This window comes from Hibiscus syriacus, unplaced genomic scaffold, assembly GCF_006381635.1.
Source record: "Hibiscus syriacus cultivar Baekdansim isolate YM2019G1 unplaced genomic scaffold, ASM638163v2 tig00112727_pilon, whole genome shotgun sequence".
Taxonomy (NCBI): domain Eukaryota; kingdom Viridiplantae; phylum Streptophyta; class Magnoliopsida; order Malvales; family Malvaceae; genus Hibiscus; species Hibiscus syriacus.
Genome location: NW_024063389.1, coordinates 1 through 53,551, shown reverse-complemented (window position 1 = coordinate 53,551; position 53,551 = coordinate 1). Strand labels below are relative to the sequence as shown.

The window sequence follows — 53,551 nt, the reverse complement described above, 5'->3', positions numbered from 1 at the left end:
CGACCCTATTGTCTTGTCTATATTTTTGATAGATATATTTTTATCTAGATATATCTTAAATACAAAATCTTAAATACAAAAATAAAAGACTAAAGACAACTCAAATTTTCGCCGAGGTCCATAATTAATCTTATGTATGTGTATGGATTGGATCCTTAGGATTGGTGTATTCTTTTCTATCCTATATCCCACAGTTTCGGATCATGGATCGAGCCAAGCATCACAACTTCTTCTACCCATCCTGTATGTTGTCCTTTTGGTTCCGTGTTGGAATAGAAACTTATTCTATTGTATTAGTAGACGAGATTTTACGAAACATTGTATTGTATTAGTAGTAGAGATTTTACGAAAAAGGGTCTTGATGGGAGAAAAATTTCTTTTTTCAATTTTTTCAGTGCGAATTTTACACAACATGGGGAAATCACTATTTCGAATTGAAAATTGATATTTCTAATTGAAAAGAAAAAAGAGCTCTATCATATATAATGAACTGCTACTCCAGGTTCTCACAAAAGAGAATTGTTTCCTTCAACATTCACTCATTGTTCGTTAATAACCCTAGTGATTGTATCTAGTATGCGTATTCTGATAGGAAATAAAATATTCAGTTGATTTTTCATCGAATGACTATTCATCTATTGTACTTTCATGTAAATAGAGGCAAGAAAGCTCTATGGAAAAATCATGGTTCAATTTGATCTTGTCTAAGGGGGAATTAGAATACAGATGCGGGCTAAGTAAATCAATGGATAGCCTCGGTCCTATTGAAAATACTAGTGTAAACGAAGACCCGACTAGAAATGATACGGATAAAAACATTCATGATTGTAGTGACAGCTCTAGTTATTACAGTAAGGTTGATCATTTAGTTGGCGTCAAAGACATTCGGAATTTCATTTCTGATGACACCTTTTTAATTAAGGATAGTAATCAAGATAGTTATTCCATATATTTTGATAGTAAAAATCAAATTTTTGAGATTAACAATGATCATTTTTTTGAGTGAACTAGAAAGTTTTTTTTATAGTTATCGTAATTCTAGTTATATGAATAATGGATCGAAAAGCGATGATCCCCACTATGATTTTAACTTGTATGATACTAACTATAATTGGAATAATCACATTAATAGTTGTATTGACTCTTATCTTCGTTCTCAAATCTGTATTGATAGTTCCATTTTAAGTGGTAGTGACAATTCCAACGATAGTTATATTTATAATTACATTTGTGGCGAAGGTGGAAAGAGTAGTGAAGGCAAGAATTTCGATATAATAACTCGCGAAAATGGTAATGATTTAACTCTAAAAGAAAGTTCTAATGATCTCGATCTACAAGCATTTGTGGGTTCAATGCGAAAATTGTTATGGATTAAATTATAAGAAATTGCTTAAGTCAAAAATGAATATTTGTGAACAATGTGGATATCATTTGAAAATGAGTAGTTCAGATAGAATCGAACTTTCGATTGATCCAGGCACTTGGGGTCCTATGGATGAAGACATGATCTCTCTGGATCCCATTGAATTTCAGTCTGAAGAAGAGCTTTATAAAGATCGTATTGATTTTTATCAAAGAAAGACTGGATTAACTGAGGCTATTCAAACAGGCACGGGTCAACTAAACGGTATTCCTATAGCAATCGGGGTTATGGATTTTCAGTTTATGGGGGGTAGTATGGGATCCGTAGTAGGCGAAAAAATCACCCGTTTGATCGAATATGCTACCAATAATTTTTTACTCTTATTCTAGTGTGTGCTTCCGGAGGAGCACGCATGCAAGAAGGAAGTTTGAGCTTGATGCAAATGGCTAAAATATCTTCTGCTTATATGATTATCAATCAAATAAAAAGTTATTTTATGTATCAATTCTTACATCTCCTACTACTGGTGGAGTGACCGCGAGTTTTGGTATGTTGGGGGATATCATTATTGCTGAACCCAATGCCTATATTGCATTTGCGGGTAAAAGAGTAATTGAGCAAACATTGAATAAAACAATACCTGAGGGTTCACAGGCGGCTGAATATTTATTCCATAAGGGTTTATTCGATCCAATCGTACCACGTAATCCTTTAAAAGGTGTTCTGAGTGAGTTAGTTCAGCTCCACGGGTTTTTTCCTTTGAATCAAAATTCAATCAAGTAGAGTCTTAAGTTAAATTATTTTCTTTGTAGTGAAAAGGCAGTTAGTTAGTTTATCAGAATCAAAGTCAAAGCCCATTACGCGGGCTTTGACTTTGTGACATAAAATGGAATTGTCGAAAAACAAATTTTGTGGATAATTATTATTATCCGATATTACTAATGAGTAAACCTCTATCAACAAGATAAAAAGCGAATTTTTCCTTCTGTGAAATGAAATTCGAATTTGGCGAGACAAATAAAACGAATTTTATCTTCCTCTATTGCTTGCGTATGTATATATAATTCAAATATAGAAAAAAATAGAATATAAATATAGAGTTTTGCATCTTTCTATATCTCCCGAAAATTCTATTTTACTAAAAATCCCTGTTCTTGGATCGGATTCTAACGAATCGAATCTTTCGACAATTTGTAATAAACTCGTTCTTTATTAAATTCTAAAATGAAAATTAGAAATTAAAATTAGAAGACAAGAACAATAGAATAATAAGAAAAGTAAGAATAAAGTAAGATAATAAAGAAAGTGGATTATCTTATCATACACCTATTTTATTTGATTTAGAAAGATGGGCAAGTTTTTATTTAATTCTACATTCCTTGCACTTATTAGATATCTAGACTCGCTTAGAAATACTTAGTATTTAGATATATTTAGTATAATATACGAATTATAATATAATCATTATAAGATATATTTCTAACTAACAATATAACAGGTACAAATATTAAATTGAGGTACCCATTTTATGACAACTTTCAGCAGCTTTCCCTCTATTTTTGTGCCTTTAGTAGGCCTAGTATTTCCGGCAATTGCAATGGCTTCTTTATCTTTGTATGTTCAAAAAACTAAGATTTTTTAGATTCGATGGGGCCAAGACCAAATCTTATCTATTTTTTTTTCAAGACTTAGATGCCACGGATACCTATTTAGTAGAATATTGTATAACATCCGGCTTTTCCGAACCGAACATAAATGAAACCTCTTATGCATACGTAAACATGATATAGGGTTAAATGAATTATAGCAAGTACCGAACGGATGTATGAAATTAAAGTCTATATATCTAGTAGATCTGTATAGGGGATCATATAAAAGGGGATGATTTTAGATCTAAGCAATTTGATGAATTCCTTCTAAAAGTTCATATCAAAATAGTACTAGTTGATGAGAGTTACTTCGGAAACAAAAAAGTAAAGTCGAATTTTTTTGGTTATTCTCTCAATTCCAATAAAATGCAACTGGATCTAGTATGTATGAGTTGGCGATCAGAATCTATATGGATAGAATTTATAGTGGGGTCTCGAAAAACAAGCAATTTCTGCTGGGCCTTTATCCTTTTTTTTGGTTCATTAGGGTTTTTATTAGTTGGAACTTCTAGTTATCTTGGTAGGAATTTGATATCTTTATTTCCGTCTCAGCAAATAGTTTTTTTTCCACAAGGCATCGTAATGTCTTTCTATGGGATCGCAGGCCTCTTTATTAGTTCCTATTTGTGGTGCACTATTTTTTGGAATGTGGGCAGTGGTTATGATCGATTCGATAGACAAGAGGGAATAGTATGTATTTTTCGTTGGGGTTTTCCTGGAAAAAATCGTCGCATCTTTCTACGATTCCTTATGAAAGATATTCAGTCCATCAGAATAGAAGTTAAAGAGGGTATTTATGCTCGTCGTGTCCTTTATATGGAAATCAGAGGCCAGGGGGCCATTCCCTTGACTCGTACTGATGAGAATTTGACTCCGCGAGAAATTGAGCAAAAAGCTGCTGAATTGGCCTATTTTTTGCGTGTACCGATTGAAGTCTTTTGAAATGAATTTGCAGAATAAATGCTTTCTCGCCAGGAGGAAAAAACTCAAGTCAAGAATCCTTTTTTCTATAGCAGAACTAAACTGAAGTCTATAGCAGAACTAAACTGAAGTTTCTTCAGAATGCCCATTCGAACCAAAGCAGACGTATACGGAAGAGTCATAACATAAAAAAAAGTTTTTTTGTCCACAAAAATTGTTTTTTATGCGTCTGTAAAACCACTCAACTTAATCTTAATTCAGTAACAAAACAAGGAAGAAATCGAAATAATGGATTTGTCTCATATATCAAAGTATTTCGAAATAAGGACTTTCTATTTTTATTATTTTTATTTTCAATATTTGGAGTTGATACGTTAGATACAGAATATAGCCAGGGCGCTCCTTCGTCTCAAAATCTGAATAGAACAATCTTTATTATTTGAGTCGGTTCTTTCGGGCAGTTATCAAAAGAGGGCAATTGCTTCGAATTTGATCAATTGAGATATCTGGAAACAATAACAATATCAATATAACAATAATATAGATATTTCATTCGAACATTCGAATTCAAAGTGGATTCTTTTTTTCTATTTCTGTATTCTTTTTAGATTCAAGGACTAAGCACTGAATCAAAAAAAAAACAGAAACTAGATTCATGGGCCCCTACCTTAATATAATGAAAGGCATGCTTGATAGAGAGATTAGATCACATAAAGTCAACGAATGAGGTGGGTTCATTAACAATTCACAGATGAAAAAATGGCAAAAAAGAAAGCATTCACTCCCCTTCTATATCTTGCATCTATAGTATTTTTGCCCTGGTGGATCTCTCTCTCATTTAATAAAAGTCTGAAATCTTGGATTACTAATTGGTGGAATGCTAGGCAATCCGAAACCTTTTTGAATGATATTCAAGAAAAGAGTATTCTAGAACAATTCATAGAAGTAGAGGAACTCTTCCTGTTGGACGAAATGATAAAAGAATACCCGGAAACACATCTACAAAAACTGCGTATAGGAATCCACAAAGAAACGATCCAATTGATCAAGATGCACAATGAGGATCGTATCCATACGATTTTGCACTTCTCGACAAATCTAATCTCTTTCGTTATTCTAAGTGGTTATTCTATTTTGGGGAATGAAGAACTTCTTTTTCTTAACTCTTGGGTTCAAGAATTCCTATATAATTTAAGCGACACAATAAAAGCTTTTTCTATTCTTTTATTAACAGATTTATGTATCGGATTCCATTCGCCCCACGGTTGGGAACTAATGATTGGCTATATCTACAAAGATTTTGGATTTGCTCATAATGATCAAATCATATCTGGTCTTGTTTCTACCTTTCCAGTCATTCTAGATACAATTTTTAAATATTGGATCTTTCGTTATTTAAATCGTGTATCTCCGTCACTTGTAGTTATTTATCATTCAATGAATGACTGAAAATGATTCACGGATTCAATTATAATCTTTCCTTACTTTCTATATAAGCAAAGCATGCAAAGTCGTACTTACTTTATTCTTTATTCTTTCTACCCATCAGGAGACTCCTCTATTTCAGTCATTTTTTTTTTTTTCAGTAAAAGTAAATAGCAGAATCGTGGATAGGGAACTATACTAGTGACCTACCTAATTTTATTGTAGAAATTTTCGGGATCAATGATTGGACCATGCAAACTAGAAATACTTTTTCTTGGATAAAGAAGGAGATTACTCGATCCATTTCCGTATCGCTCATGATCTATATAATAACCGAGGCATCCATTTCAAATGCATATCCCATTTTTGCGCAGCAGGGGTATGAAAATCCACGAGAAGCAACTGGGCGTATTGTATGTGCCAATTGCCATTTAGCTAATAAACCCGTGGATATTGAGGTTCCACAAGCGGTACTTCCTGATACTGTATTTGAAGCGGTTGTTAGAATTCCTTATGATATGCAACTGAAACAAGTTCTTGCTAATGGTAAGAAAGGGGCTTTGAATGTGGGTGCCGTTCTTATTTTACCGGAGGGGTTTGAGTTAGCCCCTCCTGATCGTATTTCGCCCGAGATGAAAGAAAAGATAGGCAATCTGTCTTTTCAGAACTACCGCCCCACTAAGAAAAATATTCTTGTGATAGGTCCTGTTCCTGGTCAAAAATATAGTGAAATCACCTTTCCTATTCTTTCCCCAGACCCTGCTAGTAATAAGGATGTTCATTTCTTAAAATATCCCATATACGTAGGTGGAAACAGGGGAAGGGGACAGATTTATCCCGACGGGAACAAAAGTAACAATACAGTTTATAATGCTACGGCAACAGGTATAGTAAGCAAAATCATACGAAAAGAAAAAGGGGGGTACGAAATAACCATAACGGATGCATTGGATGGACATCAAGTGGTTGATATTATTCCCCCAGGACCGGAACTTCTTGTTTCAGAAGGTGAATCTATCAAACTCGATCAACCATTAACAATTAATCCTAATGTGGGTGGATTTGGTCAGGGGGATGCAGAAATAGTACTTCAAGATCCACTACGCGTCCAAGGCCTTTTGTTCTTCTTGGTATCTATTGTTTTTGCACAAATCTTTTTGGTTCTTAAAAAGAAACAGTTTGAGAAGGTTCAAGTGTCCGAAATGAATTTCTAAATCAGAAACATCAAATTTGTAAACAAAGAACAAATTCTTTCTGGCAATTAGGTTAGGTATGATGAAAAAAGTATGAAAAGTCTTTTGCTTGTTTATATTCTTTCTCTAGGAATTACTTTTCCCGCATTCAAAATATGTATATTGTGAAGAAGACTATTTGTCTTTACTTTTTTTTTTTCTTTTTTCAATCTAAATTGGATTAAATTGGAGGGGTGTAATTCTATTCCTATTGTCAGATTGAAATGTCACAGAATGGGTTTTGTTTTCTAAATTCAATTTGATTAGATACTAAACATAAGATAAGTAAGCGGAGAATATAAAGGAAGGATAAATGAGGGGAACAAATAATTACAGGGACTATTCTTCGTCTTCGTAGCCTTCGACACAAGAAAAGGAATTTTACACATCCTTTTCTTGTGTTGTGTCGAAATAATAACAATTCTGGAACCCGTTCGTCAAAGATTTCTATTCTTAGTTTAGATTTTTCCAGATTTTTCATAACCCTTTCTTTTTTTTTTTTGATTTACTTATAATAGATAATAGATATTTTTTTTTTAATAGATAATAGATATTTTTTTTTTGATTTACTTATAATAGATAAATAGAATAAGTAATAAGGATAATATAATAAGTATAAAATAAGTCTAAACTAAATAAGTAAAATATAAAATATAATAAGTAATGGACAACCAAAAAAAAGAAATATAAATAAAGAAATATAAATATTAAATATATATTGTGTCATCCAATTGAGTGATTCCTTTTTTTTTTTTCTTCTAACCTTGAAAGTCTCGATAGATACTATCGAAGAACAGATTCTATGAATCAATTAATTGAGTTCATTTTTCAAAAAAATCATCGGAAAAAGTGATCCATTTGTTGTCATTTATACGACCAAAATATTATGATCATTAAGAATTCAACGGGACCCTTCCTCGCGAATCAGACAACGAAAGAGGAGGGGGGCCCCGTTGAGTTCTTACACTTTCATGCCTATAACTTAGTTCATCCCATTATTACATCTTATATTCCATATTAGAGGGACGAACCCAATCCAGAATATGAACCATAAAAGAAAATACCTATTAAACCGATCACAGGAATACCAGTTACCGTACCTATTATCCAAAGAGGAATCCTTCCAGTAGTATCGGCCATTTATCCCGCTTCCCTCCGCATTTCATCAAGTGGTCGTGCTAAAGACATAAACAGTCATAGATAATTATGAGATACAATCCTTCCGAATGGGATAAGAGAATTCCTACTATTATTTAATATTCTACTACTCTTTTTTTTTTCTTAATTGAAGAAATAATTGGAAAATAAAACAGCAAGTACAAAAATGAGTAATAACCCCCAGTAGAGACTGGTACGATTCAATTCAACATTTTGTTCGTTCGGGTTTGATTGTGTCATAGCTCTATAATTAATTCGAATTAGGTTTATCGTTGGATGAACTGCATTGCTGATATTGACCCCAAAAAAAGAAACGGTAGGTACAGCCAGTCCGTGAACAGCCAACCATCGCACTGTAAAAATTGGATAGGTTCGATCTATGGTCATTGGGCCCTCCTAAAAAGATCTACTAAATTCATCGAGTTGTTCCAAAGAATCAAAACGGCCAGTTATTAATGGAATTCCTTGTCGGCTCTCTGTAAAATACTCGTTTGGACGAGGGCTTCCAAACACATCATAAGCTAAACCTGTGCTGACGAATAACCAACCCGCGATGAATAGGGAAGGTATAGTAATACTATGAATGACCCAGTATCGAATACTGGTAATAATATCAGCAAAAGAACGTTCTCCTGTGCTTCCAGACATGCTGAGCTCCACATATTCTTGTAGGGGATCGATTCCGTAAAAGATGGGATCAGTAAACGGAAATTCACTGAAACTCAATCTTTGTGAGATCGTCAATATTGTACCAAAGGTATTTTTAGAGTATACCGAATCAGTATAGCTATCCTTCTTCTGACACAGCAACGCAATTTCAGACAGTATATCGACATGAAGTGCTAGATAATTTCTTTCTTCTTCTTGCTTGTCGATGTATAACCACGTATCATGCAATAGAAAATTCCTGAAATTCCTGGAATATAATAAATATATATAATATAGGGGTTCTATTATTGGCTTGGGCCTAGAAACGGAAGATCAGGTAACCCGTGAATCCAACGAGTTGGTTTTAATAATTCATGAAGGAAATTATCATATTTCCGCAAGTCAATTAGATGCGAAATCTAAAAATTTACTTTTTTCATAGTTGCACAAGGGGTTTTGTTTTTTGTTGTAAGCCCTCCTTTTTTCTTTTTTTTAAGGAATTGCTTAGTCGTCTAGTAACAAGTAAGAGTAGTCGATAGTATTAGATATAGATAAAAAAAAAAGAACAAAGAATAAAATAAAAAAAAAAAATTCTACTAATCAATATTTGTGAGGTGGCCTTTCTTGTATTCTTGTATTAGATCCAAAGGGTTTTTCTTGACCTAACTACAAAGATGATGAATCGATTTTTTTTCTTTTCTTGGCCTGCCGCTCTATTTTTGTGAATAACGTTTAGAATGATTGATGAATCAAAAAATACCAATTGAACTTATTATTTCAATTGGTATTTTTGCTTATCCCCGTCTCGTTTAAAAATTGAAACTTAGGTAAGTGCTTTATAAACATATGTATAAAAAGAACATATTTCATTTAGCCCCTTCATGCCTACTATAACTAGTTATTTCGGTTTTTTACTAGCGGCTTTAACTATAACCTCAGCTTTATTTATTGGTCTGAGTAAGATACGACTTATTTGAAAATTAATTGAATGAACGAACAATTCATAAAAACAACGCTTTCTGTCCTATTCCATATATTCTATAATATTCTATAGTTCCTTACCGTGTTAATTATCGATTATTAGTTATTGATATTCAGGGGCACTAGAGATTAATATTTAGGGATAGATATTACCTTTCTTTTTCTCCTTTCAAATAAATTGAAATGATTGAAGTTTTTCTATTTGGAATCGTCTTAGGCCTAATTCCTATTACTTTGGCTGGATTATTCGTAACCGCATATTTACAATACAGACGTGGTGATCAGTTGGACCTTTGATTAATTAACATCTCTTTTTTTGACTTTTGACTGACCCCTTTCTTTAATTCTTTAATTTTATATCTTTAATTTTATAAAAATTTTATAATTTAAATTTAATAATTTAATCCAAGGAGATCAAATTCGAATTGCTGTTCAATTTTTTTTTTTTTCAGTTCGGTGTAATTTTCGACCTAATAAGAGCCGAATCGCGCTCTGTAGGATTTGAACCTACGACATTGGGTTTTGGAGACCCACGTTCTACCGAACTGAACTAAGAGCGCTTTCTTATCATAATAAATATCATAATAAATAAGACTGTAAAAAAGAGGATTCTTTTATTTTATAACCCCAATACATCGCGCACACCTACTCCTATCATATATCATATATAATATGAGAAAATGATAGATTATGTATGCTTAATTTTAATCAATCTAAAACGACTCCCTCGTTACTGCTCAAAGGAGAAGTAATAGGTAGGGATGACAGGATTTGAACCCGTGACATTTTGTACCCAAAACAAACGCGCTACCAAGCTGCGCTACATCCCTTTCAATTGGCCTACAATGTCATTGTAGAGAATCCCTGTCTTGTTTTCCACACCCTTATTTCATCTATTGATATACAAAAATTATCTTTCCATTTCCTCTTTTTGGTCTCATATAACAACCATATAATGAATAATAAATGAATATTTTTGGCGGGAATTCTCAGGCGGAAAGGGACCTATTTTGCTGTTTTAAGAAATGGAAAATCTTATCTATCGAATCCTTGTACATTTAAATTTTAATTAGGAATTCCGGGTACAAATATACAAATATAAGTGGTCTTTAACCACACATACATGTGATTATATATGTATTACCTTAATGTAATACGATAAAGAAGGAGGATTTAAAATGCGAGATCTAAAAACATATCTTTCCGTAGCACCGGTACTAAGTACTCTCTGGTTCGGTTCTTTAGCGGGTTTATTGATAGAGATCAATCGTTTCTTCCCGGATGCGTTAACATTCCCTTTTTTTTAATTCTAGTTATTGCCACGGGACGGGGCGAAAAAGATTAGATCGAGATACAATCAAATATCTGTGACTACTCTCTCGCCCCCCTTTATTTTAGTTTAGTTTTTTTTTTAGAATTAGATAAAATAAATAAGGAAGGTAGAACGAAAAAGTGGATTCAACCTCACCGAAATTCGGGTTCAAGCTCCAATTAAATTACTAGTAGAGCGAAAAGAGAAATGTGGCTGGAACAACAGTATCCTACAAGATACTTAAAGAAAATACCGTACTGTGATTTGATTCTAAATAGAGTTAGAAATCGTTGTATTACTTATTCTTATTATTTACTATTACTATAAATCTATATTGATTTACTATATTGATTGCAACGAAATCTTTCAGGATTTGGTTTTGAGTTAGCAACTTTTATTTTTTTTTCATTCCTTTCTTCTTCGCTTTTGATCGGAAAATAGAAAAGTTGGGTAACTTAAAAACTCAAAGGAGGTTCATGGCCAAGAGTAAAGATGTCCGAGTAACGATTATTTTGGAATGTACCAGTTGTGTTCGAAAGGGCCTTAATGTTAATAAGGGATCAACGGGCATTTCCAGGTATATTACTCAAAAAAATCGACACAATACGCCTAGTCGATTGGAGTTGAAGAAATTCTGTCCCTACTGTTACAAACATACAATTCACGGGGAGATAAAAAAATAAAGCGGCTCGTATATGTCACCCCTTCCCGAGAATATGAAAATCTGACAGAAAATTATGACATTAGGTATAAATATATTAAGTATATAATTAGTTATAGATATAACGCATATTTTATTTATATATTTAAATAAATAATAAAATAAACAAACCAAATCCTGTTATATTCATTCTATAAACCAAATCCTGTTTATTATATTCATTCTATAATTTAATTTGAATTTTATACGATCAAAATAGGATTTTAGAAATAGGATTCTTTTTAGAAATAAGGAATAAATTAGAAATAAGGAATAAAGAAATCATGGATAAATCCAAGCGACTCTTTCTTAAATCCAAGCGATCTTTTCGTAGGCGTTTGCCCCCGATCCAATCGGGGGATCGAATTGATTATAGAAACATGAGTTTAATTAGTCGATTTATTAGTGAACAAGGAAAAATATTATCTAGGCGAGTAAATAGATTGACCTTAAAACAACAACGATTAATTACTATTGCTATAAAACAAGCTCGTATTTTATCTTCGTTACCCTTTCTTAATAATGAGAAACAATTTGAAAGAAGCGAGTCGACCGCTAGAACTACTGCTCTTAGAACCAGAAAAAATAGGCTTACCCCTTCAATTGATTCAAAAGTATCAAACGTAGACTGATGCTTTATTCAAAAAATCTGATAATCAAAATTGTCGTAAGAAAAAATAAATCAAAAATAAATAAAAGAATCGAATCCGGTTGGGAAGAAAAATCAATCTTTTTTTTTATTGAGCGTCTTCACTCATCTTGTTTTGATGACCTTATCAGAATCATAATTTTTTATCATATTAATTTCTACTCTACCTTCCCCGAGTTCATTCTCGAGGGAACCCTATTTCATTTAAAGCATTTCGTTGGATTCCTTCCGATATCCTTATTTTATAATCTCGTTGGAAATCATAAAGACAATTCCTATTTGAGATAGCTATTTGTGCAAGTATTTTACGATTCAGAAGCAACTGTTTCTTGTACAGATTGTGTATTAATCTACTATAACTATAGGATACCCCATTCCGCGAATTACTGCATTTATTCGAGTAATCCACAAACGACGAAAATCTCTTTTTTTCCTATCTCTATCCCGATGAGCCGAAACCAAAGCTCTTATTCTTTGTTGAGTAATAGTTCGAGTAAGTCTTGAATGAGCCCCTCGAAAGCTTGATGCAAATAAACTAATTTTTGTTCGACGTCTCCGAGCTATAGATCCCCGTTTAATTCTGGTCATTGAATAAAAGAAATTTTGATGAATAACTAATTCTTTCTTTCAGTTATTCTTTTCTAATCTATTAATAACAAAACGGATTCTTCCAATGTATAAAAAAAAATTCCAATGGCTTTTGCTACTATAACCGTCCCCACCACGATTTTTCCTTTTTTCTAGGCATTTCGCCTTGAAATAAGAAATTGTATTGATACTAGGTATCAAAAAAAGCATATTAACTAAAAAAGGATAAATAGAAATGGATAAATAGTGGGTTCCATCGTTTCTATGGTTACTTCTTAAACGGTGAGGCCCTCTCTATACACCGGAGCCCCTTCCTTCATTTAATTGGTAACTTGTACAGTTCACACTCTTCGGCTCTACTCATAAATATTCCAGTAATAGATCTTTCACAACGAGATCTATCTTATACAGTAACGGTATGTAAGTATGAGGATTAATTGGGTAGCTGACCTGTTAGTCCGTTCTTTGCAAGAGTCGAAGCATAATCTTTTTGCTTTTTAAATAGGATTTTCCCCGCTTAATGGATAAGCATTTGCTACCAATGGGGAATTTTTTCTCATCTTAAAACCCAAGATTGGATTTGCGCCAACGAAAACCATAAATTTCATACACAATATACACAATAGAAGGATATGGTAGATCTATCTTTTTTAGATAGTGAACGGAAGAACCCCATTCTATTCACTGGTACTGATCGTTGATACTGAAAAAATTGTTTCTTTTTTCTCAGCCCATGATCTGAACAAGTCGCACATACACCCTAGTACATGTTCCTCGGCGCTGAGGACATCCCCCAAGAGCAGGGGATTTCGTGACATTTCTAATTGGCTGTCTTGCATTTCTAATAAGTTGTTTAATAGTTGGCATACTGAATTATATACATAATAGACTGGTTTAGATCGATCCTAACCAGATGATTCTGAATTACTTCTTTTTCTATTTAAAAGATTAATAAAATATTAGCCCCTTAGGCTTAAAGGAAAGGAGTAAGAGGGATTAAATCAATCTTAATTAAATTGTGGATTGGTGTTAAATCGTTGCTATTTGTTATGGAACCGCTACATGATCCACAATTCCATGAGCTTGGGCTTCTGTTGCTGACATAAAAACATCTCTTTCCATGTCTTCGGATACAACCCATAGGGGCTTGCCCGTTCTTTGTACATAAACCCTTGTGAGGCTTTCGCGAAGTTTCAGTAGTTCTTCCGCTTCCAGGATAAATTCTCCCGTTTGTGCCTCATAAAAAGAACTAGCAGGTTGATGGATCATTACCCTGATGATATAACATGATAAAAGGTTCTTCTAACTCACATAATGAGGCGAGAAGAATAGCTAAAGAATAATAAGAAAAAGATAGAATTGAACAACCGTACAGGCATTTTTTGCGCATTGCATACGGCTTTACAATGGAATTCTCTTTTTTTTTTCTTTCATCGAAAAAAGAAAAAGAGAAAATATAGAGTCTATTAGACCCGGATCAATAAATAATCCAATTACCACCCTTCTTTTTTTTCTTTTTTTTGGATAAAGTTAAAATACTATGATGGCTCCGTTGCTTTATATATTTATTATTTATTTCGTCTGTGATTCAGCAATCCCAAAGTTTCTTTTTTTTTTCAAAAAAAAAGTAAAGAAATAGTCTTTTTTTCGTACTCTTTTTTTTATATTTATAACATAAATATTGTTAATAGCCTCTGGTATGAAAAGAAAAAAGTTCGTGACGCTGAGATGGGCCCACGACAGCTAAGATAAAATTGGAAATGCCCTTTCTCTCATACTACTCTTTCGATACATAATCTAATATTTTGTTTGAAAAAAAAAGAAATCAAAAAAAAATTCATATCAAATTCGAAGTGCCATGCTATTATTACTTACTAATTCATATTTCATATGGCGAAGGCATAGTCTTCCTTTTCTTTCCATCAAATAAAAAAACTCATTGGCGCCGAGCGTGAGGGAATGCTAGACGTTTGGTAATTTCTCCTCCGGCCAGGAGAAAAGATCCCATTGAAGCGGCCAATCCCATGCATATTGTATGCACATCTGGTTGCACAAATTGCATAGTATCATAAATGGCTACTCCGGGTATTACCCATCCGCCAGGAGAGTTTATAAACAATACAGATCTTTGGTATCATTCTCTATACTGAGGTATACCATAAGACCAATAAGTTGATTCGAGATCTCGCTATCAACCCCTTAGCCTAAAAAAGTAATCTTTCTCGATAAAGTCGGTTGATTAGGATAAAATTGTATCCCTTAGTAGCCGTACAGGCACCTTTTGATGCATACAGTTCAACAAAATTGCGAAAAAAATTAATGTGTAGATTCCAAGCCATCCTTCATTTTTTCTAGTGGGCCTTTTCTAACTTCTAATTTCTAATGAAGAGGTTTTTTCTTACATTTTTAAATCAAATGAAATTCAAAATAAAATTAAAGAAAGATGAGTTTTGGCCCGTTTTCCTATAATATAGAAAAAATTCGCTAAACTTATCGCACAAACTTTTCATTGATCTATTTTTTTTTTCATTGGGATTCAATCCAAATCACGATGTCATTTTCTTGTTCCTGAATGGGTTTCATCAATTTTTTATTCAATTTTTTTAGGTTTATGCTCTACTCCGAGGAAAAATCTGCCCGATTTTGATTTGCGCATATAGGACAAATGACCTAATACCACGTCTTTTTGCTATGATTTCATTTACTTTTTTATTTTATTTATTTTAATTAAATTCCTTTTTTTCACGTTTTCCGCCAAATATTCAACGTATTTCTCATATTATTCGATTGATTAACAGTTTGAAATTGCTCTTATTTCTATTCTTAATTTCTATTAAAAAAATTTCATTTTAAAATAAAAAAGATTTATGATTATGATATAGGTGGTAATCATAAATATATTACCAATTGGGTTTTTTCTAAACGGAGCCTGGATGCTTCATTTTATCGGTCCAACCAAGCCAACCATAAATCATTCTAATTGAAAATATTAATCTAGATACCCCCCAAAAAAATGAAATGGATCTCTATTGCACTTCATTAGACTTCAGGCTACAAATTTTTGATAATTCAATCAATATTTTTTTGGCGAAACAGAGGATATCTCGATCGGGCGAGAGAACGGGGAATCCCATATGACCCAATATATTTGACAAGTCGCACTATACGTCAACCCAAACTGCATCTTCCTCCCCCGGATTTCGAAAAGGAACTCTTGGAACACCAATAGGCATTAAAGAAAAGAAAAAGAATTAAATACTATATTTCACTTTGATGTGGAAGCGTAATAGTGGTCTTAATAATATTGGCCTTTATCATATTTTATACATAGATAGAATTTATCATATTTTATACATAGATAGAATAAGGCCATAAAATAAAGATAAAGAAAGACAGAATGAATGAAAGAGAATTCTTACCAATAGGTCCTTTGAATGATGAACAAATTAGGGATGCGTTCATTCATAAAAATAGGATCAACCCCATTGCGTATTGATACTTATCGGGTATAGATAGATCTGCTTCTCTTTTTTCTTCTGAGCCGAATTCTTCCCTTATTACTAATGGAATAGAACAAATATTAATCCTTTCTCCGAAAGAATCACCGAAAAGGGGAGGTATCCCAATGCAATAAAGTTACATAGTGTCTATTTTTCGTTGATATAAGGGTATTTCCATGGGTTTGCCTTGGTATCGTGTTCATACTGTCGTATTGAATGATCCCGGTCGCTTGCTTTCTGTTCATATAATGCATACGCTCTGGTTGCTGGTTGGGCCGGTTCAATGGCTCTATATGAATTAGCCATTTTTGACCCCTCCGATCCCGTTCTTGATCCAATGTGGAGACAAGGTATGTTCGTTATACCCTTCATGACTCGTTAGGAATAACCAATTCATGGGGCGGTTGGAGTATTACAGGGGGGACTATAACAAATCCGGGTATTTGGAGTTACGAAGGTGTGGCCGGAGCACATATTGTGTTTTCTGGCTTGTGCTTCTTGGCAGCTATCTGGCATTGGGTATATTGGGATCTAGAAATTTTTTGTGATGAGCGCACAGGAAAACCTTCTTTGGATTTGCCCAAGATTTTTTGAATTCATTTATTTCTCTCAGAAGTGGCTTGCTTTGGCTTTGGCGCATTTCATGTAACAGGATTGTATGGTCCTGGAATATGGGTGTCCGACCCTTATGGACTAACTGGCAAGGTACAACCTGTAAATCCGGCGTGGGGCGTGGAAGGTTTTGATCCTTTTGTTCCGGGAGGAATAGCCTCTCATCATATTACAGCGGGGACATTGGGCATATTAGCGGCTTATTCCATCTTAGTGTCCGTCCGCCCCAACGTTTATATAAAGGATTACGTATGGGAAATATTGAAACCGTCCTTTCCAGTAGTATAGCTGCTGTTTTTTTGCAGCTTTTGTTGTTGCCGGAACTATGTGGTATTGTTCAGCAACTACTCCCATCGAATTATTTGGTCCTACTCGTTATCAATGGATCAAGGATACTTCCAGCAAGAAATATATCGAAGGTTAGTGTTGGGTTAGCCGAAAATCAAGTTTATCAGAAGCTTGGTCTAAAATTCCTGAAAAATTAGCTTTTTATGATTGCATTGGCAATAATCCGGCAAAAGGAGGATTATTCAGAGCGGGTTCAATGGACAACGGGGATGGAATAGCTGTTGGGTGGTTAGGACACCCTATCTTTAGAGATAAAGAAGGGCGTGAACTTTTTGTACGCCGTATGCCTACTTTTTTTGAAATATTTCCGGTTGTTTTGGTAGAAGGAGATGGAATTGTTAGAGCAGATGTCCCTTTTAGAAGGGCAGAATCAAGTATAGTGTCGAACAGGTAGGTGTAACTGTTGAGTTCTATGGCGGCGAACTCAATGGAGTGAGTTATAGTGATCCTGCTACTGTGAAAAAATATGCTAGACGTGCTCAATTGGGTGAAATTTTTGAATTAGATCGTGCTACTTTGAAATCTGATGGTGTTTTTCGTAGCAGTCTGAGGGGTTGGTTTACTTTTGGGCATGCTTCGTTTGCTTTTCTTTTCTTCTTCGGACACATTTGGCATGGTGCTAGAACCCTGTTCAGAGATGTTTTTGCCGGTATTGATCCAGATTTGGATGCTCAAGTAGAATTTGGAGCTTGACCCTGCAGATCCTGTCTGTCCTTGGGTGTCTGCAACGGGATTAAGCCAGTCACTCATGCCAGCTATCCAGGTTGTATCATCACCTGTATTGCCCGACTCCCAAGCAAAGTTAACCATGGTTTGGGAAAGTCAATTCTTAGTTCAAGGGTTAATTTTCCCCTATAAATAGAGGATGAAGCCACATTGTTAGAGACTTTAGTTCCACATAGATTTGAGTTTAAAAAGTTAGAGAGAGAAAGTCTCATCTTTCTCCGTCAATCCTGCTTGCCGTGGTATTTCTCCTTGAAAAGCCTGAGGGAGTGGCGTTCTGAGCATCCGAGAGGAGCCAATCCGCTGGGAGCAGTTCTTGGTGGCCGAGAGGAGCATTGGGCAGTGCACGTCGAAGGCTTTCTCTCATCCCCTTTGTTCTTTGCTTTCATATTTTGTTATTGGGTTGTATGGAACAAATGAAACTTGTCTTGAACTTGTTTATTTTGATCCCCACCATGAACTAATCCTATTTGGTGGGAGTTCGATTGGATGTCTAAGTTTTATTTTCAATGAATGGTTGTTTTATTATGCTTTAATCTATTTTGTTTATGATACTTAATACTTTGAGGTTGTAGGAGCTACGAGAGTAGCCTTTCATTAGAAAATTCTTAAGGTTCAAGAGAATGCTTAAGTAGTTTATCTTTAGTCTTCGAGAGAAGCTAGAGAGGAATTACATAAACAACGGGTACTAGGTAGTAACTAGGCCTAATCCACCTTAGAGATAAGGATAGGATTTCATTCGACTAAAAGGAGTAGAGCATAATCGATAGGTTAGATGTTAATGTTTCCGCAACAAGGTATTGCTGAGACATATCCTATTATCTGAACTAATAGGATCACTGCTGGAGTTTACGCCAATCAGATTTGCCAAGGCATTTTTAATCTGTCGAGTCCCTTACTAGAGATAGCTTAAGGCACTTCAGTAGACTCTGTCGGGCAGGTTAATCATAGAGAAAATACCATTTGGAGAAATAAACTTAGATTTTCCTAGTGACTCCCATCACTCATTCCCATTGCTGCTTGTCGTGTGAGAAAGCTAAAGTCTTATAAATTAAATCCAGTATTTACATTTTATTTTGCCTTGACATTTTCATCTGCTTGCATGTTTCACAATTCAATTTGCCACGATATATCCATTTTCTACCATACTGCCATTATCCCATTTCCACATCAATCATTTCATTTTGCCACAACATTATCATTTGTACATACCATCACTAAGTTTACTTAGGTGACAAAGTAAAGTTCCTTGACAAACCTATTTGATTTCCCAATTCCCTGTGGAGATGATACTCTACTTATCAATTTATTACTTGTTAGATTATGTATACTTGCACACATATCCGCACCCACATTTAGTACTCTCAAAGAGTGGACATTAGGTCAACCACATGATTTCAATATTGGTTCAGTACCATAATCACTGGTTAGTAAAACATTTAACAACGCATTCATCATTTCCTGTGGTTTTTGCCTAGATCTCTCCACCAAGGAATTCTTTGTATGATGTTCAAAACTTTTTGTATGATGTCTACTTCAGTAAGAATACAAATGGGATTCTTTAACTTGTTAGTATCATATCAAGGAATATTTACAACACATTCATCCTTTTCTGTGGCTTCTGTGGGGATGATGTAATCGCATGATGGATGAACAGTGATATATGATCAACACAACTGTTATTGTTTTACCATTTTCATTCTTCATACCTTTATGCTTTAGTGGAAATATTTTCTCTATAATGATAAGGGTCCAGCATGCCCTAGCATTTGTTTCTTATTGGCGTGAGCCTTCAAAAATACTCCAACATTGATGTGATTGTTCAGAATACCCAGTTGGATCATTTTTGTCTAAAATAGGCTTTCGGGATGACCCATGATTATTTTTGACTGGAATGGGTCTTTAGCATACAACATTTTTATGTAAATGTGAGCTTTCAAGATGTCCCAACATTGTAAGTTGTAAGGCTTACTCTTAATGTCCATTTAATTTGAATATTTTTATTCCTTTGTGATCCAACTTTGATATTGTCTCATCGTGGGTACCTATGTGGCTCTCTTAGTGCCAATTTATTTATATTGAATGCTCTTATTCCAACAACTTGAGAAATTCTCTTCATGTTGTCACAACTTAAAAGTGACCAAGAAATATCTGAGATATATGCCTTTTCTAAATAAGGTGATCCTCTTCTTCTTGACTGTTTTCTCCAAAGGGAATGATATAAGTCCAATTAATTCAAACTTTTGATTTCTCAAGCCATTTGCTTTCAAGAATATGACAAAACTTCATCATTCTGGCCTTGCTTATTCTTCTTCTCAATAGGGGTAGAATAGGCATCAACTTACTTCAAGATCTTTTCTGATTTGAAACTATCATGTTTAAAAATGTTCTTCCTCCTTTCTTATCAAGGAATGAAAGAATTTGGAAAATATTGTACCTTAATGGTTCACAATAGAATCAAATCATAAGTATGACTTCAAAGAATATCAAAAAAATCAGTAACTTTTATTACTTCAGAGTTATAGTTCTTTGACAAGTATCAAGATTGAGAGGTTAGTTTCAGGTTGGCTTCCTTATTTTCTATGGTTACATCTTAGTGAAGATGTGACTCTTCTCTCGCTCTTTTGTGAACATTATCACATGCCTCACTTTCTTAACTTGGTATCTTTAACCGGATGCGTACAAAATGACACAATCTAGCATCATAATTACTAGATCTTCTAGAATTCCTCTATTTCAATTCTTTGAAATCTTTTATTTTATTCAAAGCAGTGTGAAAACATCGGTCTAATAACAAGATTTCTATGTGCACATGTGTGAAATAGATTTTCAATATTTTTTATTTTCAAAAATTCAAAATTTCATTGAAAATTTGTGAGTTTTTGATGAAATTAGTTATAAACTCTAGTTTGTAATCATCAAACAATCAATGCCCGATATAATGTTCATCCTAGAACTAATTAAGACTAGTTCTAAGATCAAATATGATAAACTATAAGTTTTTAGAAAAATACCTTGAAAATTTCGGATTGATGAGAATGAGATGTTGTGTTGCATGATTTAATGATAGTAGCAGGATATAGAGATGAAAAGCTTGAGGATTCCGACAAATTTTCGTTGATTTTGAGTAAATGGAAATTTAGGGGAGAGAGGGGTGAACGGCGCAAGGGAGTATTTTGAAGAGTTTTTGAGAGAATGAAGAAAATCATGGTTTTATCAAAAAACCCGACGGATGCATCGATGCATGGCCTTGTGCATCGATGCACATTCAAGGCGTGCATCGGTGCACCTTCATGGTGTATCGATGCACATTCAAAGGGATGCATCGATGCACTGTTAAGTGTATCGATACACTAAGCACAAAAATGTCAAAAATCCATTTTAAACACTCAAAATGCTAAATTAATTAACTCTAGTGGTATTGGCAACTCATATATTGAAAATTAATCATGTTCATCAATCAAATTAATCCATAAACTAAATTTGAACATAAAATTAATTTTCACAAAAGAACATAAATTCCCTCTAACTAATAGCAAAGAATGTGATAAAAAATTATTATTATAAGCATTTTTCATTTATTCTTAAAAGTGCTAAAATTATTTTAAACACAAAGTGAAGATATGTCAGTTAAACCTAATTCTCTCTTAAGTGTCCAAAATATTTCTTTGTCTAAAGGTTTAGTAAAGATATTCGTTAATTGGTGCAAAGTATCAACAAATTCTAGAACTACATCTTCCTTAGCGACATGGTCTCTAATGAAGTGATGTCTTATTTCAATGTGCTTAGTTCTAGAGTGTTGGATGAGATTTTTAGTGAGACAAATAGCACTAGTATTATCACACTTGATAGGAATGGTACCTACTTCAATTCCATAATCAAAAAGTTGTTGTTTCACCCATAAAACTTGTGCACAACAACTACCGGCTGAAATATATTCTGTTTCAGTGGTAGATAATGCTACACAATTTTATTTCTTTGAAAACCAAGAAATCAGCAATTTCCAAGGAATTGGCAAGTACCAAAGGTGCTTTTCCTATCTAATTTGCAACCTCCATAATCTGCATCAGAGATGGCATGCAAGCTAAATGTAGAGTCTCTAGGATACCAAAGTCCTAAACTAGGAGTGTCCTTAAGGTATCTAAAGATTCTCTTAACAGCTAGTAAATTTGATTCCTTAGGACATGATTGAAATCTAGCACATAAGCAAACACATTTATAGAGCATTTGCCTTGTGAGGTTTTTCATTAAGATTGCGAATTTGTAATTTCTCTTTGAGAAAGAGTGTCCTCAAGAATTATGGTATATTCTTGAGGGAGTTGTAAGGTTATCTCTTTGGCCTCAAAAGAAAGAAAAAATTAGTGAATTTGTTGGAAAATCCTTAGTATGGATAGCTAAGGTAGTGGATGTAGACTTTGTTTGAGAAAGTCGAACCACTCTAAATCGTTTTACAATTACTTTCAATTTTATGCAAAAGCTTCCACCAAATTTTTAATTGCCAATTCACCCCCTCTTGGCCAATTCTGTCGATCAATTAATTCAACAATTGGTAACAGAGCATCACTCATTTGAAGGTTTAATCACCTCTTGAGTCGATTCGGGAAGAGTTACATCGATTTTCAAAGTCATAAATGGTCGGCATTTCAAACTCCAACTTCGGTCTCGATTCATTCCCGTTAACAAGCCTCATTTCTTTAATGTAGCTAATTATGCTTATTGGAAGAATAAGGTGGTATATTTCATTCAAGCAAGTGACATGGGAGCATGGAATATCATAGACGATGGATACATCAAACCCTCCACTCACCTGAGGTTGTGGAGTGAAGGAGAGACAAGAATGTTCCAGCTCAATTCCAAAGCTATCCATATTATCTTTTTTGCTCTTGGACCAGATGAATACGAGAGAGTTTCATCTTTCACAACCGCGAAGGAGATATGGGACAAACTACAAGTCACTCTTGAAGGCACAAACTAGGTAAAAGAATCTAAAATTAGTCTTCTAACTCATAGCTATAAAAATTTCAGGATGAAACTGGATGAAGATGTCAAAGCTATAACAGATAGATTCTCCACGATTATCAATAGTCTCAAATCATATGGAGAAATCATTCCAAATGACAAGCTTGTGAGGAAGTTAGTTTACTCTCTTCTAAAAGCTTGGCAATCAAAGAAGACGGCGATCATCGAGGCTAAGAACTTGAAATCCTTGACCATCGATGAACTTATTGGCTCTCTCCTCACGCATGAAATGATGCTTAAAGAAGAAGAAGTTCTTGAGAAAATAGATGAGCCAAAGAAGAAGACGGAGAAGAAAAAGATCGTGGGAGTTGCTCTCAAATCAACAAAAGATAAGAGTAACGCAGATGAAGATGATGAGGAAATATCATTGTTTGCCAAACGGTTCAGAAAAATTATGAGGCCTAACCGAGGAAGAAAATTTAAACGAAATGAAGGCTTAAAAAATGAACCAAAAGAGAAGGACTTGATCATTTGCTATGAATGCAAAAAAGCGGGGCATGTCAAATATGATTGCCCACAATTGAAGAGAAAGGGTCAATCAAAGAAAAAGCACAAGGCTCATGTGTCTACATGGAGCGATGAAGAAGGTTCCGATGAAGAGGAACAAGAAGTAGTAAACTTGTGCTTGATGGCATTCGGGGAAGATTCTAAGGTAACCTCTAACTCATTTGATTTAGATGATTTATCTTATGATGAGTTATTAGAGGAATATAATGGGTTAGCTTCGGATTATGAGAAATTGTTTTTAAAATATAAAAATGATATTTCAAAATTGAAAATTGAAAATAAACTCATATCCAAAACCAACAACGATCTTGAAAGTAAAATAAAGATTTGCAAATCAAACTAGAAGAGTTTGAAAAGAAAAATTCAGATTTGCAAAATTTACTTTCAAAGGTCAATGATGATCATCAAAAGAAAATTGATGATCTTAAAGCTTCGTTTGATAAAGTTGGAACAAAACGTTTTAAAAATAGAGAAAATTCAAAATCCAACTTTGTTAGAAAAAGTTTTAAAAACTACAATCATAGAAGTCCCCGAAGAACCTCTAATCCTTAGAAGTATATGGGTTCCTAAAGGACTCGTTACTACTAAAGATAAGAATATCCTACACAAATGGATACCTAAGGAGACTAGGATTTTGGAAACTAATGAATATGGACCCAAAAGAATTTGGGTACCAAAAATTAGAAATCAATCTATGTTTGTAAGAAAAGGAGCATTGCTACAAGGCACGGAAACAAATTCAAACTCATGGTACCTTGATAGTGGATGCTCAAGACACATGATTGGGGATAAAAGTCGGTTCATAGAGCTTAAGGCTAAAATGGAGGAGAAGTGACTTTTGGTGATAATTCAAAAGGTCACATTGAAGGTATATGTACAATAGGCTCTTTCATACAAATTAAGAATGTTTTATATGTGAATGGATTAAAGCATAATCTTCTGAGTATTAGTCAATTATGTGATAAGGGATTCAATGTCATGTTTGAAACTAATGGTTGTAAAGTTATTGACATTGCATCTAATCGGATTATGCTTATTGGTCATAGAATAGGAAACATTTACCTGGTGCATTTAGATTCTATAGATATGACTAATTTGTACCTATTTGCTAAGGATGAGCATGATAGTTGGTTATGGCATAGGGACTAGGGCATTCTAGTATGAGTGTTTTGCAACGTTTAATTCAAGGAGATTTGGTTCGAGGGTTGAAATTTGATAATGATAAAATCTATGATGTTGTGCTAAAGGAAAACAAAAGCGAATATCTTTTAAATCCATTAATGATGTATCCACTAGTAGAACATTACAATTGATCCATTTAGATCTTTTTGGGCCATCGAGAACTACTAGCTTGGGTGGAAACAATATGCATTTGTATTAGTAGATGATTATTCTAGATATACTTGGGTTCTATTCTTAAGTACTAAAGATGAAGCATTAGAAAAATTCATCACGTTTTCAAAAGTAATCCAAAACGAAAAAGGTTACTCTATAACTAGTGTTAGGAGTGATCATGGAACTAAATTTCAAAATCTTGGATTTACTGATTTTTGTAATTCAAATGGTATTAGCCATAATTTTTCAGCACCTAGAACCCCTCAACAAAATGGAGTTTTTGAGAGGAAAAATCAAACTTTAGAAGAAATTACTAGAACCATGCTTTGTGAAAACAATTTGCCAAAATATTTTTGGGCGGAAGCCATAAATACCGCTTGTTATGTTATTAATCGAGTGATGATTAGGCCTATTTTGAAGAAAACTCCATATGAACTTTTTAAAAATAAAAAGCCTAAAATTAGCTATTTTTATCCTTTTGGATGTAAATGTTTTGTTTTAAACAACGGTAAAGAAAATCTTGACAAATTTGATGCTAAAAGTGATAAAGGAATTTTTCTGGGTTATTCTTTAAACTCTAAAGCTTATCGAGTATTTAATAAAAGAACTTTAGTTGTATAAGAATCTATACATGTTGTTTTCGATGATAATCCCCTTCAAAGGAAGGATTCTTGTGTGAATGGTGATGTAGGTGTTATAAATGCAAATGACATTAGACATGACGTTGGGAAGAAACGAAAGATGAGGAAACTCATGATCCTCTCGAGAATCCAACCATTAAAAAAAGGAAAGTATCTTACCCAAGAGAGTACAACTATGTCAATGATGGTGAAATTATAGATGATCCATCCAATGGGGTAACAACTCGATCTTCTCTTAGAAATATTTGTAATTATGTTGCATTTATCTCATGCATAGAGCCTAAAAATTTTAAAGAAGCATTAAATGATGAACATTGGATTCTGGCTATGCAAGAAGAGTTAAATCAATTTGAGAGAAGTAAAGTATGGACATTAGTTGAAAGGCCTAGTAATAAATCTATTGTTGGGTATTTAGAAATAAGTTTGATGAGAGTGGTAACATAGTGAGAAACAAGGCTAGACTTGTTGCTTAAGGGTATACTCAAGAAGAGGGCATAGACTATGATGAAACATACACTCCCGTAGCTAGGATAGAAGCAATTAGAATGTTATTAGCATTTGCATGTTTTCATGAATTTAAATTATATCAAATGGATGTTAAAAGTGCATTTTAAATGGTTTTATAAATGAAGAAGTGTATGTGGAACAACCTCCTGGTTTTGAAGATTTAAAATTTCCAAATCATGTTCTTAAATTGATAAAAGTGCTTTATGGCTTAAAACAAGCACCTAGAGCTCGGTATGAAATATTGTCAAACTTTTTAATTGAAAAGGTTTTTCCAAAGGGAAGGTTGACAATACATTGTTTTTAAAGAATAAAGGTAAATATTTATTAGTAGTTCAAATTTATGTTGATGATATAATATTTGGTTCTACTAATGAGGTTCTTTGTCAAGAAATTTCTAAGCTAATGCAAAGTGAATTCGAGATGAGCATGATGGGGGAGCTCTCATTTTTCTTGGGACTCCAAATCAAGCAAAGAAAAGATGGTATCTTCATCAATCAAGCTAAGTACGTCAAAGATATGCTCAAGAAGTTTGGACTGGAAAATGGGAAACCTCATGACACTCCAATGAGCTCATCAACAAAGCTTGACATAGATGAAGGAGGTAAATGTATGAATGTTAAATTATATAGGTCAATGATTGGTTATTTGCTTTATCTAACTGCAAGTAGACCAAACATTATGTTTAGTGTTTGCTTATGTGCTAGATTTCAATCATGTCCTAAGGAATCAAATTTACTAGCTGTTAAGAATCTTTAGATACCTTAAGGACACTCCTAGTTTAGGACTTTGGTATCCTAGAGACTCTACATTTAGCTTGCATGCCATCTCTGATGCAGATTATGGAGGTTGCAAATTAGATAGGAAAAGCACCTTTTGTACTTGCCAATTCCTTGAAAATATGCTGATTTCTTGGTTTTCAAAGAAATAAAATTGTGTAGCATTATCTACCACTTAAACAGAATATATTTCAGCCGGTAGTTGTTGTGCACAAGTTTTATGGGTGAAACACAACTTTTTGATTATGGAATTGAAGTAGGTACCATTCCTATCAAGTGTGATAATACTAGTGCTATTTGTCTCACTAAAAATCTCATCCAATACTCTAGAACTAAGCACATTGAAATAAGACATCACTTCATTAGAGACCATGTCGCTAAGGAAGATGTAGTTCTAGAATTTGTTGATACTTTGCACCAATTAACGAATATCTTTACTAAACCTTTAGACAAAGAAATATTTTGGACACTTAAGAGAGAATTAGGTTTAACTGACATATCTTCACTTAGTGTTTAAAATAATTTTAGCACTTTTAAGAATAAATGAAAAATGCTTATATAATAATTTTTTATCACATTCTTTGCTATTAGTTAGAGGGAATTTATGTTCTTTTGTGAAAATTAATTTTATGTTCAAATTTAGTTTATGGATTAATTTGATTGATTGAACATGATTAATTTTCAATATATGAGTTGCCAATACCACTAGAGTTAATTAATTTAGCATTTTGAGTGTTTAAAATGGATTTTTGACATTTTTGTGCTTAGTGTATCGATACACTTAACAGTGCATCGATGCATCCCTTTGAATGTGCATCGATACACCATGAAGGTGCACCGATGCACGCCTTGAATGTGCATCGATGCACAAGGCCATGCATCGATGCATCCGTCGGGTTTTTTGATAAAAACCATGATTTTCTTCATTCTCTCAAAACTCTTCAAAATACTCCCTTGTTCCGTTCACCCCTCTCTCCCCCTAAATTTCCATTTACTCAAAATCAACGAAAATTTGTCGGAATCCTCAAGCTTTTCATCTCTATATCCTGCTACTATCATTAAATCATGCAACACAACATCTCATTCTCATCAATCCGAAATTTTCAAGGTATTTTTCTAAAACTTATAGTTTATCATATTTTGATCTTAGAACTAGTCTTAATTAGTTCTAGGATGAACATTATATCGGGCATTGAAATTTTCAATGAAATTTTGAATTTTCGAAAATAAAAAATATTGAAAATCTAAATTTAATTTTTAAATTTGAATTTTTTGATTTAATAATGTTGTTTTCATGAAAACTATACATATTATGATTTTTTTAAAATTATTTTCAAATAGTTTTCAAAACCTTGCCCATTAGGATTCGGTTTAGAGAACCTTGAACTATTGAGGACTCAATTGAGTTTTAGGATTGATTATTGTGCATACATGTGTTTCAAATTGCAGGTTTCATTGCTTATTCCGATACCTTAACCATGTCCAATCCTAAACGTCTTAGGACTTCATCGAGTCGTTCAACTCGACCTCCTAATCTCGTTCCTCCTCCACCTGATAGTCTTATAGGATCCTGTTTTAATATGTTTGAACGTCGTAGAGATGACTTGTACTCTAGGTACAATTCTTTCCAATCCTATAGAATCTAGGAAGAGCGTACTCCTTCTCTTCAAGCCATGATAGATATTGACTTCGAATACCTTCCGATTCTTAAAACTTGGAAGTTTGATAAAATGTTTCACCTCAAACCTATTGTCTATCATCAGTTAGTCCGCATTTTCTACTCCAATGTGGTATGCATTCAAAACCAAACTCAATGTGGGACTATAGCAATTAGATCATATCTTTTAGGCCAATATATTAATATTGACCCTGAGACTATAGATTTTCATTTTGGGCTAGATGATGATGGGTTATATAATGAGAATTAAACTGTGGAATATCCCTATGTTCCAAAATCTAGTGTTAGTACTCTACGATCTCATCACGATCATTTTCTTCATTTGATGATCTCTTGGTGGTTTAGACCATCCGGAGGTGGGTACCCACTCTTCGTACTAGGGATTTATGGTGGATGCACTGTATCAAGAATAAGAACAAAATAAATCTACCCCACATTATATTTAGTCAACTAGTGGATATCATAAACATTGTTCCTTCAAAACATGTTGAAACATTAGTTTATGGATGTCTTCTTAGTAACCTTTTTATCAAACTTGGTCTAAACGTCTCTCTCGACAATCCCATCCTTCTCCAAAATAAAATAAATCTCACCTCATTGAAGAAAGAGATTGGAAACAAGACGAGGAAATCGGTCTTTGGGTCTTTCGACCTGGTAAGCACACTCCTGGAGCGAGTTCTTCATGAGCTGCTCCTAGCTCCTCTCGTGCTCCTCCTTCTCCTCCGGTTGTTGACGATGATTCCGAACTTCAACAACTTATGCAAGATATCGATGATCACGTACCAGATAATGAGCCTTCACCGGAACCAGCTCCACAAGAGGATTAAGTGCCTCCATATTTTCGTTCATTTTTGGAGACATTTGATCTACGGTATGCTTCCATCGAATCCCACTTGACTTCTACTCACGAAGCGGTAAATCGTCGCTTAGATACTTTGGAAGCTTGACAGATGGAGTTTCAAAGAGATATGCTTGCACGTATGGATGCTCTTACTCTTGAGATGCAAGCACGATTTCCTCCTCCTCCTCCGATCCTTCTATGGACGAGTAGACCTTGTTTTGGATCATCTTTGAACTTTTCTTGTTAAAACATTTTAAATGCTTTGGGATTATTGTTTTCTTTGGATTGTTTGAATTTGTTTGGAGGTATAATTTGGATGTTTGTAAGTTTGAACTTAATATATATATATATTTGGTTTGGTTGAATTTATTCTTATTTTTGTATCATTAGACATATATGACCAATTATGTCATTTAACATTTGATTATGAATAATGATTATGGAACTAATGGCTAATCTCTCTTTTGATTGTGATCTTAGCAGCTTAATCTTATTTACTAATAATCAATTGGCTATGTTTTTCAAAACCTTGTTTCAAACATATTAGAGTCTTTTTGATTTAACAAAAAGGGGGAGAAGTGTAAAATTGCTAAAGGGGAGAAGTGTTAGAGTAAGGGGAGTAATTTCAAACTTGATTTCAAAATTTATTTTCAAAATCTTAATATTACACAAATGTTTTGTTATATCAAAAAGGGGGAGATTGTTGAAAACAATTTGATGTTTCGATATAACAAATTAAATTAAATGAATTTTAGGATTTTACAAAAGATTTTTTTATAAGTATATTCGACTTAATTAATCGAATATCAATTTATTACTCCAAGTCTTTCAAGATCAATTTCAAACCTTACTAAATGTGTAAAATTGTGTTTTATACTTAATATATTTTTGAAACAATTTTCACAAAGTATTTTGAACCAAAATCAAGCCTAAACTCAATTTTTCAAAGTGATGCACCGATGCACCAATCCATGCATCGATGCACCATGGAATAAATTGAACATCGAATGCATTTCATGCATCGATGCACATACCATCCATCGATGCACTTAGGGTTTTATGAAAACATCGAATGCATTTGATGCATCGATGCACCAGCCATGCATCGATACACTCAGGCTATTTTGAAACATCGAGTGCATTTTATGCATCGATGCACTCTTAGTACACCGATACACTAAGGGTCCAACGGTCAAATATTTGAATTTTACACTTGATGCACTGATGCACCTTGGGTATGCATCGATTCACTGACGCTCCCAACTAATTTTATTAATTGTTTTCACACTTAAATGACTCTATTGACTCCACTAATCATCCCAAACGTTCAGAATCAATTGAAGGAGTTTTTAAACAAGCTTAGAAGTCAATGATCAACAACAAGAAACTACAAGCAACTAGAATCAAGAGAGAATCAAAGAGAAAGCATCAAACTCATTGTTTGAGTAATTCAATCCTATTTTTCATTCAGTATTCATTTTATTTTCAAGAAACTACTTGTACTCAATTGTATTCATTTTTTAGTGTTCTTTTCTTTGTTCTAGAATTGTGAAAACACATTTACCTTGTGAGGTTTTTCATTAAGTTTGCGAATTTGTAATTTTCTCTTTGAGAAAGAGTGTTCTCAAGATTTGGGATATATTCTTGAGGGAGTTGTAAGTTTATCTCTTTGGCCTCAAAAGAAAGAACAAATTAGTGAATTTGTTGGAAAATCCTTAGTGTGGATAACTAAGGTAGTGGACGTAGACTTTGTTTGAGAAAGTCAAACCACTTTAAATCGCTTTGCAATTACTTTCAATTTTCTGCAAAAGCTTCCACGAAATTTTTAATTTCCAATTCACCCCCCTCTTGGCCAATTCTGTCGATCGATTAACTCAACAAACTTAATCCAAAGTCTGTAATAGACCAGGATTGAGGGCTTGGCAGTCCAAGGGGACACCAACAAAGGCAATTCATTGACCCTTCTTACTTTAGAGCCAAAACTCAACATATAGCAAACATAGAACTGGAGTCTAGGTGGAGCCTAACCTGATTGAGTATTGTCAAATTAAGTACACAAGGAAAACATGTTGAATCTTTTATTTTTATTTATTTTCTACATGCGAATTAGAAATCATGCAGTTAGGTTATTTTTCGAAATAAAGCATGGAACTAGAAAACATGAGGGTAGGATATAATTTTTTTTACTAACCAATTTTTGTATATATTCTAGAAATGCACCATTTAATTATTCTATTTGCATTTGCATAAACATGACATATTCGAGATTGTTGATTCAAGAGTGATTATCAAAACTAAAGGCTTTCATTATGGACAAAGGGTTTCATGATCAAGTAAATTGTAGAGCATCCAAAGCAGGATACCTAGAAGAAGCTTTCAAAATAATGGAGGACTACACATGCAGAAATCCTGTTAGACTAGTACCAAAAACATTTTATGGTAAGAGCATCAATAGGAGTAGTCACAAGGAAGAGAATTTTTATGAAGCTCAAGCACATTTTTGGAAAGACGAAAACAAGAAATTGAGAACAGAGGTTGAAGCCATGCTTGATGCTTTCCAAAAAGTCAGTCAAACCTTCAAAGATGTTGGACTCAGAAATACTCCTGAAGAATGGATGATAAAAATCATTAAATTGAAGACTGATATTGGCTACTGGAAAAAGATACACGAGGATCAAGCAAAGAAATTTTCCTATGATTTTCAAATTGCTAAAGAAATATACAATGCAACAATCACCAATTTGGAGAAGTGTCAAGCTGAAAACCAAATATTAAATAAGAATATAATCAACATGGAAACTTCATATCTGATTAATCAATGTGAGATTAATGCTGAACTAAAATCCATTAGAGCTCAGAACCACACATTACTAGAAATGGTGGATGATTATGGAAATCGGGTACAATAACTTCTTTAACATAAAGGTTTTATGATCAAGAAAATGAACAATATTGTCTACAACTTCAGGAAATAGAAGGCAAGGTTCGAGGAGAAGATGATGACTTGAAGAAAGATGCTGCTCAAGCAAGTAAGGTAGCCCACAAGCTGGTGGACTTAGTTGGTTTTACAATGGAACTGAAGCAGGATGATGATCTGATTCTAGAACATAAATGGAAATTAACTCGGCTTTTTAAGGAAATAGAGAAACTAGGAGGGAAAGTTATCCCTTATATGTAATGATCATCTGGATATATTGAAAAGCCCTTTTGTGTTCAATAAAAGTTGTTTTAAGATAGTCACTCTCGAATTACACCTTTTCATACATACATTTACATATACACTTTTGCATTCACAATCATGTTCTGCATAACATGATAGTATGTATCAGTCATGAAAGCATGGGAATAATCAGTGAAAGATTTTGGAATCAGGAGTTTTGAAAATCAGGGGCAGGTCTTAAAAAGATTGAAAGCAATGAATGGAATATTAGCTCTAGTAGGAAGGATTGAGGGAATCCAAGAACAACTTGTAGAAATCTAACGAGAAATTCTTGAAGAAACAAGAAGGTTCCAAACTGATTCCAGGGAACAGATGTCTAAGATAATGGGTATGATGGTTACTTTGCTATATGGGGAAAAATGTCAGAAGACCCTATTGAGCATGAAAATATGAAAGCCTTTGGAAAAAGTCTAGATTTCAATAATATGATGACAAATGACCAAGAACCTATTATGGAATATTGAAATCCAACTCATTTTCATTAATCAAGAAATATGAAAGATAGCATGGACATTGAATTCTGTTCAAAGAAGAGAAACATGGAACAAGTCCCATTGAAAATGGATAAAAAGGGAAAAAAAAAAAAAGGATGGCACATCTCTTTCCAATTCCAATTTTGTATTCAGAGTTGTTACCCTTTCTCTTTGAAAATAGCCTTGTGACACCCATTCCTCATATTACTTATTTGCATCCAAATTGGAAAAATATCCAGAATCCATGCAATTATCATTCTGGAGATTTGGTCATTCTATAGAAAATTGCATAATACTGAAATTAAAAGTTCAAGACCTTATGGCAAAAGGGTTGCTATGTTTTGAAAATGGGAAACCTAAGATCCTCAGGAATTCAAAGCTTATTGAGAAAGAGAAATTTTCAAGTCATCATGTCTTTCAAGATGATAGTCAAAAGTCAGAAATTCGAAGCAAACATTTTCAAGAAAGTAATAGCAAAGAAACGATCATACCAATCCCTCAATCTCATGGAGCAAGTTATATGCCAAATTACACCAAGCCCAGCTTATTGCTCCATGTATGGCTAAACCTTTGGTACCACCTTACCCTAGATGGTATAATAAAAGGGATTTTTGTGAGTATCATGCTTGAATCCGAGGACACTCCATTGAAAATTGTGGCAACTTCAAACGACAAGTTCAAAATCTTCTGACTCATGGAATTATAGAAGTAAATGCCAACAACCAATCCATTTTGATTAAACATTTGGAACTCAACTACAGAAATGAAGATAGTGTCAAACCAATTGGAGGACAAGGCCAAGCCAAAAAATCTGAAGTATGTATGGCAGATTTAATTCTCAATAAATCTCTCAAGCAGAAAGAAGATGCAAAAATGAGCAAAGAAAAAGGAAAGGTAATTCGAGACTAGCCAATAGGATTAAAGAGAAGTAAGGAGACATCTATGTTAGATCTTTTGAAATCAAGAGAAATAAAGGGTAATTTAAAAGAAAAGAGAATGTTACTCCAAGTATAGCTACAAGAAACATCCAGAACCAGGATATAACTATTGTCGCTAAAGAGATTGGTTCTGAGATTCAAATTAAGCCCAATTACTAGTCAGGAAATATGATAGGATTTGACCAAGAGATAGCTCAATAAAAAGATGAGATTTGCTCATCCAAAGAAGCTACCCAAGAAATGATCAATAAATGATGGGAAAATATAGACAAAGCTCCTAGTCTGATTATACACCCAACATCCAAGGAAAATGAGACAGTGGAAGTTATTATCTATCACTATTGTACCTTTCATTTTGTAGCATCTTGTTTGAATATGTTTATGTTCCTTTCTCCGCCTTTTATAATAAAAATATATTGCTTTTAAGGTTATGAGCATTGAATCAATTTTGCAATCTTGAAGTTCTTCGAATATTAATTAGATTAAAAACTCTTTACAATAAGATTTATACATCTTTAACAAAAGTATCAAGATTGAGCACAAGAAAAAAAGACCCTGTCCTTTCCTCAGAAGAAATACATCCCAAATATAACCCTTTCCACAAAAATGAGAGAACTTTCTCCAATGTAAGGAATTAGACAAAAGGCTTGGTATTGATATTTAGAAGCATACAACGTGGGGCATCTTTTATAACCTTGCAAAGCTAACTAGATTATTTTCTATTGATAAGATTCAACGATGAAACTTTGATAAAACTGGTCTAAGTTAGTTGTTGTAAATTGAAATTTGGTAACGAGATTTTATGAATTTCACCAAAAACATAGACTATAACAGGTTCTTTTAAAAGAAAAAAGTAAAGAGTCGTAAATGTAATTAGCCAAATGATGGTTAATGTCGATAAAGCTGAATTCAGCAAGCCAAAATGGAAAAAGAAGAAGTTGTTGTAAAAATAGTGGAATAATACCTGTTGTAGTCTATTTCACACATGTGCACATAGAAATCTTGTTATTAGACCGATGTTTTCACACTGCTTTGAATAAAATAAAAGATTTCAGAGAATTGAAATAGAGGAATTCTAGAAGATCTAGTAATTATGATGCTAGATTGTGTCATTTTGTACGCATCCGGTTAAAGATACCAAGTTAAGAAAGTGAGGCATGTGATAATGTTCACAAAAGAGCGAGAGAAGAGTCACATCTTCACTAAGATGTAACCATAGAAAATAAGGAAGCCAACCTGAAACTAACCTCTCAATCTTGATACTTGTCAAAGAATTATAACTCTGAAGTAATAAAAGTTACTGATTTTTTTGATATTCTTTGAAGTCATACTTATGATTTGATTCTATTGTGAACCATTAAGGTACAATATTTTCCAAAATTCTTTCATTCCTTGATAAGAAAGGAGGAAGAACATTTTTAAACATGATAGTTTCAAATCAGAAAAGATCTTGAAGTAAGTTGATGCCTATTCTACCCCTATTGAGAAGAAGAATAAGCAAGGCCAGAATGATGAAGTTTTGTCATATTCTTGAAAGCAAATGGCTTGAGAAATCAAAAGTTTGAATTAATTGGACTTATACCATTCCCTTTGGAGAAAACAGTCAAGAAGAAGAGGATCACCTTATTTAGAAAAGGCATATATCTCAGATATTTCTTGGTCACTTTTTAAGTTGTGACAACATGAAGAGAATTTCTCAAGTTGTTGGAATAAGAGCATTCAATATAAATAAATTTGGCACTAAGAGAGCCACATAGGTACCCACGATGAGACAATATCAAAGTTGGATCACAAGGGAATAAAAATATTCAATTAAATTGACATTAAGAGTAAGCCTTACAACTTACAATGTTGGGACATCTTGAAAGCTCACATTTACATAAAAATGTTGTATGCTAAAGACCCATTCCAGTCAAAAATAATCATGGGTCATGCTGAAAGCCTATTTTAGACAAAAATGATCCAACTGGGTATTCTGAACAATCACATCAATGTTGGAGTATTTTTGAAGGCTCACGCCAATAAGAAACAAATGCTAGGGCATGCTGGACCCTTATCATTATAGAGAAAATATTTCCACTAAAGCATAAAGGTATGAAGAATGAAAATGGTAAAACAATAACAGTTGTGTTGATCATATATCACTGTTCATCCATCCTGCGATTACATCATCCCCACAGAAGCCACAGAAAAGGATGAATGTGTTGTAAATATTCCTTGATATGATACTAACAAGTTAAAGAATCCCATTTGTATTCTTACTGAAGTAGACATCATACAAAAAGTTTTGAACATCATACAAAGAATTCCTTGGTGGAGAGATCTAGGCAAAAACCACAGGAAATGATGAATGCGTTGTTAAATGTTTTACTAACCAGTGATTATGGTACTGAACCAATATTGAAATCATGTGGTTGACCTAATGTCCGCTCTTTGTGAGTACTAAATGTGGGTGCGGATATGTGTGCAAGTATACACAATCTAACAAGTAATAAATTGATAAGTAGAGTATCATCTCCACAGGGAATTGGGGAAATCAAATAGGTTTGTCAAGACACTTTACTTTGTCACCTAAGTAAACTTAGTGATGGTATGTACAAATGATAATGTTGTGGCAAAATGAAATGATTGATGTGAAAATGGGATAATGGCAGTATGGTAGAAAATGGATATATCGTGGCAAATTGAATTGTGAAACATGCAAGCAGATGAAAATGTCAAGGCAAAATAAAATGTAAATACTGGATTTAATTTATAAGACTTTAGCTTTCTCACACGACAAGCAGCAATGGGAATGAGTGATGGGAGTCACTAGGAAAATCTAAGTTTATTTCTCCAAATGGTATTTTCTCTATGATTAACCTGCCCGACAGAGTCTACTGAAGTGCCTTAAGCTATCTCTAGTAAGGGACTCGACAGATTAAAAATGCCTTGGCAAATCTGATTGGCGTAAACTCCAGCAGTGATCCTATTAGTTCAGATAATAGGATATGTCTCAGAAATACCTTTTTGCGGCAACATTAACATCTAACCTATCGATTATGCTCTACTCCTTTTAGTCGAATGAAATCATATCCTTATCTCTAAGGTGGATTAGGCCTAGTTACTACCTAGTACCCGTTGTTTATGTAATTCCTCTCTAGCTTCTCTCGAAGACTAAAGATAAACTACCTAAGCATTCTCTTGAACCTTAAGAATTTTCTAATGAAAGGCTACTCTCGTAGCTCCTACAACCTCAAAGTATTAAGTATCATAAACAAAATAGATTAAAGCATAATAAAACAACCATTCATTGAAAATAAAACTTAGACATCCAATCGAACTCCCACCAAATAGGATTAGTTCATGGTGGGGATCGAAATAAACAAGTTCAAGACAAGTTTCATTTGTTCCTTACAACCCAATAACAAAATATGAAAGCAAAGAACAAAGGGGATGAGAGAAAGCCTTCGACGTGCACTGCCCAATGCTCCTCTCGGCCACCAAGAACTGCTCCCAGCGGATTGGCTCCTCTCGGATGCTCAGAACGCCACTCCCTCAGGCTTTTCAAGGAGAAATGCCACGGCAAGCAGGATTGACGGAGAAAGATGAGACTTTCTCTCTCTAACTTTTTAAACTCAAATCTATGTGGAACTAAAGTCTCTAACAATGTGGCTTCATCCTCTATTTATAGGGGAAAATTAACCCTTGAACTAAGAATTGACTTTCCCAAACCATGGTTAACTTTGCTTGGGAGTCGGGCAATACAGGTGATGATACAGCCTGGGTAGCTGGCATGAGTGACTGGCTTAATCCCGTTGCAGACACCCAAGGACAGACAGGATCTGCAGGGTCAAGCGGCGTCATCAGCAGAACCGGTGATTGCAGCGCCGATCCCTCCAGGCGTATCTTCGAGGTGGATATCTCGGGTAGAGCTCTCGGACAGTTGGATACAGCTAGCTTCAAAAATATATTCTCGTACTTTAAGCACTTTCGAAATGCCAGTTGAACTTGGAAAATTCATTTTTCTCAGTAATCTCCTTATGTCACGGCATTTTTTTCCTCTTTTCCTTTCTCTCAATACCTGCACATCATCATACAAGTACATTTCCCATAAAGCAACACCACTGTAAAAATAAAATGCCTCAGAAAACCGAAATCCACCACATGAAACTTAATGTTTCTAAATGTTCTACATGGTTCTAAATGAGCCTTTAGACATTCAATAACTTAAGTTAAAAGGTCCCAAAATGTGGCCTTTTACGGAGTTATCACCTAACATGAAGTTTGTCTTCAATTCCAAGGTTAGAGGTAAGAAATGATGAAGAAATCTTTCCATAAAAGAACATTGGAACTTTTATAACAAGAAACTAGTGAAGCCAACTAAGATTAAATGATGAGTTATGATTTGGAAAACCTTGTTCAAAATCTGATTAGATGTGGAGACATGAAAGGAATTAAGATAAAATCATTCTTGTTAAAAGATTAGATTAGATGTGGAGACATGAAAGGAATTAGGATAAATCCTTCTTGTAATCTGTTTCAAGAGTCAAATCATAACAGATATGGCTGATATTCTGATTCATCTCTGTTGATTTAGCATATATCTACATTCTGCAAGGATGATAGATTCTCTTTTCAACGATGATAGATTCTCTTTTCAAAGATGATAGATTCTCTTTTCAAAGACGAAAGCTTTATTGGATTTCTACTCAAGTTCAGATAGAGACAATTGGTGTTATGAAAGAAAAGTAGGGCAACCAGGTCATAATCTTGAGTATGGCAAAAGTCCCATAGATGAAACAGTTCTTTTGAAGGAAAAAGAAGACATGCAGATATAAGTTGACCAGATGGTTATTCATAAATGGAAAAGGATGATCAAATGGAAGAAGATCAAAACTTTGGAGTCAAATGAAGATTTCATGCATTCATAAAAACATCATTTGTATAAAGATCATGCATTTCATTGATACATTTGATTTCATTTGCATAAATGCATTTTTCACAAAAAGATGCAGAGACAAAATACCTTGTGAGTATAAGGTAAAATCTCGAATATATGAAACATGTTTGGAGAGAAAAATATCTGAAGAAGAGATAAACGCAATCCATACAGAAGAAGTATTGGGGCATGCCCAACTGACAAGTTGTTCGAAGAATGAGAAAATGAATTTCAAAGTTTCTCATTCAATTTCAATATCTCAAGCAAGAATAAGAGCAAAATAAAATTTGAACTCCACGAAAGAGTAGTGGAACGGATTTTTCAGCAAAGTATGAAATCTTCACATAAGAGTAGTGAAGTAAAAGCAAATATGAACTCCACGAAAGAGTAGTGGAACAGAGTTTTCAGCAAAGTATGAGAACTTCACGAAAGAGTAGTGAAGTAATCCAAGTTTGAGTTTGAAATTCCACGGAAAAGTAGTGGAAGCAAATTCAACTTTGAATTTGATATTCACGGAAGAGTAGTGAAATTAGATTCTTGTCAAGTCAATTATTTTTAAACTTCACGAAAGAGTAGTGGAGTAATCCAAGTTTGAGTCTGAATTTCACAGAAGAGTAGTGAAACAGATTCTATCCAAGTTATCCAGATGAAACCTTCATGAAGAGTAATGAAATAATGTAAATTTAGCCTTCACGGAAGAGTAGTGAAGCAAATCATTTGCAAGTCATCCTCAGCCTTCACAGAAGAGTAGTGAAGCAAGAGCAAGATCATATCAAAATTCGATCTCTACGAAAGAGTAGTGGAACGAATTCCCAGTAAAGCAAGAGTTCACTCAACGAAAAATTGTCTTTTTATCTTTGCTTTATTCTTGTTTACACAAAAATAAAGTAAAGAGGGGCACTTGTAAATGGTCATTTTTGTCCGAGTGATGATTATTAATAATATTATATTATAAATATTATTATTTATGAAGCTCGAAGGCCCATTTATAAGTTTGGAGGCCCAATTGATAACTCGGGAGCCCGATTACAAAGCAAGGCACACAGGTCCAATTCATATGCAAGACCAAACTCATCCAGGCCCAGATCTAGTAGGCTCGTGTAAGATACCCACCAGATGCTGCTAGGGTTTCCACACAATTCCAACGCCGCCAGCAACTCCAGTTGTCTGATCCAGAAGCCGATCCAAGGGTCCAGAAGCTATCCAGCAGAAACCCTAGGGTATTATTGTAACCCTAGGGTCTATTCCGACCACCGTCTCCACAGCTCCAACCAGGCGCTACCACATCGTTGTTGTCTCTCCAGAATCTGGTAGAACTCTCCAGAAGAAACATCTTGACTGCATAACACATCAAAGCTAGGGTGAGTCACCACCGTAGGTCCTGTAACTTGCCGAAAATACCATCATTGCAGTCGGTCATCGAGGCCTATATAAAGTCGATCCTGCAAGAGAAACAACAACAACAACAAGCATCCCTACACCAAGAGAGATACACAAACACAGAGAGACAGAGAGCAAGATGAATAAAGATACGAAGCAACAACAGAGCAAACAACGATCCATGACATCAATAATAAAGAGAAAATAGTGAGAAGCTTACCCAACTAACAAAGAATCGCCGTGAAATCAAAGGTAAAGCCTTCAGGTTTTTTAGATCTTGAATGATCCGAGGGTTTTTAGCAAAAAAAGGGGCTTGGATTCGAAATGAGGGTGTTTGGATCTATATTTTAGGGTAGGCTGGTATTTTCGGTGGCGGAATACGATGGCACAAGGTTGTCGGCCGGTGACCGAAGAACCTCCGGTGAGGTTTCTAAAGAGATGCCAGAGCATCTCTCGATTTAGAGAGAGGGAAAGAGAGAAAATGAGAGAGTTTACTCTCTTTGGGCCGGTCATAGGGCTTAAATACCCTCCCTCGTGCGATGTCATTTTGGGGGAGGGTATATTTGTAATTTCTACATGGGTAAACTATACGAGTTATCCCTCCAGCTTTGTAGACATTCAATTTTGGTCACCAAAATTAGGTTTCACATATTTTAATTTTTTTTTATATTTTTAATACTCATATTTTAGTCACTACTATCTACATATATATAAAGGTAAAATTACACATTTAGTCTTGAAATAATAATAAATGTACATTTTAATCTTATATTAATAATTAGGGTAAATTAAATAATTAATATACAATTCTAATAGTATTTTGAATTAGGGTAATAAATTTTAAATTTTTTATTTTAATCATTATTTATTAATTATAGTATAAATTATTATAGTACTTTGTATATTATGTTAATTCTAAATTTAATCTATATAGTTATAATATCAGCTGTTATTATTAATGTTATATAGAGTATTTGTAAAATTAGATTAAATATAAATTTGTAATTTACTGCAAAGACATTTAATTAACAAATATCAGTACCAATTCTGGGCGTTGTGGGAATGATAATTCTTTCTCATACGTAACTGACTCTCGAACTCATTTTTCTGGTAAAGCAGACCCGAGTTGTATTATTTTAATAATATTATTAGGATTTTTTATTAAAATAATATGACATTTTGGTGACCACACCATATAAAGATAGGTGGCGACTCTACAATTTGGTGTTTCATCTGATTAATGGAAGATAATCACTTAATTTTTTGAGACTAGTTACACCGTTTGGGGTGTATTATTTGCACTCACCGTCGCCAGGGCAGAAAAATGTCTCAACAACCAATTACCCTTAGTTCTCTGGTAAATCTAGGTGTTCAAAACTGCCAATGGTTAACAAATCCATCTTTAACCTTCCCATTCTTTGGCGAATTAACCATGTAGGGTAGTAGGAGCATGATTTTTAGGAGTATAGTTGGTCAAACATCACCAGCTTGAAACTCAAGGGAATATCATACCTTCCTTGTATAATTGAGGAGCTAATGAAACTTAAAGTTCTACAGATTGAAGGTTGTAGTGAACAAACATGTTTGTGGCGGAACGAATCCGAATTGCAAAACATGTATCAAATAAAGAGTTTGGCAGTAAATGCATAGTTTTAAAACTATGCAATTTGTGAAATGTGAAAAGAAGAAGAAAAATAAGAAGAAGAAAGAATAGAGTTAATGATATGCATAGTTTTAAAATTATACAATTTGTGAAATGTAAAGAAGAAGAAGAAGAAGAAGAAGAAGAGAAGAAGAAAGAAGAAGAAGAAGAAAGAAGAAAAAAGAATATGGTTAACGATAGTTAAGTGCCACATAAGAAAAACTAATGGGAAGTAATGGCAGGGGCCTTATTGAAAACGAACTGGAAGTTCGATGAATATTACAAGTTTCAAAAGTTTGGTGACCAAAATGCAAGCGACCTAATAGTTCGGAGACTCTTTATATGCTTTACCCTAAATTTAATCATATTTTTCTTCTTCTTTTTCAAATCTCATTTTTCAATTTATCAAATATTCTTTAATTTTTAGTCTTCTCCTATCTCAATCTAACGATAAAATAATATATAATTATTTTAATTTATTTATTATTCAAAATCAAACTCTGTATTATATTCACATTAAATTTTTTATATTTATTCTCTCTTAATAAAATGACATATACGGTTCATTAATGTAACATTAAATTAATTGTTCAAAATAATGAATATACTTCCATTTTATAAGGGTTTTTTTGAGTTTTCGTTCACGACCCCGTATATATTCGTGACAACTATATATATACTCTAAGAAAATGTGTAAAATAAGTTAGTTTTATACATTTATATGACTATATTATTTTATGTTTTAACAAATTAGTTATTGAATTTAACATATATTTGTATTCATTATATATGATGAGTGTTTTAAATAGTTATTATTTTTTCATTAATTACTCTTTGTTCATTGGTTTTTGTTATTGATTTGGGTTTTTCTATTAATTTTCTGTGCAGGGTGTTGGATTCCAGAAACAATGCTTAAATGGTGCAATTCTGCAGTTTTTTTTTTTTCTAGAGTTAAGGCTAGACTAGTGGACATGACTTGGGGCATGACTGCGTCTAACGTGGCATCCAGTCAGTAGTTTCTAGAAGGTCCAATCAACGTTTCTAGAAAGACAGATGACTCAACCGAAATTTAATTTCAAGTTAGAATTATCTTTTATTTTTAGGATTTTATTTGAATATTATTAGAATTATCTTTTGTAATTTCATAGGATTTATCTTCATCATTTTTAATGATTTAGGAGACTATAAATACCCTCTTTCAAACATATCTTGAATTTTATGAATTTCTTTGTTCTTGTTTTCTTCATTTATAAAAGTTTTCACTTTTCTTTTTCGCGTTTTTATTTCAATTTTTTTATTTATTTTTCTTTAAAAATGTTAAGTTTGATTTCTATCATACTTAGCTAATTTTCTATATGCCAAAGGTTGAAGCGATGACTTAATTTCGATCGTGAGAATTGAAAATCACTTAATATCCTTCAGGTCACATCTCAATTTTTTGCAAAATTGGATTGGTAATCGACATTTCCTTTGAAAATCAAAACAATTTCATTTCAAAAAGTACATGTTTGCTTGATTTTGTTTCGATTTAAAGTTAGGAGAAGGATCAGCTTGTAACACATTGACTTCCTGTGAACACACGTAGCAGTGGTCTGCTACGGAAAATTGAGATCAGATTCGATTCTCATTGAGGTAACATAATCTAAGTCGGGTTTTTTCGAATCATTAAATTGAGTTCGTGCTAGCACTATAGTTGTAGTTAGTCTACAAAATAACTGAAATTCAAAGATTGATTTTGGATTGTCGATTTATCATAGAGAAAAACAAGTTATAGGGGTTGGGCCCTGTAGACGGTAACCGACAAAATATGAAGCAAAAACATTATTCAATTATCGATGGAAATTGAAGCAAAGCAAAGCCTGAGGCTGCTTTTTATCAAATAGATTTTCTTCTACTTTTATTTCCAAGTTATTTATTACTTTCTACTTTTGATTAAACCCCCTTTTATTCTATTTGAAATTCACGCCTAAACTAGAGTCAAAACTAGTATACATCAGCAACTTCCTTATTCCTTGTGGATCGACCCTTATTCTCATTATACTTCTTTATTTTATTTCTTTGAGTTTAAGAAATTCATTTGACATTAAAATGATGTTTGTCAGTATATATAAGATTTTAAATAAGTTTCATAATTTTTATGTATTAATCAAAATTTTTTTTTCAATATATATTATTAGAAATAGAATGCTACAATACGAAACGTTAGTATTCACTAGAAATAATAAAATAACTAAAAAAATGATAATCATATTGTGGTATTAGACATTAGCTTAAAGCAAATTCGTCCCTATGTGTGTATTCACTATAATAGACAAATAACCCCTAAGGTTAGTATGAGTCTCCAAATTTCGTACACCCGAAGATGAAGTGAACTTTAATAGTACCACTCTTCTCACTCAAAAGAGGAAGAGTGTTTTAAGGCAATATTTTTCTTTAGATATCTTCAAATGAGTAAAAGTGTCCACTATTTATAAGCTAAATTGTGAGGGTAAAATCATCATTTTCAAAGCACAATTTAAAACTATTTATAATATAATTAAACTGTGAGAATATCCTTCGTAAAAATGAGAGCATTGAAATTATAACATTAGAAGAGTAATAGCGAGATTAGTTGCTTAAGCACTAGTGAACGAATCTGAAACTAGAACATAGTGATGATGAGCAATTCTTTTCTTAGATAAGTAAACAAATCTTAAACTTTTTAAGATTAGGGTGAACTCATACACAACTAACTCTTTCATCCACTAAAGTGCTCGATGTGTCTACAAAGCATATATACGAATGTATATATATAACACTCGTTTCTCAGGATTTTGTTAAGTGTACTAGAAAAATGACCCAATATTTTTCATAAAATGTGGCTAATCATTCTCACCTACGTAGTTATTTCATCAAGTTTATCTCAACATAAATTACCCATATATGGGCTATAAATAATTAAGACTTTTTACAATAGCTCAACCTCACAATAAATAAGGCGAATTCACTTCTAAATTTTTAGAAAATAGACTACTGCAAAACGAGTGGCTAGAACTAATTGGAAAATAATAAAATAGATAAACAAGAAATCAATCAAATGTGTCATAGTATTAACCACTACCTTAGAAGTGAATTCACCCCGATATGTGTAATCGCTACAATGGACGAACAACCTCTTAGGTTAGCACAACTTTCCAAAATTTCAACACCTGAAAGATAGAGTGAAATTTAATGGTACTACTCTTCTCTCAAAAATCTCAGAATTTGAACTTGAAAAACATGAAAATATTAAGAATTGGAGTGCTCCAAAGAAAATATTTGTTTGGGATAAGTTCAAATGAGAATACTTGCCCACTATTTATAAGCTAAATAGTAAGGGGAAAAATCATTCCATTTAACAACATTAAATTGCTATTTAAATCAAAATTAAACAGTATTAAAATGCTTTAATTCTTAGCATTAACATATTATTTATTATTGAAATTTTTTATATTAAACAAATATTTGTATATTTTTTAAGTTAATTCAAAATTAATGTGCATATATATACGTTTCAGTCATTGGAATATTTGAAGGCTTAAACTTAGGGTAGCGGAGAATTGTTGCCTTAGTTTAGGTTTTAAACCCATTTGACTTTATTCATTCTCATTGCTTGTTATCGTTGACTTCTGTGTATCCTTTTCTTCAGGTTTCCTCTTTTTAATTTTAGTCGGGTCTTACGTTTCTATCTATATGCAGACCTTTTTACACAGGGATTTATTTGCAGGGATTACTTCCCATTACAGACAAGCATATGTAACTGCATATGAAGACTGTTTCAACTATGTATTTATTTATTATTTTACATGCATTGCATTTATCTTATTTTAATTTTCTGACTGTCGGAGGTCTTCCACGGAGCTGCTCTCAACCTGGCGTTGGGGGCAGCCTACTACCCTACCTCCCCCTTACCCCATTGTATATGGAAATAGGTTTTGTTATTGTTGTTGTTGATATATAATAACAATACTATAATTTAAAATTAATTAAATTCCGCTAATATGTATAACTAATCTAGTTTTGTACTTGCAAGAATCAAATCTAACTACAACATATTAGGTCTATAGTGTCATTTTTTTACTCCTATAGCGATGTTTTAAAGCGCCACTAAAATACTCATAGCGCAAAAAAACTACAAAAAACAACAACCATACAGGCACAACAACTGTTAGCGGTGTTTTATGTTAATAAACGCAACACAAGTCAGGTTCTTTAGCATCATTTTGTTACAAACACTGCAAAAAAGTTAGGTTATTTAGTGGCATTTTGATAGAAACGTCACTAATAATTATTTATATAGTGTCATTTTCCCTCACAAACGCCACTAATAATAATGCATATAGTGCATTTTTCCTCAGAAATGCTAATTATGTACTAAAGCATTTTTCATCCTAAACGCCGCTAATCATAATTGATTTTCTTAATTTTTTTCTCACTTTGTATTATTCAAATTTAGCATGTAACAATATCCAATAACAACCTTAAAATGTAATTAAGATTCGAATTAAGTAGAAATACGTAAAATATGAATAAATCAAATTTTAAAAACATACAACTAAAATGTAATGTAGTTCAACACTATTCAGAATAAAACAAATTATGAACCTAAGAAATCACTTAAAATGCTTCCATGAAAACAAAATGATTACTCCACCATGCACTTGAGATGCAAGTTCTTCGTGCCAACTGCTGAATAAGATTTTCCATCATGTGCTTTCCTGTTACCTAGATACAAACCAACGTTCCCAAAATTTGACTAGTGATTAAAATAAAATTTTTGAAAGTTTAGTGGTCAAAGTAAAAACTTGGAAAAGTTTAGGGACCTAAAGTACAATTTCAAACTTATATATTTTGGCCCCGTAAATGAAAATTTCACCTTTAAGAATGGTATTTATGTTTCCTTTAGATTTTGATCCGGAGATCGAGTGAAAAACTATGAAGAAATAAAGTTCGGTAAAATATTCGAAAAATCATATCGAATTGGGAATTTAGCAAATTTGGAGGATGGTGGAAAGAGGTTAGAAATATATTTTTGTATTTTATAATGAAAGACAAGGATCCTTAGAATTTATATTGATTTTCTATACTAAACCGAAATTATTGATTATGGTGACTAGTTTGTTATTTTCAAAATTACAAATGGAAACGGTGGAAAGTGAATTATATTTGTTCATATATTATTTTTTTTGATTATTAAAATTGAAGATACTATAGGTGAAAATGGAAATTATCATGATTTTTAAAGGATAAAGATGTAATTATTTATTAAATGAATTTTATATTCATTTAATTAATATTTTAACAAGTGTACATAGATATTTTTATAGAAAAATCAAGAAACCTCTTCTTTCTCCTATATATTTCGTGCACCATAATGGAAATGAGGCAAGGTATGTTTTCTTTCTTTTTTCTTCATTTTAGTCTTTTTTTCCTTTTATTTTTGGATTATGTTATGAAATAAAAAATGATCCATATTAATTCTCTATAATTGGTGATAATATTCATTGTTTCCATGCTTGAATCATTGGATTGATTATTAGAGTGGATGATGAATAAGTGGATTTTAATGATTTAAGGATAGATTGTTGTGTTGTTTATATTATTAAAGTTGTTCCTAAGCTTGAATAATGGTTAAAATCAATTGGTAATGTTTAAATGAAATTGGTAAAGGTTAGGGTTTATGGAATTGATTGAGATTGCATGGAAGTGATGATAGGAACTTGAATTTATGTATATGATCATTGATAAGCTAATTGAATAGTGAATAAGCCAAGAAATGCAAATTAGTGAAAGTTGTCTAACTTGGTAACATGAACAGTAAGTTTATAAAATTACGATAATTCTACAAGAATGATTAGAAGATAATTTTTATACCTCTGGATTCGTAAATCAATATAGTTTTGTTTTAAAATAAAGAAAATTGATTTGGAAGTGTATACAAAAAAATATGAATTTGTAACCGATGATAGATCAAAATTTGGGCATAGATTATGCTCAAAACATATTTTATAAGTTGGATTGGAAAATTTGCAATGAATTGTACAAGTTGAAATAGAAAAGTCCTTATGGTTAGATTTGTATTTGAGTCTAGTTTCTAATAGTACAGACGGAATATTTTTTAAGTGCCTAGATTTACAAATAATATTTCTTTGAAGGTAGTACAAATTGTCAGAATATGAAAGTGGGTAAATTATGCATTTTATTGTACTCTTATGTTATTTGCTATCTTAATTGCTTGAAACTAGCCAACTCTATTGTCTTAGCTGCTAATTATGACATTTTATCATATGATGAAATTATGAGAATTTCATGGAAATGTTGTTTAGAGGATGAATTCATGCTTAAATCAAAATGTAATACATGCTAGGAAACTAAATAGTATTCGACCAAAGGGAAAGAAAGAAATAAATTTTTTGGTAAAATTATAAGGTTTAGAAATGATGTATGAGTATTTTGCATGCTTTGAATGTGATTTGGACCAATTGGAAATTTCTAAAGTATAGGGACCTATTTATATAAATTAAGAAATATAAGGATTAATGTATAATTGTTCAAGATGATTTATTATGGTGGAATTTATTATTAGAATGTTGAATATGATGTTAGATTGTAAAATTAGACTAATTTGGAAAGTTGTTAAAGCTGAGGACCAAATTGTAAATATGGAAGAGATAAGGACTTAATTGAAATTATTGAGGTATTATTTTTGAAATGAATACTATAATTTTTGGTTATGTTAATTAAAGCTTGAATTAAAATTAATTTGTAAGATTTTTAAGATTGAGGATTAAATTGAAAATTTGTATAAGTTGTGGGCTTGAAATGGAACTTGGTATAAAGTTGATAAGTACAATTTGAATACGTTGTTAGAATATTTAAATTTGTCTTATGATGCTAAATTTTTAATTAGTATTGATTTGCAATATATATAAATTAAAAAATTAAATTGTAAATATAAAGAAATTATGGGCTTAAATAAAAATGTGAATAAGATGATGTGTGAGGTTAAAGCAAATTATAGTGATAAATGATTATTAGAGGGGCTTGAAGAGTTAAATTAGAAAATTGGTTAAACTATTAAGGCCTTTTTACTTATTTGAGAAATTTAATTTGGATTAATGTGGAAAGTTATATAAGATAGAGGTCCAATTCGCAAGATTTGAGAAAATTTGAGGTGAAAAGATATAATGTAAAGATAATACATTTTGAAATATTGTGAAAGTGGTTAATATGATGAATGATATGGATTTAATTTGAATATTAAGGAACTATTTTAAATATTTTCGAAATATTAGGATATATTTAAAAAAAAATTATTGTAGCTAAATGTGAATGTTGGAAAGTTAAGTGAATTGTTGTGAGAAATAATTATTTAAGGGATTTGGATGGTTAATTTGATAGAGCTAAAGTTAGTTATCGATTGGTGGAAGAAATTAATATTGAATATACATTAATGATATTTTAAATATATTATACGAATATGAATTTATTATGTTAATTAAATGTACTTATATACGATTGAAATAATATATGAATGTGATAATTTTCTATGAATATTTTATATATGAAAAAGGATATGATTTAAATAAAAGCACAGTGTATAAGACTTAAGAGTCATTGGTACATAAGGTGGATGATTTTGTATGTTTATGTATATTCGTGTGCATATGTTATGCACTATATGTGCATTTGGCACTTAAGTGCGATCTGACACTACGTACATTATCTGGCACTTTATTTGCGTTATGCACTACATGTGCATTATGGGTTCACGATGTTTTGATGTTGTGAGATACCATATCTAATTGAGATTAAATATAGTGATGTTGTATTCTATAGTACATATACTTTTGTTAGAACTAAAAGTGATATCTGTTACAGGCAGTGTTTATGCTGTATAAAGGGCACCTATGGTGCATACAAGGCACTAAATGTGCCATAATGATCTGGCAGTTATAATGCATACCGTGCAGGACCATTTTCTGACTCGTGTACCATGCATTCTCATGATTATACCTTGGGCTATAAAAATGAAATAAAAATTGTATAGTAAAAGACAATACAGTGAAATGAATAATACATTAAAAGGAACAGTACAGAAAAAATAGTACAATAATAAAAACATACAGGAAGATGGCATTACAGGTTGATTATTATGTTACAGTAAAAAAAATATGCAAAGTTTGATTTACACTGAATAATTTATAAACGAAAATTAAATGGGTTTGAATCGGATTATGAATGATATGTATATGTGTAATATGAACATTATAGTATAATTGTTGTCAGCGGTGGTCGTGTGGCGGTAAACAATAACTATAATAAAAATATTTTTGAATAAATATATATAGACGATACATATGTTTTACACATAGTGAGATAAAGGATATTACAAAAGATGTGTTAAAATGGAAGTAGCATGATATGAGAAAATGTCGAAAGAAATGGTTTGTAAAGTTTCTAAGTGGTTATGCATGAATGTAATAATAAATTATGTTATAAAGATTAATTGGTTAATTTTTTAATTAGGCGGTGTTAATTGTGATATGAAACAGTATAAACTGTTAGTGGCTGCCTAAAAAGGATGTGAATTGGAAATAAAGCAGTGTATTATGATTTTATGTGATTAAATAGTTTGTTAATAATGTTAAATTGAATATTTTAAAAGAAACCAAATTTTACCGACCTTTGAACAGTAAATGTCACACAGAATAGTGTGACATCCTTGACTTGTATTCGGGTACGAATGCGGGTTAAGGGTGTTACGTTACCTGAGACACAATAATGAAATTAGTGATAATAGTATATCCAAAAGTATTCAACACAAATAAAGCATACCTCAGTCCATTTAACATTAGGTTTGCTAGAACGAGCCGAGGATGAACAGAAAGATAGTATTGCATCTCAGTCCAAAACTGTAATTATTAAACAAACTCAAAATTTAAGTGAAAAATTCAGTATAATAAAAGCTTTATTTAATATCACCAACAACAACTCAAGTTTTAAACCAAAGCAAGCATTTCCTTTTTAATTCACAAATCTATATTACTAAAAACACTGGAGAATTCATGTAGAAATGAGACATCTTCAATAATGTTTGCTACATAATTGGTTTATAACACACAAGACATTTCATCAGGTTACTGATTTGGTTTCTTGGTTATTCAATTCTATTGAATAACTTTTGATTTTAGAAGATTCTGATCTAAGAATTGGACTGTTCCAAAATTTACTTGAAATGATTTCCATAATTTAGAACAGTGGAATTTAACATGGATCAGAAGAATTAAGGTCGATTTCCATGTTAAGCCAAAATTGTGAAATTCTGACTAAATTGTACTTTTTGAACATTGTCAAGGTTAACGTTTGAAAGTCAATTTTATTGGTTCATCTTTGACTTTGAATATTAAATGGGAAGATATTATGGTGACATGGAAATAGCAAGAATTTTAAAGGATAAAGTTGGAATTTTATATTAATAGAATTTTAATTCATTTAAATAATTATAAGACTTGTGTATTAGTGAAATGGTGTAGAAAATAAAGAAAAATCAGCAGTTGCTTCTTCAAAATCGTGAACCACCATTTCTTAAGAGGTAAGAATTTTCAATTTTATTTTATGTTTATTCAATCGATTTTGGCTTAAGCTATTAGATAGAGAATTAATCAACATGAATTCTCTATCATTTGGTATAAATATTACATGGTGAATAGCTTATATGTTGAGATTGAAAATTTAGGTTTATGATTTTGAAGGATTTATGGAAGATTATTTTTTATGTTGAAGATTAATTCTAAAGCATATTTGATGAATTAATTGATGTGTAGGTCATGCAGTTGGTTTGGCCATATTAGGGTTTTTTGGAATATTTGGATTTTGATGTAATTTGAAGATGTGATTATTAGAGTAGCATGATTTGATGTAAGGAGTTGAATTCATGCTTGAAATTGAGTGAAATCAAGCCTTAGACTAATTGAAGTATTGGCCATATGAAGAAACTTAGGGGGGGAATATTGAAAATTTTCCTAAAGTCTAAAATTGATATTAGAAGTATTCTATATGATTTGGAGATTAATTTGGATCAATTTGGAACCTTGAGTTAGTAGAAAGACTAATGCAAGATTTGAGAATTGTTGGATATTATTGCAAGAATGTGATATTTGGGGTGCTCAATGTGGATTTTAATATTTGAAATGCTGGAAATCTTAAGTTGAGTAGAGCCATTTGCAATTTGGTAAACTTGAGGTGGAATTCGAAGAGTTCTAGGAAATGGGGACTTGATTGCAAGTTTTCAAATGTGAAAATATCATTTGGGTAAAATAGAACAATTCTGGAAATTTTAATAGCATGTTGATTCTGAGTTTAAATGATTGAGTTGGGATCAAATTACAAGTTTATATAGATGTATGGTTAAAATTAAAAAAGTATAAGAAGCTTAGGGATGGAATTGCAAAGTTTTTGAATGCTAAATATTGATTTGGAATTTTATTAAGGTGCTGGAAATTTTATAAATTAAAGTGCAATGATCATAATGGTGAATGATCATTATGAATTTAATGGAAAAGATAAGGTGAATTTTAGAAAGGATTCTAATTAATTGTTTGATTGTGTATTGGCACAACTTGATGGGTTGATAGTGGAAAATATTTATGGGACCGAATAAGCATTTTGAGAAGTTTGAAATTTTGATGGGCATGATTTGTTTTATATTGATTTAAGTATCGATTTTATCTCATCAAATTTTATATTTAAGCTTAAATTTGTTATTTCAATACTAATATATAGTTTAAATATTTTATGTTATTATATAACGTCCTCAGACTACAATAAATCTAGTGATCCAAGTAACTAAAAAGGGAAGCAAAAGATACGAGATTGAGAAGATTATCGTGGAGAAAGTTCGATAATGAGGCAAAGGTAAGTGCATTAATTTGTATTTATGTTATCGAACAAATATTGACTTGTGATGAGCCAGAGTCAGAGTTACTACGTTTAAGAAGTGACTCATAATTTATGTGAATTGTGATTCAAGCCTATATGTTCATTCGGTAAGTAACAGAAGTATGAATGAGTTAAGAAAGCTAATTAAGGAAGTTTCTAGAATTCAAGATTTTACAGTAATTTATAAAATCACTATAAATTACGAAAATGATTAGAAGATGATCTTTATACCGTTGAATTTGTATATCTCTAGTTTCGTTTAAAATAAATAGCTAATAATTTGAGTAGTAAAAAAGAGATAAAAATTTTAGTCAATGATAGGTCAGAAACAGAGCAACAACTCTGTTCAAAAATAGCTTTCGTAAGTCACTTTGAAATTCCTATAAATTGTACAAGTGGAACTAGATGGAGTGCCTTATATGGTTAGATTCATATTCCAATCTAGTTTTTGGTGGTATGAGATTAAATAATTTTAAGTATGTAGATAATACAGAATAATATTTCTTTGAAGGTTGCAAACTACCAGAACATGAAATTTTGATAAATTGTGTAGTTGAAGCATTTGAAAACCAAAGGATTAATTTTAAAGCTAGTGAGGCTTATATTTGATTTATTAATAAGTGTCAAGTTGAATACAATTTATTATTTTTAGCTATTGATTGAGGATGACTTGTGATAAGTCAAGCTCGTATTTTTAAAGTATGTTTTCTATTTTAATACGGTTATTTTCATAATGTTTATATAAGTCTTATGATGTTTATGGTATGAACTTGCCAAATTATAATTTTTATGAAATGGAGAAAATGATTATGAGTTGAATTATTGATTATGAAACGAATAGATATAATTTGAAATCTCATTGTATGTTGCATTGAGAGTCGTAGGTACAATTGGCATGTCATGAG

The 53,551-nt window shown here is 32.6% G+C and overlaps 1 protein-coding gene, 1 long non-coding RNA gene, 2 other non-coding genes and 1 pseudogene across 4 annotated transcripts; 2 read left to right on the top strand and 3 right to left on the bottom strand.

Moving 5' to 3' along the window:
• Nucleotides 1-343: 343 nt before the first annotated feature.
• Nucleotides 344-2,991, top strand: LOC120182669 (annotated as a pseudogene).
• LOC120182670 (cytochrome f) lies at nt 2,838-6,784 on the top strand. The gene has a single exon (XM_039187573.1). It carries the CDS (start codon nt 5,610-5,612, stop codon nt 6,570-6,572), a length of 963 nt encoding a protein of 320 aa, XP_039043504.1. The 5' UTR covers nt 2,838-5,609; the 3' UTR covers nt 6,573-6,784.
• A 3,079-nt stretch (nt 6,785-9,863) lies between these two features.
• Nucleotides 9,864-9,937, bottom strand: TRNAW-CCA. Its single transcript has one exon. It is a non-coding gene; the product is annotated as a tRNA-Trp (tRNA).
• A 196-nt stretch (nt 9,938-10,133) lies between these two features.
• TRNAP-UGG lies at nt 10,134-10,207 on the bottom strand. The gene has a single exon. It is a non-coding gene; the product is annotated as a tRNA-Pro (tRNA).
• A 4,388-nt stretch (nt 10,208-14,595) lies between these two features.
• LOC120182668 lies at nt 14,596-40,706 on the bottom strand. Its single transcript, XR_005521853.1, has 3 exons — nt 40,694-40,706; nt 32,846-32,853; nt 14,596-15,361 (listed from the first exon to the last, which is right to left on the bottom strand). It is a non-coding gene; the product is annotated as an uncharacterized LOC120182668 (long non-coding RNA).
• Between the last annotated feature and the right edge of the window lie 12,845 nt (nt 40,707-53,551).

Bases quoted from the DNA above. Each gene is read 5' to 3' on its own strand.
- LOC120182670 (XM_039187573.1), top strand. From the start codon at position 5,610: ATGCAAACTAGAAATACTTTTTCTTGGATAAAGAAGGAGATTACTCGA.